This window comes from Ostrea edulis, chromosome 6 (genome assembly GCF_947568905.1).
Source record: "Ostrea edulis chromosome 6, xbOstEdul1.1, whole genome shotgun sequence".
In the NCBI taxonomy this organism is placed as follows: domain Eukaryota; kingdom Metazoa; phylum Mollusca; class Bivalvia; order Ostreida; family Ostreidae; genus Ostrea; species Ostrea edulis.
In genome coordinates this window covers 44,100,011-44,172,099 of record NC_079169.1, presented here as the reverse complement: position 1 = coordinate 44,172,099, position 72,089 = coordinate 44,100,011, and the positions used below count along the sequence as shown (strand labels likewise).

Below are 72,089 nucleotides of genomic sequence, written 5' to 3'. Positions count from 1 at the left end.
CTGAGGTCAAGGGAGTCACTTGACCTTGATTTGTAAATCTCATCATACATTCATCATTTCTGAAGTAATGCCATTATGTTCTAAGGTCAGAGGTCACTTGATTTTGATACTAGTCTGTAGATCTTATCATTTCTGAACGCCCCATGTCTCTATCATTTCAGTTCTAAAATTATGAATTTGTATGTTCAAGGCCAGAGGTCACTGGAGTCAACTGACCTTGATACTAATTTGTAGATCTCATCATCCTTTCAGTAGAAGCCATATCGCTATCAGACCTGGTTCTTCAGTAACCAATTTTATGTTCAAAGGTCAAGGCCACTGAAGTCACTTGACCTTTATACTAGTTGTAGATTTTATCATTTCTGAAGGTCCCATGTTTCTATCAATTCCAGTTCTAAAATTATAAGAGTTTGTATGTTTCAGGTCAGAGGTCAAGGATCACTACCCCCCCCCCCCCCCAAGAACTATGAAATCTAGAAGAAAAAAATCCAGTTCTGAATATCTAAGCTAAATTCTAATATTCAGCAACAGTATATAACAAGATGTGTTCTTAAAACTTCACTGCCTTATAAAGTGCATACACTAATGAAAGATTTTACATAATATAATATGTGTATTGTCTTTAAAAGATATGACTAATCTGGACCCATCCTAGAGTCAAAACCCTGAGTTGTGAAATTCACCATTTTTTGTACACCCTTTTCTGCTATTCCTAAGTATGCATTTAGATTTTATACAGTATCAACAAACTTGAATAAGTCCTTCAAATAATTAATTTCATTTTGATACCACCCTGAAACCAAACCCTTACCCCTAGGATCTTGCAATTTACAATTTTGGTAAAGGACTACCTACTCCTTCTAATATCCACTTAGTTTCAATTTAGTATTAATAGCACTAAAGGAGATGTTCATAAATGTTTTACACATAAACACTATCTACTAAATTTGTCCCCGCCCTGGGGTCAATAACCCTACCCAGGGGATCATAAAATCAACAATTTTGGTAGAGGCCGTCCTGCTATACATCACTATGCATTTAGTTTTTCTTACACATGTGCGGTTCTAGAGAAGATTTTTGAAAGTTGGTCAATTTTTGGCAGTCTTTGCCCCACCCCTAGGGCCCCAGGAGTCCTGAAATTTACAATTATGCCCCCCCTTGTCCCAATGAAGCTTCATATCAAATTTGAAAAAAAATTGGAATAGTAGTTACCAAGAAGTTAAAAATGTTCAATTGTTAACACACGATGGACGACAACCACTTGCAATGCTAAAAAAAAAAAAAAAAAGTCCGAAAAACTTATAATTCACACTATTTTACAAACTCAGCGAAAAATAGCAAAATTAAAACTTGATCTGTAACTTGTTATGGCAAAGCAATGAACCAAAAATCAAATGAACATATGCAAGCCCAACAAAATTCCCAGTCTGAAATCTGATAATTCATGCAATTTTTCTAAGTTCAAGGACTATAACTTAGTGAAAATTAACGGACCGCGACAAAATTCGAATTTGATCTGTTACTTGTTATGGCAAAGCAATGTACTAAATATCAAATGAATATCTGTAAGCACAAAAAAAAAATGTCCGGAAAACTGATAATTCATGACTTGTTATTTTTAAGGGTCATAACTTAGTGAACAAGATGTGTTTGTGAAACACAAATGCCCCCGATATTGGTCAATTCCAAAGATGGCCAAGGTCACAAGGACAAATATCTTGGTACCATTAGAAAGATCTTGTCAAAAGAAATGCTCATGTGCAATATATAAGCTTTGATATTTACCATTTCGAAGTTATGACCAATGTCAAATTTTTTTTAAAAAGTTGTTCAAATGTCAAGGTCAAAAGGTTTAGTATCCATGGAAAGGTCTTGTCGCAAGGAATACTCATGTGAAATACCAAAGCTCTAGCACTTACTGTTCAAAAGTCATTACCAAGGTTAAAGTTTCAGACAGGATGACAGAAAGGACAAAAACAATATGCCCCCTGATCTTTGATCTCGGGGGCATAAAAATTACCGAATCAAATTCAAACTTGATCTGTAACTTGCTATGGCAAAGTAATGTACCAAATATCAAATAAATATCTGCAAGCACAACCAAAAAGGGTCCGGAAAACTGCTAATTCATGCAATTTTTCTAAGTCCAAGGGTCATAACTAAGTGAAGAATCAACGGACGGGGACCAAATTCAAACTTGATCTGTAGCCTGTTATGGCAAAGCAACGTATTAAATATGAAATAATTATCTGCAAGAACAGAGAAAAAGTGCAGAAAACTGGACTGACAGACGGAGCGCAAACCTAAAGTCCCCTTCGACTTCGTCGGTAGGGGACTAACAAGCATTTTGAGAGTATTGCATGGCAACAATATTCGAAGTTCATTACGTAGGATATGGTAAAGTGGAAAATTGAGGAACGGGGAAAGGAATGGTTGGAAATCAACTACTAATCAGGTACAAAGACTAGACCAGGGAAAAAGACAAATTCATAATTAGGTTTAGGTCTTTCACCAAGTCAATGAACTGTGAAATGTAGGTGATCGTGAACAGTTTAGCTACATTGTTGAATTGCAATGCTAGAAGTTGTAATGAGTGTAGTACTCTTATCTACAAAAATAAGAAACTTGGATATAAACTTAAGCTGGTGTGGAGGTAACTCCACTAGTCCTTATCAACTTTGTAGAAGCAAACTAAATATTTACTAATTACCAAATGAATATCTGCAAGTACAACATCAGAAAAAAAAGTCCGAAAAACTGATAATTCACACTATTTTTCAAAGTCCAGCGGCCGTAACTCAGGGGGAAAAATCACATAATTCAAATTGATATGTAACTTGTTATGGCAAAGCTATAAACCAAATATCAAATCAATATCTGCAAGTCTAACAAAAACCCCAGGCAGAAATCTGATAATTCACGCTCTTTTTCCGGGCTAAGTTCAAATGAAAAATCTAAGGACCAAACGATAAATATTAAATTCAAACTTGATCTGTATCTTGTTATGGCAAAGCAATGTACCAAATATCAAATCAATATCTGCAAGCAAAACAAAGTGCGGAAAACTTATAATTCATGCGATTTTTCAAAGTCCAATGCCATAACTTACTGAAAAACCAAACTCGGTCTGTAACTTGTTATGGTAAAGCAATGTAACCTACCCCCGGGGGCCATGCTTTTTACAAACTTGAAGCATAATTATAAACTGAGCCAAAAAAGTTTACATTTACATGAAAGCTCTCATACACAGCTGACTGTCCATATTTTTATGCTCCCCGATAAATTTCGGGGAAGCACACACTGCATGTATAGTCGCTCTCAGGTCTGTCCGTCCTTCCGAGCTCGTATCTCTTAAAGCAAAAACCGATATAATTGTTCAAAAATATTCCTTAAGACAAAGCCTTGTGGACCAAGGTCACTCAGACCTTATATATCAGAAGTGGTGTGTTTTTTTTTACATAAAAGTTTACATCTTCTAAACCTTTCATCAGAAATTGATCACAAATATTCCGTGGGACTGGGGACTTTTGGGCCAAGGTTATATTGAGAAGGTCAAGGTCAATGAGAACATACCTTGTTTGAGTAAAACGTTCCTTATTTCAACAATTTTTAACAAATATTGATTATCCATCCCTAAAATAAGTAATAGGCAAATAATTTTTAGACAAAGGTCACTCGAGGTAATTTTGTAAAGAACAAGGTCACTCAATATTGATAGATGGAAGCACCGACAAGACCACGACACTGTTGATTATATAAACCTAAAATTTTCAACGCAACCCGCGTCTTTATCAAAAGACGTATAGGCCTATTACATAAACAAAATATCACACACCACGAAAAACGACAAAGCTTAATAATCTACTTTGTTTAAAAGAATGATACATTGCTGTACTGAATTGAGATGAAATATTTCGTTGGCCGAGTGGTTAGATCATCGCGCTGAAAATAGGCCGTGTAAGTCAATCTCGCGTGACTCGAGATTTCGCCTAAACGGGCACTTCCGGGAACAAGTATACATGGCGATCTCCTTGCGATATTGGGCTTCATATACTGAGGGTCGTGCAAAGCTACAACGGCGGTCAGAGAACTCTGTGAATAGTAACCATGTTCTCAGATTTCTCTATGATGAGGAAAATCGGGTGATTACGGGAACAGTTCAGGCCAGCATGAGGAACTTAGCATACAAAGTAATGGTAAGTAAACAGGAAAACACAGTACGATGTTCTAGCTGTACATGGTTTTTTTCCCATGCGTGCATCATGCATCAACTCTGACAACTGGTGACTAAGGATAATGCCGAAATATATTAAATACGTTGTATGACGATGTATGTTTAATATTACATTTATTAAGATCAAATATTTGCAATCTAAGTAAAATAAGATCTTCTCCAAGCGTTAGTAGGGAGATCTACTTTTAATTATATTGGGGGTGGGGAACTCGCCGAAATCCGAAGGGTTAGTAAAAATATCCGACCTCAACTACTGTCTTTGAGATTAGAAAGTAGGGGGGGGGGTGTTTATAAAGCACAATAGATAGGCTAATTCCTAAATCTTACAACTTTAACATTTCCTTCTTTTTATATATTACGTTAGATTGAATTGGATGATGATATCGTTAAATCTTCTCCCTGTGAATGCGTCTTGAGGGATTACTCATGTCATCATGTTGCTGCAGTTCTTCTCTTTGGGTAAGATGAAGGACACTTCCTAATCAAACTTTGTTTTCTCTGAATGATTTTGAATGCATTAAATTGTGTCCATTTGTGTATTTACAGATACAAGAATGTTAGTAAGACTGATGTGAGATGTAGTTGGTTGAAACGCCCAAAGTCTCAACCTAAGAATATTGAGACAATTGAGGAAATGTATCCATCTTCTGATCCAACTTATAGGTAATTAGTAATGTACTGGGATGTTACAGTTTAAAATGACACATCTGATTAGTTGTGTTACTATGGTATTGTATAATATTTACTGCAAAATGAATATAGGCATTTTACTTGCTCTGCTGAACTGACACCCCCAACCCTCAATTATTTCTATCTTTCAAATTGAGGGGGGAAATCTTTTGACTTTAAAACTGTACAATACATCAAGTTCACTGTTACTTTTATATGTTGTGATGGCAAATGTTTGATGCTTGACAGTGCTCTTTCACGACCATTTGATGATAGTGATCATGAGGTGTTGTATCAAATGCTTGGAAATCTTGGGCGTTTACTGGTATATAATTTCTTGAGGAAAAGAGGGATTGAGAGATTGAAGTAGAATAAAAGTATTTGAACTGAACAGGAATTAAACCCAATCACTCTTTGCTCTCTGCAGTTAATGAATTAGTTTCCTGTTGAAAATGTTCTGGAATTATTTTAAGTATTTATTATATATATTTTTTCAGTTTTAAAACTTGTTTTTTTAAACATGTTTGTTTGTTGGTTTTCTATTTTATGAAGGACATATACACATACAACTGAGCATTAAAAATCATGTCTCAATACAAGGATTTTATTACTAAATTAACCTATTAAACCTAAAATACACATGATTAAATGAATATAATTATTATTCGTATAATTATTAAGTGCCTATATGAAATTGTAAACTTTGTGTTTACTTGATAATGGTGACTTTTAATTTTCCTTGTTTTCACATTTTTATAAAATTGTTTTCAAGCACTCCACTGGATTCTTTCTCCTGAGGCTCCCATACAGCAACCACCTGTCCCACTGTTGGAAGACCTTTTATTGTCAGAAGACTTTCTTCATGTTAATGATCAGGATAACTGGCTCCGTCAGCAACTTAAGGTTACTAGCCTCATCATTGAAACCACAGTTGAGAAAACTAAGGGGCAGAGGACTAATGCATTGTGGGCAGCAGTTAGGAAGTTGAGAATTACAGCTTCTAATTTTGGACAAGTTTTAAGAGCTGTTAGACTGAAAAGGTATTAGTATCACATTGTTGTCATGAATGTATTAGATGTGTTTTACATCCACAATATTCAATTAAATCAACTATTTGTTTTTAACATCTCGGTGTAAAAGCAGTCATATTGATGTTTTTTCTTAGGATTAGTAAGTCTTTGATGAAAAGATTGCTGTCTGCCTACAACTTGGAGAAGTGTGCTGCAATAGCATGGGGGATAACCAACGATTAGATGGCCATTGAAAAATACACTGTCTTAGGGGCATCTGTACATGAAACAGGTATATTTAAACCCCAGGATAATTAATATTACAGCTTTCCTAAAGTATTCATGTTTTATATCAGTTTCATTTGTTTTTGTGCAGGATTGTGACTACATGAATCTGGAGTTATAGGGGCTTCTCCAGATGGCATTGTCAATCATCAGCCATGTTGCCCACCAGATATTCTGCATTTCCAGTCAGAGGCAGCTAAGTACTTGAAACCTGACCTGATTGAAGTTAAGTGCCCATACTCAGCTAGAGATATGAAGATAGCAGATGCAGTTGAAGTTGTCAAAGAATTTTTCCTTGGTATGATTAACTGTTGCACTAATGATAAGAAATGAAAGAGCTAAAAATCACCAAGTATTAAAAATATGATTTTTCTTTTCTTTACCATCAGCATGCAAACAATTAAAATGTTTTAACTTTACCTTTTCTAATTTTAGACAAAGTAGCTGATCAATTGCATTTAAAAGAAAACACTGATTATTATCACCAAGTCCAAGGACAACTTCATATTGCAAACAAAATGTGCTGTGATTTGGTAGTATGGACACAGGAAGATCTCGCAATTATACGTATTGCAAGGGATGATAACTGGGCGATAAATATTGAAAAACTCATCGATTTCTATTTTCATAAGTTTATGCCAGAAGTGAACAAGACATAGACATTATTTTGTTTCTGTAGAGTGCAATTGAAATTTTTTAATGCTGTGCCTTCTGTCATTGATCTTAGAAATTTATTTTATCCCAGTTCTTGCAATGTAAAAATGTTTAACTTTTCTATAATGAGATCCTCATATATGTTTCATATCCATTCAAATTTTTTTCATTTGAAAGCAAGATTAAAGTCATTACTTCATCACCACTCATTATTTTCAGAAAGGAAATTTTCATCCAGCAATAGTTTCTTTAAAAAAAAAACATTTTGAAGTTTCAATTGCATACCATACAGCTTAGACTACATTCATATGAATAAATGTATTGTCAATAGTCTTCATACGATTGTACAGTTTTCTATCAAGCATTAACAAACACAAAAGGTCCATAGGCCACATTCTCACAACTACATTTGTACTGTGAATATAAAAGATTTTTTACAATCTTTATTCCCATGAAAACATAGGAATCTGTATCATCTGAAAGCTCTACCTTAAACAGTTTGTGAAACATTGTTTTGGTTAGATTTTCTCCAAAGAAGGTCAAAGGTCACTAGGTCCCCTTCACTTGGAAGATGATTTGTGTCAAGTTTGTTTGAAATTGGCCCAGTGGTTCTTGAGAAGATCTTTATAAGATTTTACAAATTTTTTACTAATTATGAACTATCTCCACTTAATTTGCACAAACTTGAATCCTCTATACCCCAGAAATGTAAAACGTTAACAAACAGAGAGATGCTAGACTAAACGTGATCAGAATAGTGCTTGTGAGCTGAAAAGTATAAACCCAGTTTACAAAACATACAAATGTTAAAAAGATATATTAAAACCACAAAATCAAAACACTTTTGACTATGTTTACAATATTTATGTTGACATTACATATTTTTTGTAAATAAACACATGAAAAAACAAACATTTTGAATGAATATACAAGCTCATGTGTATAGGTAGTGGACTTCATAAGAATTTTATTTATATTCAACAATTTTGAAGGCAAGAGATGTATAATATTGGAAGGACCTCTGGCATTCGGAAGTTCGTTCTTTGTCACAGCTGACTATTATTATGATGAAACAACAATATTAAGTGATTATGTCATTTATTGAAACAAATGACAAACAGAAAAAATACGTCATAGTTGAAATATTTTACAAAATTAATTGGCTGGGACCACTTAATATAAAAAATGGGACTAAATTTGCAACTGTGCAAATAAAAATATACATTACACAGATTGATCCAAGCCAATATACAACTAAAACACTAATGATGTCAAAAAGGTGGTGCACAAAAAAAAGCTTGCCACCAAGCAATGAGACATGCAACAAGGTGCATGTAAGTTGCTGCGCCACCCAATGAATGCCAGATGAAAAATAAAAGTATCCCGATCAAATGATAAATATGGCTAATTGAATATAAGATACAGATGTTGTAATTATTTATAGTAAGATAAACTAGAAAATAATATATACTAGGATCCATAATAAGATATAGCTTACACAAGATAAATTGAGCCCAGGGAGGCTGACCTGCTCAAATAAGAATTAAGTCTAATATCTTTGAAATTAACAGGTCTATACAAATATTGAGCAGCAGACAACTTCTGACCTGCTCAGGGTAATCTTGTTATTTAAAGAATATAAAACATATTTCAACAGCAGGCAACTTCTGACCTGTTCAAAAAGGATTTGACTCATAAAGAAGGAGTGAAAGTTGTATGTACTAAATTACAAGACTTTGTATTGCTTGTAGGAGTTATGAGATTGATCACTATTTGTTATCTTCACCTTTCATCAGCCTACGTAAAAATAAAATCGTAAACGATGCTGCTATGAATGGAATAATTTTCAAAAGTTTGCAGACCAAATTACTTTATCTTTTTCAAAATGATAACCTCACATAGCAAACTTTACGTCATGAAAATTAAAAGCCCTTCACCCAAGGATGCTTTGTGCCTAGTTTGGTTGATATTGACCCAATGGTTCTACAGAAGAAGACAATATTGTTTAAGCAATCTCTTTAAGTAATGGTGCTTGAAGATTAACAAAGCATGCACAAAGTTGCATAATTTTTGTAGACAAAGGTCTGTAGTTTGCTGGAATGTGGCTTAAAATCTGATAATTTTTGAACCGCTCATTAACCCTTTCAACATGAATTCTGTTTCGTGCAATTTTGTAACATAAATCAGCTTCTTTGCTTGTAAAATGAGTCTTGTTAACAAGAAATGGAGGGATGTTGAGCTGAACCCCAGAAGGCATCTTGTCATGTATGTTAAATCCCTTGTCAGCCAGAATTAAATCTCCTGGAATAAGATTATCTAAAAACCGAGAATGTTCAACAATGTTGGCATCTGACACTGACCCAGGATATAGGGGTGACACAAAAACACAAGAACCATTTGGAGCAACAGCAGTTAAAGTTTTCATAGTATGCCGACTCTTGTAATTGCTATATGAGGCACTTTGTCTACTAAAGTCAGATGGCACATCTTGTGTTATTTCAGTGCAATCAATAGATGCTCTTACAGAGCCGAAATCTTCAAAAGATTTAGGTTGTGACCCCTTACATTTCAGTTGACTGGGCATGCCTAGTCTTACCATAACACCTTTATAAAAGATTCCATGCAAGGCACTTATAATAGTGTTAAGTATGTTTGAAATGGTAGCCCGACTTGTACAAAACCTGTCGGCCAAGTCGAGATCCCTTAAGTTGAGTCGAAGCTTCATCAGAGTTAAGAGAACTTGATTTTCTAGGCTCACATTTACAACACTCCATCCTGCATAGTAGTTCAGGGGCTGAAATCTTTGTAGTGTCTTCACTATGATGTCAAAGATGTCACATGGAAATGATGTGTACAAAAGCATCTGAAAAAGTCATTATTTTGATTTGCATGATTGTAAAATATTCTTTTTTCATTGAAGGGAATCGGGTTTTTAGTGAAATGGATTTTTTTTAAAATTTCAAAACAATCTCATATGTTTGCTTAAAGGAAGTGAACATAAAAATGTGACAAGGGTTGTTATTTGTCATTTTGATGTATATAATGAATTCTGAAATCATTAAGATGTAGTTTTCTTCAGTAGGGACTAGGGAGATATTTCATAAAGATTAATGGATCTTTTAAATCTCTGGGAGCAACCATATTGAAACGAGTAAAATTTATTTATTTTGAATATTGAAATATAAAGTGCTTCTGAGTAAGTTACGAAGTTGGAGGAGCTGGAGATAACTTATGGGAGTGTTTTCTTCTTTTTCTTGATGCATTGTAATTATATTTTTATATTGTGAATGGTTTTTTTCATGTTCACTTCCTTAAATTACTATATATATTGAGTCTTTCAAGACATGATTTACAAATAAGGAGCATGTGTTACCTTTAATATGAGACTATATTGTCAACTCTAACTAACCATCTCTCCCTCTTTCTTACCTTTTCTTGGTCATTGTTTATGGCATCAATAGACATTGAAGGTCTGCATCGAAGTAGGCTCTCTATCTCTAGCTCTAACTTCCCAATATCTTCTTCAAGTTCTTTTATCTTTGCTGTGTATAAATAAATCAAAAGAAGATATAAACAGTTTCTGGTAATTTCATTTTGAAAACTAAGTGTACACAATGTTTTTATGTCAATTATTTAGCATACTTGATTCTTACGATCAGGTGCACTCTGGTCAATCGACAATGACCGGTGACACACTTAATTGTGAGCTGAAATTGCGTACGCATCCCGATGGGCAAGTCTATTGAGTCGGAAAATATTTATATGGCTTATTCTGAGACATGTTTTTAATCCAGGTACACTGGTGAAATAAACATGATTAGTAAATGTGTTGGTTATTTCTATGCCAAATAATGTGTTTTTACAATAGGTCAACATTTTTATTACTGTAATGTACTGACTGTATTCGGGTCACTTGATTCTAAACGTGTTCCCGAGTATACCCAGCTTAGTTGGATTTGGTAGGATTTTAACAGAATGAAGTATGGTAATTGAAATACTTCAAGTAATACTTACAATGGTAATCGTTTATCTTTGAAGCGCAAAGGAAAGATGGACATGGATGGAAGTAATTGTGGTCTTGTTCTCCAGTTGATACAAGATTTACAGATGTAGCAGATGAACATGGGACTTGTTCACTGGTTGTTGACATTGTGGCCTCAGTTTGTTCCATTGTTTTCCTACAGAATTTAAATTTCTATGCATTATTTCTATCGAATTTATCATACCACAACAAGCATATTTCAAATGAAAACTGAAATACCTTTTTCGATTTGTGGGCACTTCTGGAAACTGGTATTTGGAGTATACAAATATTGATGGGCCATTTTCCTTGCATCCATTTTGAAAATGGCAGCTGCAGGTCCTATCACCTGCATTCCATTCTCTGTCAGCACGTCTAATATTTGAATAATAAATGGAATTGTCCTTATTTTGACATTTTAAAACGAATCGGTTACTTATTTAATTAGTTTTTGTCTTCTTTTTGGTATGATTACTATGAAGGAAATTCGAGCTATATTTAACAAACGATTTGAAAAATACATAAAGACAAAATTTGAAAGGGAAAAAAAGAAGTATCATAAAACTTGAATGCAATCTTTTTCGTTTAGTAAAGGTACTTGGTTTAATATAGTCAATACAACCTCGCATTGGGTCAAATGCTGTCTGACGTGTTTCATACCGATTGTTAAGCCGTTCTTGGCACACTGATTTGACTGCGGATAACTCCGTTTACCTGATCAGGATATGGGGCTCACGGCGGGTGTGACCGGTCAACAGGGGATGCTTACTCCTCCTAGGCACCTGATCCCACCTCTGGTGTGTCCAGGGGTCCGTGTTTGCCTAACTATCTATTTTGTATTGCTTGTAGGAGTTATGAGATTGATCACTGTTCGTTATCTTCACCTTGCATAGTCAACGATATTGAGAAATGTACATACAAAATTCTTAGTTTGAATTTCCTCGGCACACTTTGTGTAAACCGTATACACATATATGTATCCTACCAATCGTGTTCACATACCTGCAAAGAGCTATCCAGTTTTTTCTTAATTTTTCGTCCGTTGGAAAACGATATAAATGGCAATTCGTGGTACTTTTATCACTACGATGGTTACACCCATACGCGAAGCAGTATACCATGTTCCCGGAAGCGCTCTTTCGGGAAAGGAGGCGCGCGAGACTTACAAGGCCTATTACACGGCCTCTCACTTCTATCGGCGCGGGTTCGAATCCCGCTCGCGCCGGTAAGTGAGAAAGTTTCCCAGTTTACTTTCGGAAGGTCGGTGGTCTCTTCCGAGGTACATTGTTGTATGTAAAACTTATATGGTACCAATTTTGTTGCACCAGATGCGCATTTCGACAAATAATGTCTCTTCAGTGATGCTCAACCGAAATGTTTGAAATCTGAAATAACTATGAAGTATTAGAGCTAAATATAGCCAAAAACAGCGTGCCAAAAAAAGTGAAGCCAAATTCGTCCAAGGATAAGAGCTATGCATGAGGGAGATAATCCTTAATTTTGAAATGAATTTCTAAATTTTATAACAGCAATTAAATATACATTCGTATTTTCAAGCTAGTAACGAAGTACTTAGCTACTGGGCTGTAGAGACCCTCGGGGACTAACAGTCCACCAGCAGAGGCCTCGACCCAGGGGTCATAATGTAAAACTTATATGGTACCAATTTTGTTGCACCAGATGCGCATTTCGACAAATAATGTCTCTTCAGTGATGCTCAACCGAATCTGAGTTCTCTCTTCCACCAATAAAAACTGGGCGCCACCAGATAACTGAAAAAGTGTTGAGTGTGGTGGAAAACATCAATCAATCAATCGTTGCAAGCGTGTCTACAGACGATGGTGTAGAGTTTGTACAGTACCATCATACAGTCAGGATGAAAATAAAATTATAATTTCAAAATTATAGAAATCAGATAGAGTTAGAGAGAAAACTTCCAAAAACAACGTGATTGTGAAATAAAATGGAGGGAAGATAATTACTTGGAGTCATTAAATTTATAAAAATGAACTGGTCGCGGTAGCTCAGTGGTAGAGCGTTCGCTTTGCAACCGGAGGGGTCACGAGTTCGAGACCCCGCTCGTGCCATGGCCGCGTCAAACTTCAAACAAATAGGTAGTGACTAACAATCCTACCAAATTTGAATGAAATCCAGTGAGCGGTTTCGAAGGAGTTGCGTGCACAAAATCTTCCTATAGTGTAGCACCAACAAAGTCCCATAACTCCTCTAAAAATTATCGAATCAAAATGGCGGCATAATATGATCAACTACACATGGTGACTAACAATCCTACAAAATATGAACAAAATCCATTTAGCGGTTTCTGAGGAGTTGCGTCCACAAGTGAAGTGGGACGGACGGACGGACGCATGGACACCGGTATTTCTATGTCCCCTTCCGCGTTGCGGTGGGGGACAATAACAAATTGAAACCTGGCATAATCTATAGCACTATGTAGTTATAACAGTTAAATAATAAGTAACTGTATGAATAACATGACAAATGATGATATAATAACCTAAGAATAACCCATAAAAGCTTAAATTAGCTTATTTCCAATGAGGTCCTTATATTTATATAATAGAGCTATATGATCAACAGACAAAAAGAATAAACATTACATGACTAACAATTAGAATTTTGGCAGGTTTTGATTAATAGTTGCATAATGCGTTGAAAAATGACAAGCTTTAGAGATATTTTATAATAGAATACTAAAGTGCTAAAAAAAAAAAAAAGTATTAAACCAAATTGGACATGTTATCTGGTTATACCCCTTGCCTTGCTGGCTAATAAGGACTTTACAGCTTTTTTAAAGACTTTGCCTAGTTGCCAACTCTTTTGTATTTAAAGGTAAATCATTCCAATCCTTGATAGCATTGTAAAAAGAAGAAGATTATTTGCCTTTTATTAGCTCTTCTGAGCCGAAGGCTCAAAGAGCTAATCATATGGCCATATGTCTGGCGTGCGGTGTGCGTCAACTTTTTGGAAAAAGGGCTATATCTCAAGAACCCCTTGGCCAATTTTTGTCAAATTTGTCACAGGGTATCCTTGGCCCAAGGGCTTTCATTTATACTAAAACTAGGGTTGTGACCCTTTAACAAGGGGAGATAATTAGGAAAATGCAAACAAAAGTAGTGGTTGCTAAAAAAATCTTCTCAAGAACCACTGGGCAAATTATCACCAAACTTATGCATAAGGATGAGGATAGGTTGTAGATAAAAAAAAAATTGTTCACGGCATCATCCTGGGGCAAAGGGTGTGGTCTCAAGGTCACTTCAAAGTTGACCTTAATTTTTGTTTTGTTAAAACTTTGATATTTTGCTTAGTATAAGGACTAGGATCATCAAATTTTGTCATTTGATGCATCTTAGGACCTAATATCATGTTGTCGTAAAAGTAGATCATCGTGACCTACTTTTTGAATATCGCAGGTAATTATTATTAAATGGATTTTGATGCATATCTTGGACACTTTTGAGCCTATGATCATCAAAAGTTGTCAGTTGATGGATCATGGAACCTTGAACTGCGTCATGTGAAAAGTATATCACCATGACCTACTTTCTGAATTTTATGGTTAATCATTTATGAATACATTTTAGGTTGTTATTTCAGACACCGAGAGGTTTAGAATCATCAAACCTCGTAAGTTGATGCGTCTAGAGGCCTCAAAACATATTTATTTTAAAAAGTAGGTCACAGTGACCTTTTTGAATTTTGCAGACATTCAAATTTCACATTTTCAATTTTAGATGCATGTTTTGGACACTATGAAAGCTAGGATCATCAAACTTTGTCAGTTGATGTATCTTGAGTCTTCATAGTTTGTTGACCAAAAAGTAGGTCACCGTGACCTACTTTTGGAATTTGACGGCTATATTTTAATATTTCAGATACTATTTGACTTACAATTATCAAACTTTGTCAGTTGCTGCATGTTGAGTCCTCAGAGTGTGTTGACTAACAAGTAGGTCACGGTGACCTATTTTTTGGATTTTGACGGCTATATTTGAATATTTCAGATACTATTTGACTTACAATCATCAAACTTTGTCAGTTGAGGGTCTTGAGTCTTCAGAGTGTGTCGACCAAAAAGTAGGTCACTGTGACCTAGTTTTGGAATTTGACGTTTATATCTGAATATTTCGGATACTATTTGACTTCAATTATCAAACTTTGTCAGTTGATGCATCTTGAGTCTTTGGAGTGTGTCGACCAAAAAGTAGGTCACTGTGACCTTCTTTTGGAATTTGACGGCTACTATTTGACTTGTCAGTTGATGCATCTTGAGTCTTCAGTGTGTCTACCAAAAGTAGGTCACTGTGAGCTACTTTTGGACAGTTACATTTAAATTTTCAGGTACTATTTGACTTAACGTAGTTCCACACTCCTGTGACGTCATAGGAATTTGCAAAGTCAATGATTCAATGACAGGAACATAAATTTTGTTGGAATCTTTTTCAATAGTCATTGTAAAAAATCTTGTTAGCCATAAAATATTTGAAAAGTCTTAGTTATATTTGAATAGTCAATGATATGTTTCAAAATATTGAATCTAACTTTAAGGACAATAACTCTGTTTTCATTAAAGTATTTATCAAGTCCATAATGCGATAGATTTCCTTTATATTTGACAAACATTTTACCAAGGTGATAAGGAATCATTATCTCTGTCTTTTCATGAAATTACATAAAATTTTAATCCCGAGTGATTTTAAATAGCTCAGCTGTATGGTGCCAGACTTCAGGTTTTTTTTATGGCGGTATACATAATCTGGAAGCTATAGATTTGAAATTATTAAGGAAAGGTATGGATTTTTCCCCATAAATAACTATAACAGGTGTAACTTTACTAATATAAACAGAAAAAATGATATGTAAACCATGCTATAAAGAAAATGCGTCCACATTTGTTTGTTTTTTAACATTTTGGAGAATAACGCTAATTCAATGATTTTGCACATATTATTCTAAAACTTGATGAACATATTGAAAATGACAAGTGTTTTAGTTATTGACACGTTTCCCGATAAATAAATGCAATTCAACAAATATTTTTTGTTTTTATATTAAAATAACAACAAATAACTGTTTCCAATGAATTTCATAAAAATCTACATCGGGGTACATGACTTTAGTGGTGTATGTAATGAAAATTAATATGGAAATCTTTAACTGTTTTGCCTTTTTTCATTACTCTGAATGTTAATTTATTGATTCCAAACAAAAAAATGCTACCTAAACTTTAAAAATCCAGGACTAAGGACCCACCTTAACATCATCAAACTTTGTTCATTGATGAATCTTGGTTAGTGAGAATTTTTGCCTGTTCTACAATGTATCAGAAGAGCGATTCTAGGCCCATGGGCCTCTTGTCTTAGGTATGATAAAAAATTTGTTTGTAGCACTTCTAGTATTATTATTGTTTAGAACAAATTGATCACAGAGATAATGTGTGGCTTTACCATGAAATATATTAAATACATGGTTCAATCTTAGTCGAGTAGTTCTGTCATCCACTCTTAACATGCCCAAAAAATCTAGAATCTACTTAATATGCATTGTAAATATACATTAAATATCATCTTAAAATGTATTAAATCACGTTTTCAGCGATTGTAAGAAGAAATATCACTGATAACGATATTTTTGTTAGTAGGCAACAGATATTTCGATAATCTTTAATGTATATTTACAAAATATAAAAATAAAATAAATGTGTTGATCCCAGATCAGAAAAAATAAGGGGGACGGTGCATAATCCATGCCCGAAGGCCTGTGGTTTAACATGGATCTATTCTCAGTAAAGAACTGTACATCAATGTATAAATTAAATCCATTCTCATATTTAATGTAAATTGTGGCCAGTTGATCTGAAATTTTATCAGTCTTCTGAATATATCAAGTACCAAATAGGGTCATATATGCGCCGTTCGGTTTAATATGGCATTTGGAGAAATTATGTTGAGTTGGGGGGGGGGGGGGGCTCTGGCTTCAAATGGGCCCAGGCGAGGTATATCGAGGAGTCCGTGTTTGCTCAACTCTCTAATTTGTATTGCTTATAGGAGTTATGAGATTGATCACTGTTCGTTATGTTAACCTTTCGTATGGAAATTAAAGCATCCGCAATATCTCAACTTGAAAGCAACAAAAAGTGAAAGAAACGTGTTTATTGTTATAGATCAAATTTATTAGGCCCCTTGACCGCATGTATACTAATTATTGATAAATTCAAAATTGTATGCCGATTATTAATGGATAAGTGAAATATGTTAAAATATTCATAGTTTTAGTAATGAATCGCAAATCTATTTCATTTTGTACATCACAAAATATTCATGTTTTAAAATAGGAATTACAAAAAACGGGAGATCTAGAAAAAGGAATAAAGATTTATGTCACACAATTAACAAAACCTGGTTTTCACCGCCTCACGAAATCTGTCTTCTCCAATCATGCCATACCTAACTTTAAAGTATGTATGCATAAATCACTACAAAGTAGTCGGAAAGTCTATCCGTTATCGCAGGATCACCCATAAAGAAATTTTAAAGTATGATGTGAGTGTAGTTAGAAATACTTTTTTTATTACAATTATAGTATCATTATTATAAAGGATAGGTAATGTCTTCCCCATGTCGTACTGTCCTTCATTCAGTCTCCAAAATGCAAACACTATGGTTTCTGACTATTAATACTGTTACTTTTCCTTTTCATCCCTAATGGGACATAAAGTGCAACAGTCTTCCCCCGATCTGCCCGTTGTCACATGTTGAACCTGCCCCAGTCATAAATCATCCTGCAGCTAACGTTCTCCTCTAGCGGTGATACGGGTTAGAATAGGTCCTCGGTCAATCCAGATGGTAGGGGGTCTACCAGCTCTCTCTTTCCTGGAGGTGACCTATAAAGAAAGATGAAGAGAACGAAAAGTGATCGATCTCATAACTCCTATAAGCAATACAAAATAGAGAGTTGGGCAAACACGGATCCCTGGATATACCAGAGGTGGGATCAGGAGGAGTAAGCATCCCCTGTCAACCGGTCACAACCGCCGTGAGTCCTACATGTATATCTTGACTAGGTAAACGGAGTTATCCGTAGTTAAAATCAGTGTACCAAGAACGGCCCAACAATCTGTTTTTCCTGGTGTGATGCTATATTAAGGAAGCCGATAGATGCCAGGGTATAGAATTGATATTCCTTTAAATGGCGTTCGCCACTTATTAACCTACAGTCGCCGCTTATTATCTGGCGGACGCCATATAAATGAACTGGCGGCCGCCACTTAATATATACATGGCGGCTGCCAATTTCAAAAACAATTTAATTCATACTGCTGAGTGATTGAAAGATTTAGAATAGTACGCATACACGTAGCATCGTTTTTCAAAGTATAGGGACAGTCCGAGGAGAAATTGTCTTGGTGACAAACAGAAAAGGAACCTTAACAATTCTCTTTTGCCCAAACCCATACTCCTAAATTGGAGGGAGGGGGCTCCGTTCGTCCTTCAATTCATCAGTCCATTAATTAAAACATTTTTACCATTCATTACTACCACTAATAGAGTGGGATGGGCACCAATCCGCCAATTAATCTTAATTTACATGTGAAAATAACTTAGTTTGCATGGGAAAATGAACGATGTCAAAAAAGTGGAGGGTCAGCCCCCTGATAAGTTGGTATATTGAGTACATAAAGATTTTCTCGCCCGCGAATCTGTCAACATTTGATATGGACATTCATATCACTTTGTTGATTGTTTTGCTGTTTTCCACCACACTCAACAATGTTTCAGTAACAATGTACCTGGTGGCGCCCAGTTTTGATTGGTGGAAGAGAGAACCCAGATACAATATACATGGGAAGAGATCACCGACCTTCCGCAAGTAAACTGGGAAACTTTCTATAACACTTTGTAGATTAACATCACCATCAATAAGCTCTAATGCTCATAATTGTATCTCACACACATATTACTAAGTATTGGAGAGGGATAGTACAAGGACTGCATCCCTTTCATTTTGAGAGAGAGAGAGGAGTTTAGTAACTGGCGGCCGCCACATGGATTAAGTGGCGGCAACCAGTTAAATCAAATGGCGGCCGCCAGTTAATTCATATGGCTAAATGAATATCAATATTCATTTTTTTGTATCTTCACCTTTTTTCCCCCATTATTACTGTATATACTGACAGACTTGAAAAAACACAATAGTGGATAAATTTATGTTACTTATTAATATTTGTGATATATATATATATATATATATATATATATATATATATATATATATATATATATATACAGTGTATACTTTTATAGTGAAAGGCTAATATCCATTGATTTTAAGGTAGTACTCTACATCGTCATAATGGCTGACTTCCTTTAAAAACATGGATGAAAAAATCGTTATCAGCAATATTTGACTTTTCCTTTTCCAGTGATATACCTAGCCGAGTAGCTCAGTAGGTTAGAATACCGACAGCTGAACTGTAGGTTGCAGGTTCGAGTCCAGCAGGGGTTTTAAAATTTTTTCAGATTACCTTCTACTAAAACTGTATTTTTTGACAAAATAAAGTAAATTTGAAAATTTTCAACTTCAAAATATTGTTGTACATATCCTCCACTTTTCATCTACATCAAATTTCTCTGGTGTAGCATACCTCCTTAAACGCCATTGTTATTCCCCGAAAGGCTACATGTAAAATGGAAGTCAGAGGGGTGCGTCAAAAATGTGGTTTTCGTCACTAATACTGGGTATGCCTACCATTAGCGTAGGTGCCGTTTCATTGACTGACAGACATTCTGTCGTTTCATTGACTGACAGACATTCTGTCGTTTCATTGACTGACAGACATTCCGAATAGTTCTTTGGGGAATGTTCTACCATTCTTCCAAGTTTTTGCAGAATCAGAGGCTAGAGGTTGCGCACACGTTTACCTAAACTCGTCCCGCAATGTTCAATTAGGTTTAAGTCTAGGGACATGGCGGGTCAAAATATTGATGCCGTTCACAAGAAAGGAACTTTGAGTCGGTATGGCCTGAGGAAAAAATGACTCCATTGCCTTGCCTATGCTGGTGCATAAAGGGTATTAACACGGGCTGTAGAATCGTGTCTACATAGTGTCTTACAGTTAAGGTTCCATTCACAATAACCAACTGTTACGAATTTGGCATTCCCCACTATGGTGATGAACACATACCAGTGATTTTACATGGATTACATGTCAATAAAGTAATAAGTGGATGAATGATTGTGTGAATAATATGCATTGATGTTTAAGTTTATTTATCAAATTATTCTTCTTGATAAAAGACAAGATATTAATAAGAAAATGTATATCATACGCCTCATTCAGAATTTCCTCAACGCGACAAGGCGTACACAATGTAGACAACGCCGTTAGTGGTTCTATAAATACATTTATATACATTTGGATATGCTTACCTCTGGTAATACGGGTAAATAATAGTACCAGTTACTGATAATTTGTATAAAATATTACAATTAACATCACTTTTCATACCAAGCGGTTGAAGTTACAAAGTACATTCGGAACACCTCGGATGAGTATAACAAATATACAGCACCCGAAGTTTTCCGGCTATTTGACGTTATGGCGCCAAAGTGTCATACATTGAACGTCATAGAGGGTACGACTGGTATAAATACGAGCTCCACGGGCTCTGTCAACAGACGTCTGCAGTCTCAAGCACTGAACGGTTCAGCTATGACTTCACTAGACCTAACAGAGCACGGAGTGGAGGAATTTAGATGGGTAATTATCATTAACCTAATCTAATACGGAATTTATTCCATTTGGTTGCAATACCGCTTGTTACATTTCACGAGTTTTACTCAGACACAAGTAGTGGTCTGAACTGACTGTTACTATTTACTTAGTCACAAAAAGTGACTTGAGGGTGATATTATTTATTTACCCCTTGACAATCATTAACAATTGCATGGTGCATTATATCGCATTTATACTGAGAATTTGGCATAACTTTTTGTCCCTATACAAATAGTTATATGCTATAACCTCTGATATTTTATATTTATACTCACAAGTGAAGAATTCACTTCTTGTCTTTTGAATCAGACCTGAAGGTATTAGGTCAATTCATATTTACTAAAAAGGTTTGTTATACCCCCCGCAACAAGTTGTGGGGGGGTATACTGGAATCGGGTTGTCCGTCTGTCTGTCTGTCTGTCCGTCCGTCCGTCCGTCCGTCTGTAGACGCAATGGTTTCCGGACTCTAAAGCATTATCCTTTCCACCTACCGTCACCATATCATATATATGGACTACCCATGGGATGAAGATGTTCCCTATCGATTTTGGGGTCAAAAGGTCAAAGGTCAAGCGCACTGGACATCGAAGTAGCAATATGGTTTCCGGGCTCTAAAGCGTTATCCTTTCCACCTACAGTCACCATATCATACATATGGACTACCCATGGGATGAAGATGTTCCCTATCGATTTTGGGGTCAAAGGTCAAGCGCACTGGACATTGAAGTAGCAATATGGTTTCCGGGCTCTAAAGCGTTATACTTTCCACCTACAGTCACCATATCATACATATGGACTACCCATGGGATGAAGATGTTCCCTATTGATTTTGGGGTCAAAAGGTCAAAGGTCACGCGCACTGGACATCGAAGTAGCAATATGGTTTCTAGGCTCTAAAGCGTTATCATTTCCACCTACAGTCACCATGTCATACATTTGGACTACCCATGGGATGAAGATGTTCCCTATTGATTTTGGGGTCAAAAGGTCAAAGGTCAAGCGCACTGGACATCAAAGTAGCAATATCGTTCGGTTTGTCATGCCATTTATTTTTTACACTCGGAAAAGAGGTAGTTTATACCTATTACCAACACCCTTTGGGAGATTGGGGTAAACGGGGGGTATTCTTAGTGAGCACTGCTCACAGTACCTCTTGTTTAAGGGCGGTTTAAAAGTTAACATTTAGGAAAAGAAAAGGGTGGATGGTTTGTTTTTATTTTAGGTGCAGACTGCCGAGCCAAAGATTTTCATGTGCATTTGTTTGAGTAAAATTTAATAAATTATTAAAAACACTTTACATCCTCTTGTCTTTCGTTCAACATGCAGATTAAGGAGCCCCACTATGTTACGCCGCTAAACACAGAAAGCTGTAAGTCGTAACACAACTATGAGTAAGAATTTTTGTTAATCGCACCCCAGTCGGAAACGACGTTGCCGTTCGTGCGCTTGTTGGTGTGTCGTTGTTACAATCGGTCGACCATGTCTTGGGGAATCATTTAACTATATCACCTGCTTGCAGCATCTGAGCATAGTTAAGGCTTCACGAGAAAAATCACAGTGCTGTGTATGATTGATTTCTTCACACTAGATGACATCACTGTGAAGTAGTACGTCACGACGTATAGGTCTATAGTTGTATTGCGGGGGAAATGTCATACTATTTTATCTTAATTCACTATCTTTATCAAGTGTAAAGCTGTGTGTAAATTTATGGAAATCCAAAGGGGTGAAAATTCTATCCCTGTAATTATGTATTTGTTACGTAACTACGCAATGCAACAAATATCCCGAAAGGCTACAGTGCATTTCTAATATATTAAACGCCCCCTGTCGTCTTAATGAGGCGCCGATGATTACCAATGTTGAACGAATGATGATTTGACGTATTACATGCGGCACTTTTCGAGTTGTGTCAACCATGACTATAGACCACTAGAATTCAATATTACCTATATCTCAAATTCATATTTATCAAAGACAAATTAAACATTGACAACTTAAAAGTTTCGAATACGCACATCTATTTAATCTTTCATCAGATAATGTATTGCATAACAACATTAACAAAGCTGTTCCAACCCACTGGATTACATTGCACTATTTAACATATCTGCATTTTAACAAGAGGCCCACAGGCCTGATCGGTCACCAGAATACTAGTGAAAAATTATCACTACTCCCAAGGGCTATGAGGGAATCTAGAAAAAAAACTCCTGTTCTGAATATCTAAGCTAAATTCTAATGTTCAACAACAGTATCAAACAAGATGTGTTCTTGAAACTTCACTGCCCTCAAAAGTGCATACACTGATGAAAGGCTTTAAATGATAGGTGTATTAATATTAAAACATCAAAAGATATGACTATTTGGACCCATCCTAAAGTCATAACCCTGGGTTGTGAAATTCACCATTTTTTGTACATCGTTTTCTACTATTCCTAAGAATGCATTTAGATTTTATACAATATCAGCAAAATTACACATAAATATTATATACTAAGTTTGGCCCCACCCTGGGGTCAGAACCCCTACTCTGGCGATCATCAAATTTACAAGTTTGGTAAAAGACTACCTGCTCTATCCATTTAGTTTCAGTTTATTATCAATAGCACTAAAGAAGATGTTATTTAAGTATTTTACACATAAACACTAATACCAAGTTTGGCCCCGCCCTGGGGTCAGAACCCCTACTCTGGGGATCATCAAATTTACAATTTTGGCAAAAGACTACCCGTTCTATCCATTTAGTTTCAGTTTAGTATCATTAGCACTAAAGAAGATGTTATTTAAGTGTTTTACACATAAACACTATATACCAAGTTTGGCCCCGCCCTGGGGTCAGAACCCTTACCCCGGGGATTATCAAATTTACAATTTTGGTAGAGGCCTTCCTGCTCTACATCACTATACATTTAGTTTTTCTTACATGTGTGCGGTTCTAGAGAAGAAGATTGTTGAAAATTGGTCAATTTTGGGCGGTTTTGCCCCACCTCAAGGTCCCAGGAATCCTGAAATTTACAATTTATGTTCCCCTTGTTCCAATTATGTTTCATACCAAATTTGAAAAGAATTGGAATGATAGTTATCAAGAAGAAATTAAAAATGTCTATTGTTCACACATTTGATAACTGACCATTTTAGCCCCACCCTGATACGAAATCCCCTACTCCTGGGATCATCAAATTTACAATTTTGGTAGAGGACTACCTGTTCTTTCTAAATATCTATTTAGTTTCAATTAAGTATCAATAGCACTAAAGAAGATGTTATTTAAGTGTTTTACACATAAACACTATATACCAAGTTTGACCCCGCCCTGGGGTCAGAACCCCTATCCCGGGGATCATCAAATTTACAATTTTGGTAGAGGCATTCCTGCTCTACATCACTATGCATTTAGTTTTTCTTACACGTGTGTGGTTCTAGATTTTTTGAAAATTGGTCAATTTTGGGCAGTTTTTGCCCCGCCCCTAGGGCCCCAGGGGTGCTGGAGTCCTGAAATTTAGAATTTATGTCCCCCTTGTCCCGATGATGCTTCATACCAAATTTGAAAACAATTGGAATGGTAGTTATTAAGAAGTTAAAAATGTTCAATTATTAACGGACGACAACCAATTGCAATAGGTCACCTGAGTTTACTCAAGTGAGCTAAAAAGTTTAGCATTTCTATATTTACATTAAATGTTGCGTAGCTACAAAGGTACCGTTACAGGGATAGAATGTTGCTTTTCCATGTAAATCTGCTTGTCAAATGATAATTTTTATCTTTCTCCAATCTTTATATGTAGTATTCGCTACGGTAATTTTGAAATTGTGATCTTGTATTTCTAAAAGGTGCATCTATGCATCAAATCTGATGTGCCTCTTTGGCTTCTTAATGCTTGTTTTGAAATAAGTAATACACTTTGGAAAATACTGATATTTAAATGTTCTCTTTGGGCTTAATCAGTCAGGTAAGAGAACATATATTTATTCCTGAGAAAAGGTGAAATACAGTGTATACCTAAATACACTTTGCTGTGGTGGTTGTGTAGGAAGTGTGTTTGTTGTTTGGGGAACTAGTCTTAAGGGAGGATATGGTGCCACAGATGGTCTAGGCAAGGAAACAGGTACTGGGGAGACTTGAGATGATCTGTAATTGTTGAAGTAATGTATAGAACAAGTAAAGCTTTTTTAAAAAGCTTGCCGTCTTTAGCAGCAACTCTATAGAGCGAAGTTGAATTATGTCCCTTGTCTTCATTATTGAATTGAGCCAAAATAAATAATCTCACGGACATCATGCCTACAAACCTGTGTCCTGACTCCCATTGTAAAAGTTTGTATTTATGAAGGGTATATGTATTGGAATTCAAAATCACTGTTCCCTGTATTAGCACTGATTAAAGCCTCTCTATCAAATGAAACAGAGATTTTCAGTGTATATATCAAAATATTTATTTTTTAACAAAGTTATGAAACAAAACAAACTAAAAAGATTTAAATTGCTCCAATTTGCATAAAAATTATTCTTGCATATTGTACAGTACAACTGCTTCAGAAATTAACCAGGATAAAGACCTGAGAATATTGTAATAGTTTTGCCAAAAATTATATCATAAAATACATAGAGTTTGATGGAAAAGATTATTCTTTTGCATGCTTTAAAAATACAGTGATCCTCATTTTGAAGTCAAGCCTGATTTATTCTTATGTAATTAAGGTATCATTAAAACTGTTTTGTAGGGATTAGCCCTACCGAATAGACAATTCTCAAAACACAAGCAATCAAAACAAAAAACGGCGAGTTTTTGTTTGTATGCAAAAATGAAATCATTGCTGTAAATGAAGTAACCATAGAAATGCTTTGTATTAGTTGGTTTTAAAAAAGTAATGTGTCAATTTCATGAATTGCATTTTTCTTTTGTTCGTTTTGTCGATTTTTTTAAGATTGAAAATCTTGAAAAATTGTTAAGTCGTACGAAAATTAGAACACCAGAAAATTATCTCCCTTGCCTTGAAGAGCATTTCAACCAATGAAATAATTGAAAATTTTCACTTCATGCACTTTCTACCAATGAAAAAAGAGAGGAAGTGCAAAGTCCGAAGACTGTAAAACACTTCAACTCTGTATACCGTCTTCCAAGGAAGACGGTAATCATTATTTTCCATACACATGTATATTTGTTAATATTAGTACATGTAATTAAATATAATCATAAGACAGTAAGTTCCCATATCAAGCACCATGCTATGTGGTTATTAAACCCCTAACCTCCATGCACACTAGTATATATCTTGCCCAATTTGGATGAAATCATTTAGGCATCCAACATTATAAAGGTCTCTGAAGAAATATGCTTTGCCTGCAAAAAATTCTTGTAAGAGAAGACTTACCCTGAGTCCTCAGGGAGAAGATTCTTCATTTCCTCCTCTGTTGGTTTCTTAAAATGGGGGTTTGGAATCCTACCAGGCTTTTTGGAAGTTGGTTTAAATCGAGGTTGTAATAAATTTTTAGCATTAGAGGAAATCTTCTCTGTCTTTTTGAAATCTTTTACAGAATTGTGAATTTGCTTGCTACCCTCATTTACTGAGATAATATGGTCTAAGGCACATAGAATATTATATAGCCTATGTTTTTGAATTGATGAATTGTTCCTAATCTGTTCAGCTATTATGTTTTTAAAAAATTCAATCTTTTGTATGTTTTGTTCAGAATAATCCTGCATAGATATTGAGGTATCTGTATCATTTTCTCTTATTTGTTGTTCTGGTGTAAAATCAACATCTGCATTTGATGGATTATTTGTATGTGTATTCCAATTGACAACTGCATGTATTTTGTGTAAATGTTTGCAAACACGACAAATTTCTGTAATCTTGGCAAGAACATGAAAAAAGATGTTTACAAAGTTAACACAAGGGAATTTCTTGCACTTGTTGAAACAATACAACTCATTGCAAGTGCCAACTAGTTTCTTAACGTCGTATGTAGAATCATATGTTACTGTAAATATAAATGTCATTAATTTGTAAAATACAATAGTCATCAATATCTAAACTTCTTTGATGATGATCTGCATTATTTATATTTTCTCCTGAGGGCGAATTAAATTTCAGACGATGTAAACGTGTCATGAACAGATTTTTCTCAATTTGTAAGAGGGCATCAATCAAAACATCAACTCGTCCATTGCATTTCCCTTCACAAAATACTGTTTTCAGTTGATTGTAGAAGCTTTCTACAAACATAATAATATGCACATTTCCAAATTCACCCTTTCTGTAACACTTCGCCCAAATTTCTTTTCTACTGAAGTAGTAATTTTGAAAATTCTGTAGAAATTCTGGATTAATTTCTTCAAGTTTTTTTTTTTAATTCCTGGACATAACGAGGAATTTTTCATTGAATGTGTATGTGACTTAACATACTTTACAGAAACAGATCCATCTTACTTTATTTTAACAGACATTCCATAGGTGCCTGGGTCAAGGATAATATTGCACTATAACCTATATGTAAACAATGGAGGAAATTCGAACCACGAATGAATATTTCTCTCTGATCTTTGGTGTCTCTTTTTACATTTTTTCATGTTCCAGGAAGCTTAAATACACGTGTCATTATTACAGAACACTAATTAACCACATTTTAAAAATTGTCTTATCCCACTGATTCATAATATATAACATATTAACAACATCTCCTTGATGCAGTTTCACCAAGGTGGAAAAAGTTAATGAGATCTATATTTATCTGATAGGCATAGACTTTATGGATAGTAGAATTTAAATAATGGTATGATATATATAAGAAAATAGAGATAAATCCAAGAACTGAAAAATAAAGGTTGAATTCCAAGCATAGAAATATAAAAACCACTAACAGTAGCAACCACCACCCATTTTTTAAAAATTACCCAAAACAATACAAATCAGGTGTAATTACCAATTTTGAGTATGCTGAATCCAAATCTGAATTCCTTTTACTCCACTTTCTTTCAGAAAATGAGGTATAGTGTCTTAAACACCCCTACCGTCAGGTTGTCAAAAACGGAAAATGTTCCATTTCACATTAAAAAGTGACCCAAAGTTATTTCTTGAAATAAGGCATACAACATAGAAAGGAAAACAATTGATACTAAATTGTTCCATGAACATTCTTAGTTGTTTTGGAAAGAATATATCTCACCTCTGGACTTCACAGATACAGGAAAGGAAGAGGTATACGGAGCGGATCAAAGATCTTAAATTTTATCAGATTGGGCCATAGCCTAATGAACTGATGAACAGGAACAAAAGTAAAATTAATAAGAAAACTGATTTATTAAACATCAGCAAGTCTTTTCCGAGAACTTCTGGTAGAGCTGTCCGGGGGGGGGGGGGCTGAGTTGCATCATTAAAACACTGGACTCTCTGGCCAGTCTGGGGGCTGAGTTGCATCAGAACTGACAGAAGCAGAACTCTCTGGCCAGTCAGGGACTGAGTGGTATCAGAATCTGTCTGAGAATGAATGGTTGAAATGTTTATTATTTATTCATTTTTTTCAAAATTCAGAAATTTAAAAACTGCATGATCAGATTTTTTTGTAACACCAATAATGTCCCTTTATTGCAATGACTCTTCAAGTACAAACCATGATAATAATAGCAAGAGGCCCATGGGCCTAGAATCGCTCTTCTGATACATTGTAGAACAGGCAAAAATTCTCACTAACCAAGATTCATCAATTAACAAAGTTTGATGATGTTAAGTCAAATAGTACCTGAAAATTTAAATGTAACTGTCCAAAAGTAGGTCACGGTGACCTACTTTTGGTCGACACACTGAAGACTCAAGATGCATCAACTGACAAGTCAAATAGTATTCAAATATAGCCGTCAAATTTGATGATTGTAAGTCAAATAGTATCTGAAATATTCAAATATAGCCGTCAAAATCCAAAAATAGGTCACGGTGGCCTACGTTTTAGTCAAAACACTCTGAAGACTCAACATGCATCAACTGACAAAGTTTGATAATTGTAAGTCAAATAGTATCTGAAATATTAAAATATAGCCGTCAAATTCCAAACGTAGGTCACAGTTACCTACTTTTTAGTCAACAAACTATGAACACTCAAGATGCATCAACTGACCAAGTTTGATGATCCTAGCTTCCATAGTGTCCAAAATATGCATCTAAAATTGAAAATGTGAAATTTGAATGTCTGCAAAATTCAAAAAGTAGGTCACTGTGACCTACTGTTTTTTTTATAAATATGTTTTGAGGCCTCTAAACGCATCAACTTACAAAGTTTGATGATTCTAAACCTCTCGGTATCTGAAATAACAGCCTAAAATTTATTCATAAATGATTAGCCATAAAATTCAGAAAGTAGGTCATGGTGACATACTTTTTACATGACGCACTTTAAGGTCCCATGATCCATCAACTGACAACTTTTGATGATATAGGCTCAAAAGTGTCCAAGATATGCATCAAAATTAATTTAATAATAATTACCTGCGAAATTCAAAAAGTAGGTCACCATGACCTACTTTTGAAACAACGTGATATTAGGTCCTAAGATGCATCAACTGACAAAATTTGATGATCCTAGTCATTATACTAAGCAAAATATCAAAGTTTTAACAAAACAAAATTTAAGGTCAACTTTGAAGTGACCTTGAGACCACACCCTATGCCCCAGGATGATGCTTTGAACAATTTTTTTTATCTACAACCTATTCTCATCCTTATACATAAGTTTGGTGATAATTTGTCCAGTGGTTCTTCAGAAGAAGATTTTTTAGCAACCACTACTTTTGTTTGCATTTCCCTAATTATCTCCCCTTGTTAAAGGGTCACAACCCTAGTTTTAGTATAAATGAAAGCCCTTGGGCCAAGGATACCCTGTGACAAATTTGACAAAAATTGGCCAAGGGTTCTTGAGATATAGCCCTTTTTCCAAAACGTTGACGCACACCGCACGCCAGACATATGGCCATATGATTAGCCCTTTGAGCCTTCGGCTCAGAAGAGCTAAAAATGAAATGAAATGATAGATAAATAAATAAAATATTTGTCTGTAAGTTTATTTATTTATCTGTAAGTAAGTCACTAAGTGTAACTAGTGGCAGTGCAACTTGCAAGTGAAAATTGTATCATCTGTAGCTTATGCCCCCTTTTAAATTTTCCTTGCCTTGTAATTAATATTTTTGAAAATTTGGCAAATAGCATTTTTAACCCCCCAGTCCATACTTCACTTTTCTTTAAACGCTAAAAATCCAGCTAATTCAGTGAGGAAGAAATGTCACTACCATATTTCGAATTTCCTCTAGACTATAAGTCACAGATTGACACTGGTAGGGGTATGGGGACCTGGTCTGTGAGTGTGATGAAAAAGATTCTGATGAAAATAAAGATTCACTCATCATTCAGAAATGTATAAACATTGTATTATTGTATAGTTCCGGTACGTTGTGTGTACGTTAATAAAGGGAGTTATCTTTCCTTTGATATCTAAATCAATCAAATACTATATGAACACGGGCAATTATCGTCCATGGTTGACCTCAGTATAATTTATTCATGCATAAAATTTATTAATATGTCACTCTTTGTTGCGTATTTCACCGTTAAGTCAATGTTTACATGTATTTGCTCTACTTAACCGCTTCTATCTCAAAGGGATTTTCTGGAATGTGCCTAATCACGTGATATACGCTAAATATAGCTATTTTAGATCCGAATGATCAACTTCGCATCATTCGTAAGCTCTAGGTTTATCCATACTAGCCCGTAAAAAACAGGGTGGAACCTCGTCCCACTTTTCCTGTAGAAATAAAAATAGAACATGACGCGCCACCTAGCGAGCGTGGTTGTTGCTACTAACAGATCCAATAAAATCAATAAAATAGCATCATACTCATATGAATAAACATATAATCAAAATTATTTAGATAGCTATCAAACAACAAAGTTTTTATCTTCAAATCGTTGAGTATTGACTGCGGCACTTAAATATCATACGAATATCATGCAAAAAAAAAAAATTCAAATAGATTCCAATATCTTATTAAAACAAAAAATTTAGAAACTAGATTAAAAATGAACATACCACAAAGAAAATAGCTAGCGTAATCATGATTGAATTTTCACCGTTCAGGATTCAAAGCGAAAGCGGAAGTTGCAATGCGCATGCGCAACTCTGAAACAGGGAGCTCAATCGGAATTCCTCGAATGTCTCGCGCACTCGATATAGATCTCGGATGTAATACGATGGCATCCATGAGTGAATTTGATGCATTGCTAGCTATGACGTACGTAACGTAGTGCAGTCGGCTGTGACGTCATAGCTAGCAATGCATCAAATGGGGCGAGAAAGTCTCGACTTTACGTAACTTCCGGTTTAGGCACTGGAGATAAACAAAGACGCCACGAGGTTTTTAGGAATGCTGTGTTTCGTTACTGGCTGTAATTACCAGAGTTTGAGAGAAACTTGTAGTTTCTACAGATTTCCTAGGAAAAGTTTGAAGCAGTGGGAGAAATTGTGCAGGTGGGTAACGTAATCATATTGCAGGCGTGTTGTATCCTACTTGGCCTGGAAGAGGGAGGGGGGGGGTATAATATTGTACATGTATCAACTTTCACTACCATTTTACGTTTCTTTACTACTTTTAATTCAAACGAAGTGGGGCACTTGGCCGGTAATCGTATTTTATCATAAATATACCCTTGTTAAAAAGGTAGGGGTCCCCACCTCTTATGTGCTTACAAACTTGTCTCCAACACTTAGGGTACAAGACTGCCAGTCTGATCGACTTGGCTCAGGCACCGTCCCTTGGTACCCTCTGTGTTTGTGACAACATTTTATAATATTGTTTTACTTTACTTCCCATATAGCACACTTATTGTAACAGTACATTTCCAATCAGTATTGTGATGAGAATTCAATACCTATGTCAATGTAGAAACCCTTAACATGTGCATGGTACACATGTGTAAATTGTATTATGTAGTTATAATGTTTAATTGTTAATATGTATATGCCCCCTGAGGGCCCTTGATTGGTGAATAAATAAATAAAATAAAAAATACAAGTACAATATGCTTTGAAGATTAAAAGCATACTCAACCAGTCTCTAGGCCTAGTGCTTTGTGTGTGAACAGAGAATGAATTGTAATTTCTTCTTGAATGTCCACTATATAATAATCCTAGAGGAGAATTTTTGAATAAGATATTTAAAACCTTTCCAAACCTAGTACTGCTTAACAATACTGATCTGTTTACATGGATTATGTCAAAATGAAGATCCTGAGTTTGCTGTTTTATTATGCCAATATTTAATTGTAAATTTCAATACAAGAAAACATCATACATGTACAATATAGTTATGTGTTTCTTGACTTGTATTACTGGATATATAATTGAATTGATGTGCACATAAATGAGTAATGCTACACCAGAGAAATTTGATATGTACAACAATATCTTAAAATTGAAATCTTTCAAATTTACTTTATTTAGTCAAAAAATGCAGTTTTAGTCAGCATTAGTAGAAAGCAATCTGAGAAATTTTTGTTAAAACGCCCTAGACTCGAACATGCAATCTACAGTTCAGCAGTCGATGTGCTAACATATTTTCATCTATGTTTTAAAAGGAAGTCAGCCATTATGACGATGTAGAATACCTCCTTCATCAAGTTAGTGTGCTCAATACGTGTAATTGAATTGATGCATGCATCAATTAAAGTGATGAGAGCAAAAAATAATTAATTTGATGTGCACATCAATTCAATTACAATTATTGCAAGCAATAATTGAATTGATGATATCTTCAAATAATTAAAGATGTTTTCAATACGCCAGTTTCGAGATACGAACTCTTCTGTATAGGAGGTGCATTTAGTGGAACTTTGAATGCCTAAGTGGGACAGAGTGGATATACAACCAACGAGAAAGACAATGAAATGTATTAAAAGCGGCTTCTATTTAAATATGTAAATGTGGGAAATACAAAATACTATCGAAAGAAATGTTTTACCGAAGTGGAAACATACAAACAATGTCATATTTGCAAGAAATATCTTGGATATGGTACTTATGACCAGCGAAATAACGTGATAGGATAAGAATTTTATGTATTTAATTACTCCCTAAATACTTATCACTTACTTAGTTTGTGTATCAGTCGAATTCGGGTTATCAAACAGCGTATGAGAAACTTACTGAGTACATTCACTTACGCTGTGATGAATATCTTCCCACTCCCGCGTGTAAACAAATTCTTTCGCGCCTTACTATGTACGAGAGTTCTCAAAGGGAAATAACTCAGACGTATCTCGAAACCGGCGTATTATGTGAGTTAAGTGTTAATTTAGTGCTTCATAATAATTTACATTGTATATTAGACTTGTTGATTTTAAACACTCATACGTTTAATATATATGTAATGAATGGTACATATACTTTTTAAAAAGGGCCCTCCTTCTAATCATATATCATTTCTTTTTCACCTTGCTGTATCCATATATGCAGATGTGTTCTATTTAAAGTTGACATAAAAGTATAACTGTTATACACCTTATTAATGCACAGAAGAAAAGATAGGACAGTGACCCATCGGACAGAATATGTAGCTGTCATTTCAAAGATGGAAGGAAGGAGAACGGTCCAACCTTGTTTCCTTGGAACCAGAGTACTTACTTTGACTTCCAGGATCCGAATACAATTTCACGGTAAGTAAAACAGTTGATACCTGATCTATTTTATAAAGTGATTTGTCTTCCACCATTTACATCAGTTTCTTCTCATTTTAGACATCAATCCAGACAAGCTGACCCTTGTACAGAAGAAGAGACTGAGGCATCTGTTACATGTAATGACAGAGAACCTTTGACTACAAATGAGGCTGTTGATCTGGAGCACACTTACATGCGGTCCTATACATCTCTTGTGTGATTAATTTTTAAAAACCTTACATCTTTTTGGTAGATTTAGATGTATTTATATCATAATTCACCTTAAATGTATGTTTAAAATAATCAGTAATGATGGTTTATATTGAAGGGACTTGAAAAGCAGAGTTGCAGACAGAAATTAGTTACCTCCAGTCCAAAAAACATCCTGTAACAGTTGCTAAAATAATGGAAAATGAAAAGAAGGTATGAGAAATAAATTCCAAAATGAATGATATAGTTCTCCTTACAAATTACGTAGTTCCCAAAGTGTTTTATTCAATTTTAAGATTTAAGGAGGTATGCTACACCAGAGAAATTTGATGTAGATGAAAAGTGGAGGAAATGTACAATATTTTGAAGTTGAAATTTTTCAAATTTACTTTATTTTGTTAAAAAAATACAGTTTTAGTAGAAGGTAATCTGAAATTTTTTAAAAACCCCTGATGAACTCGAACCTGCGACCTACAGTTCAGCAGTCGGTATTCTAACCTACTGACCTACTCAGCTAGGACTTTAAATGGAAAAGGAAAACTCAAATATTGCTGATATCGAATTTTTCATCCATGTTTTTAAAGTAAGTCAGCCATTATGACGATGTAGAGTACCACCTTAAACACTATATGAACATTGTATAGCTATAGTTTACCTATTTTTTTTTTAGATGATGATGTACACCTCTTTAAAACCAGAGATATTTAGCATCATAGACACAACATTACAGCGGTTCCCTCTGGTATATGTGGTTTTTCGAGGTCGAACCAACTTTTCATGACATTGATGAAACTGAAGCTGAACTGTCCCCTCCTTGACCTTGCCGAACGATTCTGTACCAGCAAAGCCACAGTACATAATATCTTCATTACCCATGTTTTTGCTTTGCATGAAGTGTTTTTTGTAGGCATGATGGAAAACAATATGCCATATCTTCTGAAATGCAAGTCATCAATGCCAACAAGCTTTGGAGATTTCAGTTGCTGTCGTCTGGTAATTGATGCCACAGAGGTGACGCAGGATGTCCCTGGTCAGGACATGGCAGCTCAATCACAGACATATAGCTCGTACAAAAATCGACACACAGTAAAGGCAGTAACAGGTGTTGCTCCTAATGGAGCAGTTGTGTACGTTAGCAAACTTTATCCTGGCAGTACCTCAGATGTGGCTATAGTGGAACACAGCAACATGTTAGCTAAGTTATCGCCCGGGGACATGATCTTGGCAGATAAAGGTTTTACCATCTATTCACTTCTTCCTCAGGGTGTTCACTTGAATATTCCCCCATTCCTTAAGGATAAGGGACAATACACACCAGCTGAAGTTCAGGTTTGCAGAAAGATAGCTCGTTCAAGAATCCATGTTGAGAGAGTGAATGAGAGGATAAAAAAGTTTGAAATTCTCTCACATATTCCCCAGCAATTTCGCCACATTAGCACAAAGATTTTTCAAGTTTGTTCTATGCTTGTAAACTTTCAAGATCCAATGATCGCTGGAATTGCAGATAAGTACACTTCCAATCAGTAAATTGATATGGTTGTTTATCTCTTTCAATCTATGGAAAAGAATACTATGTGGTTAACTGGCAGGTAGAATGTGGTGTACATTGTGTTGATATTCATGAATGAAGTACATGCACTGAAATGTAAAGGAATGCACTTCATTTTATCAAATGTGCATAAATGTTCAACCAATCTAGTTGTTTTCTATTTCAATGTCTAATTTCAACAAGTTAAGATAGTAATCTATTTTGCAGTGTGTGTTGTTACTAAAAGAGAGCCATCATGGTTTAATTGCCATAACTTTCGAGCATAGGTCTATTTTGAAACCTTTCACCAGCATTTGGTTATGTTTCAGCAACATGAGTTTATCAATATAAGAGAAGAAGAAAAAACTAAATAAACTGACATTTTACTTCTGAACAATGGGGATTATTTGCGTGAAGTAAAAGTCAATAAGTTTTGCAATGTTCTGGTCCCATGCGCTGTCTTGAAGAACCCTAACTATGGCAATGTCCTTGGTGGTCCACACAACAAAGTCACAGGCGGATTTGTTCTGAATATATAGCTGTCCCTGTACTTGATCATAATAGATGTGATTTTCCTTTAGCTTGTACATCTGTCTGCCACCATGAACCTGGAAGTCTAGCAATATAAAATCCATACGAGTCAATGATTTTTTTTTCAATTTGCTATAGGAAATAACTAATTCAAGAATATGAAATACCTAAACAGAAGTCTTTGATTGATACAATGGCCTCAGGAATAGTCATATTCCTGGCACTGAAAGGACATTTAACTTATAAAATCTCTGGCATCAATTTCATTGTCTCCAGTATTTCTGTCAGTTGAGCTACTTGATGGTTATATTTGTGGGTTGCTGCACGGCGGATAACCCCATCAGGACTTAACCCTAAAACACCACTTTCAAGTAGCCACACCCCTGAAAAGATTTGGACACAATGTTGTGTATTGACTTATAAAATTGTACACTGAGTCTGTGTATTTATAAGCAAAAATATGAAATAATCTTTTGGTATAATGTAGCATTTACTGTAACATAACTATCATAAAAAGAAAATTATACCTGTTTCTTCAACAACTGCATCACCGTGTGAGCAATACTTTGCTTTGGCAACTGACTCATTGTTGATACCCCATAGAATGACATCTTTTGTTAACAAATCATAAGAGCCCAGAACCTGTTTGAATAATGATGGAGGAAACCTGAAACAATATTACCAAAATGATTTAAATACATATTAAGGTGTAAAACATACTTTAGGTTTTATTTTCAACATGATCAATCTGATTCAATATTAAATTTATTAAAGAAGAATGACGTTTTACCTATTTCGTCGGATAGCAGCAAGCACTTTACCAAAGTTGGATGCAGTTAAGCGGTTTTTCCTGACCAAAGCCCAAAGATGGTTGTTCCTCTGCCCGACAGTCAATTGTGCAACCTGAAATTACACGAGTTATTTCAATGTTATTTCAATTTTTCTATTGCCTTTGAACTTACTTCATCATTTTTTTTTACCTAAGGATATGACTAACTGTACATGTATTTACCTGCTCTATTTTCTCCCTTTGGATAGCAAGATTTGTCTTCAACCACTGTATCTTGTCTGTAGCACGAGTGTAAGCTTCTCCCAACAATAAATCTTCTACATAAGGAATATCCAGTGTAGGGGATGGGGGTTCTTTTGACACTATCCACAGCAGAGCTACATGTAAAATTTGTGCTCATGAATGATTTACAATCAATTTATAAATAATTATTCATGAAATTTTAACATCAATAGAGAAATATGAGTTTTAAACTATATATATATATGCTAGAAGATAATGATTTCCATTTTAATACAATGTACAACATGTTCATGTTTTATGCCATTATTGATAAACTTAAGTGATGGAATGTTGCATTACAAGAAATAAATCTTCTAGTAGGAAAATAAACCTCAAAACAAACTTTAGAATATGATACATGTTAATAACAATAAAAATGAAAACATGTACCAACTGCACTCAAAGCCCATTGTTGTTAAAGTTTTGATATGATGTAAAATCACACTTTTTTCTTCAGCATAAAACTGAACTACTTAATATCAATAGTCCCTTTTATAGGGTAGAAAATCCAGCATTGAGTATTTGTAGGCCCAGTATTCAAATTTGAAACAATTGAACATTTTAAAACAAAAACGAAATGACCAAAAAAACAACAACATATTTTCGAGCATAATCTTAAACCTGAAAATCGACCAAAAGCATTAATTAGATAGCATATTAAGTCTCTTAAACCCAATACTTTTTAGAACAATGCAAGAAAAATAAATAATTTTAGAATATAAAAATCTAAAGTTCACTCCATAACCATAATACTAGCATAAAAAGATAAGCAAATGATTTTATCAACAAGTTAAATGATAAATAGTTCAACTACCCATTTAATTGACACACTTTTTCATAAAATATGATACTTTAAGGTAGTGATTGCAAGGTATCACGTGGTTTATTCATGTAGTATCTAAAAAGAGACTATTTTCGTTTCCGATTCCGGAATACGTCAAGCGCTTAAGGTATCACATCGGTAATTATTTTCACTATATATTACTATAGAGGAAAAAAGCGTTAAAAATCAGTTTACAGAATTGATGACGAATAATGCAGTCAGAAACGTTCTATGTTACCTATCTCGTCTGCCGACACCAGAAAAACAATACCCTACGCGGCATTTTCGAAAATAAATTACCCGCAAACAAGACTACCCTCAAATCCATGTGTTTTTCACATGTGTGTAAACAGCCGGAGTGCACCTCAGGAAGTAGCCTCAGCTACCAACAGCAAATAGTTCCTTTGTATACACTTGGTTATTTCTATAAATTACACAAAATTTCCTAACCAGGGGTACAAAAATTAAGAGAAAAGAAGATGAAATGAGAAAAATCGCGCAAGGAAAAAAATTATTTCTTTAAATATATGGAACTACAATTGACTAAGTTCATTTTGATTGGACAATTACCGGCGTGCTACCTTAAGCATCAGTAATAATGACAGACGATGGAACAGACTTGTCAGCTATAACCAGACACAGGGTAAAGTGGAAATATGTTTAGAAATATACAAATGAAATACAATACTAATGAAAAATCCCTTATGTTTTAATTATCTTTTTTTTAAAAAGTCATTAGGCCTTAAGTCTCCATGATACATGTCCCCCCCCCCCTCCCCTGTTAATTTTCAGTCTTGCAGCACGTACATTTAATTCACAAACCACTAAGCCTATTAAAATCATAATATATAATGCTATGAATTTCATAACATATATATTGTGTTAGTGCACATAAATCTAAAATGCTACTATGTACATATAACGTGGATGTTAAGAGAAATCAAAAAGTGTGTATTCTGAAAAGCAGCGCTTGCTGTTAATATCTTTTTCTCAATTAGTTCAGTTATTTCTTATAATATAAAAAGTAAGAAAGTTTTGTTGTTTGATAATCGCTTGGTTTGAAAGGAGAGAAAAAATAAAGACGTTGCAGGTATCGACGTCACAATGCACAGTTTACATCGGATGGGTTATATTTCCCGCGTTTTTAACATACGCTTACAGAGCTTGAATATACAAGTAATTTCAAATAGAAAGTAATAAAAACATCTCCAAAGCAACAGTACTATTATTCTATGTAGAATAAATTCAATAATAAACATCAAAACATTTTCACAGTTTTAATATGAGTTGAAATAAATGCATGTAAGATGCATATCTATTGTAATTATCACCTGCACCATTTATGTAACTATAGTGATCATAGCGCCATAGTAAACCTGAAAACCAATGTTGATACTTTCAGGAAAAATTCCTCCTAACATATGTTAAAACATATTTAAAAATAAAAAAAATTAATTGGTCATTTATTCCTCAGGGGGTGAAAATATGTCTGCTTTGGTGAATCATTGCCTTCTAACCATTGCTCATAAGCAGCCCTGCTTCTACTTCATATGAAAATAAATGGACATATTAATACAAATTATATATCATTGAAGGCTTTAACTTCAATTTGATATAAAACTTGTATCCCTTACCCCTTTTGTATCATTTTTAAACATCACCTCAAATACCTGTACCATTTATTACGGAAAGTAGACAAGAGGGGTTACTATGACAACCGTAGCGTCACAATTTCCGTGAAAACCATAAATGATACTTTCATTATGAGTTACAGATACTGTCAACTACAAAATATGTAAAAATTAATAGATTCATTAATTTTCAATTACCCATGCAATCACTACCTTAAGATAATTTGTTTACTTTCTTCATATTTTTGAGAATACCTGTAATTGGCCACTTTTTGTGAAGGTGGAAAAAGCTCATTCATAGTGGTTGTTTTCTTTGGTGGTGTTTTCTTAGGATGCTGGATCCAAGAAGCCCTCACATCCGTCTTGCTAACATTCTTATAACTAAATAGAATATTATAAAGTTTTACAACTATTCATATAAAAAAAAAATCTAAGGCATACATACTTTCAACATTTCAGAACATTTCATACCCATATAAAAGGAGAGATGCCTTGTGGTGACATTTATCCTGCCCGTTCACACAATCACATATGCTGTCAGAAACTGTGTGGTTATCCCCTAATGTGACCTAAATGAAGGAACAGAATGAATACTTTCTGACAAGTTAAAAAAAATAATTAGTAATATTGAGGAGGAAATTGACACAGAACGTGCACTTACACTGACGTGGTAACTTCTGTGTCTCATACTGGCTTGAACTCTTCCCTGGGCGTAATTAATTTCGGGATCGAACATAAACTTTAGTACATGGTCTGCTTTTACCGCTAACTCGGACTTTTGATGAAGTTTTTTGGTTCCAGACACAACTACGATCAGGTGTTATTTTATCTTTTATACGGCTCATATGAACAGAAAATTCGTCGTTGAAAAAACAGCGAGGATGATAGTAACGAAAGTTCTTACGTTACTATCATCATTCATTCCGTTACTATCATCCTCGCTGTTTTTTCAACGACGAATTTTCTGTTCATATGAGCCGTATAAAAGATAAAATAACACCTGATCGTAATTGTTGCTAGTGTATGATATTTCTTACCTACATATCATTCGCAAATAAACAATACAAATAGATATAATAAGTAAACGTGGTCTTTCCGGAATTTCCTTCCGCCATCTTGGGATGATAGTAACGATCGATCGTTACTATCATCAGTTTAATACCTGTGATTTCATAAATATTAATGAAAATCGAGGGTTTCGCTGATCATGCAGCCACGGTTTGAGGTAGGATTGGTACTACCGGACTCAGTAACCATGGCTAGCAACGATGAATAATCTGACGCTACAAGAAAGGAAGTGAACTCGCCCGTATAAAAGTTACAAATTGTTAGCCTAGAAACGGATATTAGTAAATTACCCTTTTCTGAGCATTCAGCATTATATGAGTCTCGAAAAGAACAATATCACATCCGGGGTTAGATGTAGGCGTTAAAGCCAATACCCAATTTGATGGTCCTAGGCGCCATCTGACGATTCATTGTTGCAACGTCGTGATAACACTTTATATCTATAGGCTGGCGATCGATTGTGAATATTTCTTGCAATTCAATTTTTTAAAGAAAAATATTACCTAAGACAAATAAGAGAATATATTTGTAAGATTACATTTCTTTTGAATTTCGTATGGTATACATAAGAAACACGCAGATTAATGTTGGCTATCCATCTTTCTGTTCACCACTCCGCATTAATTTTATACCGAAGTGAATTTTAAAAATGCATAGTTAAAGACGATAAATTATCATTGAGAAAATGTCTCGTAAAACATTTTAAGGATCACCGATATACGCGATTGTGCATTCTATAAAAAGGTATTAGATTTGCTTTGTGGGTTTTATCAGAATTCACATCAAACGATATGGCGATTGGAATTCTTACTTCTATACTTATCAAATACAAAATACAAGGGGAATTTATGGATTAACAAAACCTGTGTTGATACATGTAACTAGACTACATGCACAAATTAGAGACCTGGCTCCGAGCTAAATACGTATCTAACGTATTCGTTTTTATAAGGAAAACGTTTTGTTATGAATTATTCACAGGGCTATCTTGTATATTTCAGAGAGACAAATTGCTGTCGACGAATGTTTAATTTTTTGACACACGTAGATAGTAGGTAAGTATGTTTTAAGCATGTGAAATTACGTTTCATTTCTTAAGTTGCAAATTGTATGCTTGTTGGACTATGAAAGGTGTATTGTGATAACTAAACCATTCTTGTGGATGAAGATGGTTTTTGGTAAGCATTTTTACTAAACAATTTCCTTTATTCAATGATAGGAACAGTTATTTATCATTTATAGTGTAAATATTGCCATTAGTCCGTTTATCATGTAGTGTAAATATTGTCATTAGTACGTTTAAAATACCTTTTACAGGCACGTGCACCGTTTCAAAATTCGTAAATACCTTTTCTCTCAATGATGAACTGCATTGATTTACCATTATTGATTCCACAGTAGAACAGTATTTCAAACCAGAAGCATTTAACGAAAGAATAATGCAAGAATATAATATTGCCAAATAATTATATGGATATACATGTATTAGAAGTCACTACTTAATATTAGATGGTATACTTCACTGCATTTTCTGTATTCATATTTCTGAATTTATAATGAATTATATCGCTATTTTCAGTCATTATAATGAGAGGCCCGGATGTAATGCAAAGCAATGAAGTTGGGATCTGCGTTAAGTTGATCGTCGCCATTTTTTCCAATTTTGAATCCATCTAATGCTTGAGATTGATCATCGCTTAATATCATATTAGTGAACATGATGAGTTGATTCTTTAAAGAAATATTGAATGTATGATCGGTAAGATGTTTTTAGACATTTTGAGACAAGGAGTTGTCAGAGTACGAGCAAGGATTTCTCTTGACTGAGTTGCGGAGATGTCGAATCTATAGCACATTGAGACCTAGAACTGTGGACAATAGACCATCTGACAATAGATAATCCTAGGTTCTGTTAGACTATAGGACATCCAGGGTTCTGTTTGATGATAGACAATCCTAGGTTCTGTTAGACAATATGCAATCCGAAGTGCTGTTAGACGATATGCAATCCGAAGTGCTGTTAGACGATATGCAATCCAAGGTTCTGTATTGACAATAGGCTATCTGAGGTTCTGTTTGACGATAGACAATTCGACATTATATTTGTCAATAGGTAATCCGAGATTTGTTAGATGATAGGCAATTCGAGGTTTTGTTTGACGATGATAGGCAATTCGAGGTGCTGCTTGACGCCAGGTAGTCCGAGGTTCTGTTTGACAATAGATAATCTAACCCAAGGTTTTGTTTGGTTATCATAGGCAATCCGAGATTCTGTTCAACGATATGCAATTCGATGCTTTGTTTCATGATTAACTGATATGACACGTAAGAGAATGAAAGGTGAAGATAACGAACAGGGATCAATCTCATATAACTCCTATCAGGAATACAAAATTGGGCTAACACGTGCCCCTGTATATACCAGAGGTGGGTTCAGGTGCCGAAGGGGAGTAAACATCTCCTGTCGACCGGTTACATCCCTATATCTTGAACAGGTAAATGGAGTAATCCGTAATTAAAATTAGTGTGCCAATAACGGCCTAACAATCGGTATGAAATGCGTCAGACAGCATTTGACCCAATGATGGGTTATATTGGCAAATTAGGTTATGACCATAGAAATTGCGAATTGCTTACTTTAAAGGAGACTGTTGAAACCCTTGTAACATCAATTTGTTTGTTAGTAGCCTGCATCGATTTTAAAATTGATCATACGCAGAACAGGCTATTTCTTATCAAATCAGTAGAGAGATAAAAACACCATATCCAGGTGATAGTGGAATATTGCTACATAAATATGGGAAGTTGGCAAATCTGAAATCATCCCGTTTGTCATAAAGTTGAGTTGTTAGTTTGCCGTTCATATTTATTTTCAATAAAATATATAAGTACGAATCATATGTGAAGGAATATGTGGTGTTTTATATCGAGTTCACAGGGATATATCGAATCGACATATGAATGAAAATGATTATTGTTAATATATCGTGCTTCTGTTTGGGTCATCTGCAGAGTACACCGTCTGAATAAAGAAGAATGTTTGTGTTCGACAGAGAAAATGTTGCACGTTGCAAACTAAAAAGCATATTTCTAAGTAAATTCACGGCTCACGAATCACTGGTACACCCGTCTGTTTATCTGTTTATGTACGTGAGAATTTACTAAAGAATTTCTGCTTCCAAAATGGAAACAAATATAGACTATTGCACGTAAGTAAGAGATTCTTTAGACTGAACAATGGAACAATTTCCGAAAGAAATTTCTGGTTCTTTTAAAATATCGATTATTTTGCATGTGTTGTTGACAAAAAGTGTACAATGCATAATTTTGATGAGAAACCCTACTCTGTTATGTGCTAATTAAAAATGTATATTGTATTCAAAACAGTAAATTCATCAGTGTCTTTATTTTCATTACAGGGTTTTCCAGTTTATAAGGAAATCATATTCACTTTTTTGGCACGCTGTTTTTGGCTATATTTAGCTCTAAACTTCATAGTTATTTCGGATTTCAAACATTTCGGTTGAGCATCACTGAAGAGACATTATTTGTCGAAATGCGCATCTGGTGCATCAAAATTGGTACCGTATAAGGTTTACATTATGACCCCTGGGTCGAGGCCTCTGCTGGTGGACTGTTAGTCCCCGAGGGTCTCTACAGCCCAGTAGCTAAGTACTTCGTTACTAGCTTGAAAATACGGATGTATATTTAATTGCTGTTATAAAATTTAGAAATTCATTTCAAAATTAAGGATTATCTCCCTCATGCATAGCTCTTATCCTTGGACGAATTTGGCTCCACTTTTTTGGCACGCTGTTTTTTGCTATATTTAGCTCTAAACTTCATAGTTATTTCGGATTTCAAACATTTCGGTTGAGCATCACTGAAGAGACATTATTTGTCGAAATGCGCATCTGGTGCATCAAAATTGGTACCGTATAAGGTTTACATGTAACAAAATTGTCGAATACTATATTTCACCTAATTTCATAGCGATACCACCACTTAAAATGTCGGAATTTAGAATATGCTTAATATGTTGCTAGTATTTATCATTGTTTTCTCAGGAAAAGGATATTGTCGGCAAGATGAAAAAGACGTAACCCAGAGGACATCACAAGGATCTGTCATATGTAATGTTGTTAGGATTGGAACTCATCTATAAAGAGTGTGACATACATGGTCACAAATTTCCTTTATCTATTGAGAAGACTTTTTGCGGGAATACTATTTTACCTACACGTAATTGATTTGTATTTAAGAATCGGAAATCGAACCAGTGACCTCCATGTTGGTTGCAAAGCGAGCGCCCTAACCACCAGGCGCAGGCTATCGCAACCAGTTTATACGATTTGTAGAAAATGAGAAGAATTCTGATGAATTTGAATGATTTTGCATATTATTAAATGATTTAGAGATAAAAATATGTACATCTGATAGACATTTGATTTAGGTATCAAACATGATATGATTGTTTTAGTAATGGTGCCAAAAATCTACAGGTAAGTGAAGATGTTGAATAGTTATTATATTGAATGCAAGTAGTACACCGAAAAGAAAATATTTTTCTCATAGATAATGTCAAGACGTATGTGAAAAAAAAATCAAATTGGCGATTCCGTTTGCATGGATTTTATTCCCATGAAGACAACAATATTGGAACCATTCTCCAAACAAGTTCAACATCATTTAAAATATTTCATCAAAGACTCTATTAAATAGTTTTTGTTTGTATTTTTGTATTTGTTGAAATTTACAAGTGGGCTACAAAGTACATTGTACTAAAGTATCTTCATCTAATTTCAGTTTAGGTCCTTGTACTCACGGGAAAGGAGGTGCATTGCTTCTTTGAATTAAATTTTTTACAAATACATACTTCTTCGTGAATAATTCTATATCATTGAAATATATAATTACATGTATATCATATTATAATCATCACTTTCATTTAGATTTTTTAAGTGGGTTTTTATTTTAGACAATTCCCATTTATCTCCTGATATCAGTCGGTATTTTTCCCTAAGATTCTTTCTAATATTCTCTGAAAGATGACATTAATGTTCAGACTGGTAATTGGTACTTCCATGTACATGTATTGTCTCAAAGACACAAACTGGATACAAGGATGTCAATCGGTATTATTTTCTTTTATCAAAATATATCCGGTACATTATTGTATAATTGCTTTTTGTGATAGAATGCAAATTAATTATGATTTACATTTTCTAGGCCGTTCATTTTCAATATTTTCTCCTTGTTGTCATGGTATTATCATCACGTGTTTTCCTCCATAATTTCTATGCATAATATGTGACTTCCAGCGTTGTATTCGAGGAATATGTGATCAGAAAATCACAATGATGATTCTTTTGTTCAGACCTGTCGATCGTTTGCCATGATATTCTTGTAAATCGCAATCGAAGTGCCTCCTGATACACTATACCATGTTCTATGAATTTATGGATAGGCATAATCTGTAAAGATGTGTCCTGGAAAAGTTTAAATGGTTACATAAAATGTTTCAAAACGATTGTGATGTAATAGGAGCAAGCATTAAATAATATTTGGTTCTTGTCAAACAATCTGTTGGAGCTTAATTACTTTTTCACAAGCTAACTACAGCTTCAAGTCTGATTGTGACAAAATGTATTGGAGTGTTATGCTAGCCATTAATGCAGTTTAGTTATTTGATCCAACACATCAGAAGTCAAAAGTTTTAACATGTCTTTTTATTTCAAAGCAAACGAGTAACGTTAATGCTTTCATTTTTAAGCCAAAGAATATTACTTTTCAGTACAAGGAAACAGTGTTAGAGCGCTGTTAAACCAATGAAATATTTGTAACACAAGCTTACAACCAAGCTATGCTTAAAAGCATAATTCTCTTAATGTGGACAGACAATCCAATGTAGGTATCACCAAATTGTATTCCCAGCATACAATTGTACCTGCTAACTTTTTCCATTTGTTATTTTCGCCTTACCTCTTCATTTAAATGAGATTTTCTCCTTTTCTCTTTCCCATTATTCCAATTTACATGTTCTGATGTATTATATTAGAATTCAACATTCCACTTCAAATATGCCCCTAAAACCGTGAGCGAAATGTTCTTAGTGCACAGCAGAGACATTAGTGTTTCATTCCTGATGAACGAATATATATTCTGTGCTTTACATATTTATGTATATACTAACGCAAGTTGCATAGAAAGAAATTGGGACTTGGTATTTCCAGTGTATGAACAACACTGTGTATATCCCTATCATTGTACAACAGAAATATTGGCGTGTTTTATATCTAGTTCAATGTATATGCATTTTTATAGCTACACTGTAGTTTATCATTCCAAATTGTGAATCTTATCGTAGATGACATAAAACTAGAATATCGCTCCATACAGGTATTCAGATTTGCTAACGCTTCGGTGTTTGTGTGAAATTTATGGTGTCAGAGTTCCTCCTTCTCTCGTTGCTATGAATTTTAAGTTGACATACAAATTTGTCATAGGGAGTTTTAGTGAGATGACATCGTGACATGAATAAAGAATTAGAATTCACAACACGGCTTTTATCAACTTTTGAAAACATGATCAAAAGGGTGTCAAAAATACATAAAGGGGTGTTACCAAATTGTTTTTAATGATATACATGTATATATTGGAGCACAGTGCCTAAGTTCACTTAACGAAAACACATTATGCATTAAAACTGTTTCAAATTTTTAAGGTCGTTATAATGATCTACTTTAAAAATACAACCTGCCTTTTATGTTGAATGCTGTCTGACACGCTGCATATCAATTGTTCATTCGTTCTTTACATACTGATTTGAACTACTCCATTTACCAGATCGAAATTTAGGGTTCACGGCGGGTATGACCACTCAACAAGGGATGCTTACTCCTCCTAGGCTACTGATCCATCTGGTGTATCATGAGGACCTTGTTTGCCCTGTTCTTAATTTTGTATTCTTTATAGGACTTATGAGATTGATCAGTGTTTTCTTTTTTCATGGAAATGAACCACTGATAGACATTTACAAAAGGTGAACAACTTTCCTTATTTATTATATGTAAAACAACTATGAAACAATAGTATACGTGAATTTGACAATAAAATAAATAATTCCATTAAAAACAAAAATAACAAGAACAACTGAAAGCAACAAATGATCCAATAAATACTACTTAACAACAACACATGCAATAATACAGTTTGGTTGTAGAACTCGTCGATATTGACTCGTTATCTATATGCAACAGCAAATTAAATTTAAAAGAAAACATACATTAAACACGCATACATACACCGGAATACAGATTTATCACAAAATAATACAAAATGTATGATCAAAATTAATAACAGGAGACAAAAACGCATTTCAAAACATTACAAGACATTCAGAACATTAAAAAAAAGTTTCAGAGTTGATATATGACAGCATTGGGACTATGAAGGAGAACTAAAGGACCGGAAGCAAAGTCACTTCAATCGTTTTGCATATCAAAATTTGAGGAAATGTGCTGAAGAAATGTTATTCGGATGGAACTCAAGTCCTTTGATTTTGCACAACTAAGACAGTTACACCATCAAGAAATGAATGTTAAATGTGTGGTACATTTCTTATCCAGAATACTCCACCATATCCTTTGTAGTATGAAATACACAGCATTTCTATCCCAGAGAACCGGTCCCATTTGAGAGAGAAGTAAATATTTGGGACAAACACTCCCATGTGAAACCTTGCTTAACTAACTACTGATTTCCTCATCCAACACTTTTGCTTTTTGAGAAAATTTGGTTGATAAAGGTGACAAATCGTTTTAAGTTTTGTCTAACTCGTTCAAGGTTATTACTTGATGATGTTACACTCCTAGATGCTGCCACTTTGGGCTCTCGGCGACTCTGAGTCTGACTTCTTAGTCTTGAAGCAGCAGATTGTGGTCTGCGTGCACTAATTACAACAGGGAATGGTGTAGTAACTTCTGGTCGACGAGCTACTTTAAAACAAGACTCACAGCAGGTGGATCCATAGTTTTCACAATAAAACTTCTTATTAAGTCGCATCATAAGACCGCATCTAGCATCTTTGTCGCCATAGGGACATACTGAAAGAGAAAGGAATCGCTAGTTTAAATATAGAAAGAAACGATTGTTAAAATGATACGGCGGAACAATACACAAGACAAGGGAGGTAAGTTCGCCTTATATACTTACACATGAATCCAGTTTCAAACTTGCTACACTTGGCACAGCAGTTATCACGCGTTGCTTTGTTGTAACAGTCCGCTCCTGTTCGCGCAGTACAAAATTGATTGTCCACACACCCAACTGCAAGAAATACAAGCACTCTGATTAAGCAAAATTATTGATGATACTACAAGTTACATATCAAATTAATCACATGAAGGTATGCATTTCACATAATCACAAGGTTTTATATCTTAAATGAGAACGTAACAATTATGTTAATTCTGCTCACGCTGAGACATTTAATTTGCATATTAGTATTATGTGATTCGAGAAATTAGTGATAAGGGCTGTGAATTGATATCGTGTCCACTGAAGTAATATTGCAGTGTTATAAATCTTTCAAATCCACTACTAGATGCTTCCTCAGAACTATTTTGTCACCCTATCGATTTCGCTATTTATTAACATAATAGGGTTCTAAAACATAAACTAACCCATATTACGTATTGAAAAGTATTTCCAAGCATGTATTTAGATACAGTTCAAATTAGTTTTCGATAAGTACATTAAAATAAGTTTTATTAATCAACATAAAACAAAATACAAATATACAAAACTCAAAATATCTACTCATAAAGGAACCTTACTTTTAACACTTGCGGAGCGATCAATGTTACATGTTTGGCAACATGCACTTTTGAATCTTGTCTCTGTACATAAGGACAACCATTTTGCTAAAAATTCGCAAGGAACGTCTGGTCTATAAAACGCGTTCTTCTTGACACAGAAACCTGGTGCAAATGGATCTGGAATGAGCTCCTCAGTTGGTCCAACATCATGTGGTTGTTTTGGTATTCCTTCCTCTTTATTTTGAGAAGGAGCGCCTTCTTGTTTGGTACCCCCGATCTTCAAACTGAATCGAGTAGATGAAAATGGAATCATGTGGGTTGTGGTGGGGAGTATGGAGTGCTTGTTGACATTCTGTACCGGTTTGTGAACGACTGTTTTTTTGGTAGTGTCCGGAAATAGTCGCCGTCTTTTCGGAGTAGTATGAGAAATTGGGTGTCTTGGTATCGTCTTTGTGGTTTTAACCTCGGGTCTACTCGGAGTTGGGGATGGTTTGATTGCTGTGACTGACTGTGAAGTTCGATTTCCCTTACCACATGTCTGACAGCAGTTTAACTGATGATCCCGTGTATGACACAACCTCTTGTCACATCCGCTCTTACGGTCTCCATATTCACAACCTAAAAACAAAGAGATGATAAAATATTAGTCAGCAATCTTCATATTTCAAAACAATATTACATGTACCCATATATTGTTTAATCAATTGTACCTTTTATCTTAGTATGCAGCTGTGCACAACTGATGCAACAAAGTTGACTGTTTTTCTGGTCGTAGCACAGGTATGGTCGTGTCTTCACCAAAACGCAAGATGCTATCTTATCTCCATATTCACAACCTATAAAAGTAATCAGTATCCATTTGATTGATGTTAACTGTGAAGGATTTTGAAAAACATTGCTTGATAACCGATGAATTGAAAAAGAGACTTACGCTTTTTTCCTGTAAATTTCTTTCCACAAGACCCACAACAATATTCTCTGTATTCTCTGTTGTAACACCTCGCAGGTCTACCTTCAATCAGCTCACTACATGTGGCATTGTTTGGAAACGGCTTCAGAGAATCTCCATGCACACACTTTTCTAAAACAGTAAGCAAAATGATCTTAAATCTATTTGATGAATAATCAATTTTCAAACATTTGATTAAGTAAGATTAAATTATGCTTTTGTATCTTGAAACAAAGGTCAAAGCTTTCAAAGAAATAGTTGATAAGGTACACAAAGCAATCCAGGACATACACGTATTGAATTTAATTGACTGTGAGTTTGACCTTAATGTTGAATTTGATCGACTGCGAGTTTGACCTTCGTCTTGAGTTTGATCGACTGTGATTTTGACCTTTATCTTCAGTTTGATCGACATCTGACCTTCATTTTGAGCTTGATCGAATGTGAATATGACCTACTTTTGGATTCTGATCGACAGCGAGTCTGATCTTGATCTTGGCTCTGGTCGGTTGTGGATCAAATCAGAACTTCTTGGATGTCTCACACACTCAACATAAATACATGTATTGCATCGTATTACATCCGATATGCATGCTTTTGTGAGAGACATCCGAGGATTTCCGATTGGTTGTGGGTCTGACCTTCATCTTGATTCTGATCTGTTGTGGGTCAGACCTTCATCCTGACCGCTGTGATCGAATCTGACATTAATATTGACTTTGATCGACTGCGAGTCCAGTCTGACCTTCATCTTCAGTTTAATCGACTGTGAATTTGACCTTCATCTTTGGAAGCGGCAGACTCTGTGATTGCTTGCAACCAACTTACCATCTTTTCTAGGAGCTTTTCTGTCAAACACACACTGTCCATTGATACACCACTGGAAATAAAATCACAATTATATACTTAAATAGGTCCATTGGAAGAACAAATAAATATCACATACATATAATCAATAGATTATGATTGTGAGCCACGTAAGTGTTAATTTACCTTTTTATGTCCACAAGATGTTCCTCTTGCAGCATTGTAAAGATGGAAACTTTGTCTTTTCTTTGTGTTTTTGCAGGCCATATTTGTACAGATGTCTTGATATCTTCCAAGACCACCACCCTATGGTAAGATGAGATATGAATTCTGCCCGTCATATCTTATGATAGTAATTAAAAATTATAGGTATATTTATATATATGACATCGCAATATACATACCCATCCATAATATGAACCCTGGCCCAGTTTCTCTTTGCATTGCTCGTTTGGTCCTACCATTTGTCCAGGCATTTTTTTGATAACTGTATGAAAATTCGGATCGATGTCTATGGGCTTATCAAGCATACAGTTTTCTCGTTTGTTGTCCCTGTAAAGTTTAAATCATAAGCATCACTCACTAATGGTACTTTAGTTTACATATTCTTTCAAAGTTTGATTGCTCTCATATCAGATTGTTTTTCTTAAGAAAAATCTTGATATATTTTATGTGATTGGATTTGCAAACGAATCAACTAATGAATGGTAGCCAATAATAAAGGAATTGTTATTTAGCATTCTGTATAATGACACATCCTTTCTTATATCATAATGTCATCTTCGGATTTCGTGATCCATCAGTCATGAGAAATTCATCTCCTCCCATTATTTCGTGGTTCATAATATATGCGTTAAATTAAACTATGTGTCGAAAAGCAATTGATAATTGTCTCAATTGACAGTATGACAAATCACAGTAAACTAATGTATATAGATTTGTGTCATGAATAATAACCTAACACACATAGTGTTAAATGGATAAAATGAGTACATTGTGTTCAGATATTACACTTCACCTTTTACAGATGATCTGTGTGTGCATGTGTGTGTTTGTGAGAGAGAGAAAAAAATAAAGAGAGATTAGTGGATATATGTCTACATCTCTGATTGATATTAAGACGCGCGAAGTTGGTTTTGAAGGTGAGTTGTCAATAATCAAAGGATTTAACAAGACATATATATAACATTTAAAGGCATGTAAAAAAAAAAAAGAGGTATACATATGGCACCTACAGTTCTTGAATGTAGTCCCTGAAGTAGTCCACTGAGCATTCAGAGAACCTCCACGGATTTAGTTTGTTTTCTTGGTTTGTATCTCCTCCCATGGCTGTCATTATATATTGATCTGATGGCAGACAATGATTCAATTCTCCGTCATGATTAGCCCCTAAACTGTTGGAGAATAACCTCATTGTATAAGTGCAATAATATGTGTAACTCAATTTGATATTCTTAATTGACGTGAAAAAGTAATTGATAGATTGGTTATCAATTTAACGATGACAGATAAGATTATCAAACCCATAGTGTGTTGAGCTTATCAATCCATCAAAAAGCTTATCTGTTTCTTTTTACTCATAAAAACATTATCATTGACAAGTGAATTAGGCATTAAAGAAATCAAAATGGTAGAGTACCGCAAAATGAATCTAAATGACTTTGATAAAAACGTTTAGAAATACCATCATACAAGAAGAAATGTACAATACCTGTGGGCCAATTCGTGAGTAGCAGTTATGATTCCACCAAAACCCCCGTGATCTTCGTTAATAGATGCGCTTTTCTTTGTACACACGGTGCGAACATGGGCATATCCTATTTGAAAATAATTATATATATATATATAATGTATCATATTTTAATAGATTTGTGCATAAATAAGGATTTTGTCAGTTTATGTAGACACGTGTCATATTTTCATAGATTTGTGTATAAATAAGGATTTTGTCAGTCTGTGTAGAGATGCATCTTATTTTAATAGATTTGTGTATAAATAAAGATTTTGTCAGTCTATGCACAGATGTAGTTATCTTTAGAGTTGGACTGGAGAATATGCATTTTGAGAACAAATAATACTTTATTTTATACAAGCAAAACTAAGAGAAGTAAATTCCCCCACCTGTTACGGATGGATCGTCAGATCTTGTTTCATATAAATCCTCCCTGAAATAGAAAAGAACATAAAGTAAAAACAATAACATTAAGGCGATTTAATGTCCAGGTATGAAGTGTTCTAATTCGATACAAAGCAGACAGGTATATCTGAACGTGATGGACAATGCTGACAAGCTTTAAAATTCTCTAAACTACTAGAGATCGTAATTTTCAGATTGGAATGTATCTTTAAATTTGTGTGAATTGAGCTGATTAATATGAAATATATACCCCGTAAATAACATCAGATGGTCATGTGAGGGAAGATGTTTAATCATTGTTTCTCTCCAGTCCACCAATTTGTTGAGAGCGTCCCAAACCCCCACATATTTGTGCTCAGGGTTCACATAACTGTTAGTCCAAGGAGAAAAGTTCGGATGCTACAATCGACAATGTCTCATTAGTAATTACAGTTTTATTATTCACGCTCTTATGTAGAATATGAACTCTTAATGGATAATATTCAAATCCAATTCAATGCATTTGATGTGTTTCTACTGCTTTTGTTCATTTGAGTGCAAAATGTTACTTACATCAGCAATAACATATTCTGTAACGGCAACCTTGATAGCGAAGTCTTGTTCTCTGATGTTGGCATAACGAAGGTCAATCTAATGATATCAAAATAACTTTAACTAGAAAGAGTGTACTATAGTCATGTAACAAAATAGATCTAAAGCATGAAATAAACACATCACATTTCCCCCTTCACGTACCCCATTAACAATGTGAGCAAAATACATTCGGATCTTAGATTTAGCATCCCTGTCTCTGGCCCGTACATCCTTTTCAGTGCTGGCATTGTAAAACCTACAACATATAATTACAACAAAATATATCACACTAAAATAAACATTGTATAGCATAATTATACAATAAAACTAGCGGACCTACCTCATATAGATGCTATAGTCAACGACAACGACAAGGGTGATGTAATAGTCACGAGCAGCTCCTGAAAACTTTCTGATCACCACTCTTGGGTTATTACGTTTATGTTGTGGATCAGGACCTTGATTGAAAAAGGCGACCCTTTCCGTTGCGCGCCGTGCCGATGGATTTTTCACAACAGGACCTAGAAATATGTCAAATAGATACATACTTTCCATTCTCTGATTCAACATTTAATTCATCCCTAAAATTTTATAATAAGCATCTCCAAATATGCACTTATAAATATAACTGCTATGTATTTGTTTAATTTGTGAATTATATCAAAACCATTGCTTAAATCATACTTCTTCCAAGGCAATCCCCTTTAATGTCTTTCTTTGCTTCTTTCCTGAAAGCAGCATACAGACGTCTTCGCTTCGGTGGCGCAACATGTGGGTGAATCTCATTTTCGTGAAACCCTCCAGCTGACTGCACTATTGGTTGCCCTGGGTATTCTAATATCTGCCGTTCTAGTTCAGAATCAATAAGGTAGTTTGTCCGTGGATTAAATTCCTCTTCCTTGGTTTCCCTGATGTGTGGATTGGAGTGAACATGCTGATTTGGGTGGACTTGAGCGTGACTGTTGGTTTGGGCAAATGGGTTATGATACTCAAAATCCTGATTAGGTCTTTCTATATATCTGTTTACTACGCTATTGTGTGATAGTTGGGCATCGCCATATCGTCTTCGAGCATATCTTTTCTTTCTTTTAAATCCGGGATTTTTAGCCATAGGATGAATATCATATTCTACGCCATCAACATTCAAACTACCAAGCTGAAAAAAAAACATATTGCAAAACTATCATTCAGACTCTTAAACGTAAACTTTTTAAAAAATGGTCACAGTTTCTTTGATGAACGTGAGTGGTAATTAGCATGATTTGCTTAGTTACCAAAACGCATTGGCCTTCTGATTCCTCGCCACAGGTGACGGTAAATGCTGCCTGTGTTGCGTTGTCCTGGTAGAGTGCCACATTCTAAAATTTAAAGAGATATCACGTGAATTACAATATGGAAATAAGAGAAAAAACATTGCCCCAGCAAGCAGGTCGTCCAGAACGCAGTAAAGTGTCATAAGTTATTTAATCTAAAAATACGACTTAATTGCTTTTTAAAAACGTCTATTTAACAGAAACGTTTTCCTACTGTCGATTGTTATGACTGTATCTCCGAATGATTTTCAACATCGACAAGTCTATGATTTAGTCATTCTAGATCAACAAATCTATGATTTAGTCATTCCAGATCGACAAATCTTGATTTAGTAGTTCAAGATCATCAAATGTATGATTTAATCATTTCAATGACTCTGTGGTGTGTGTTATGTGTCTGTCATTTTTATCCATTTGCATTTCAATTGCAATATACCGTCTTTTAAGTACTGAATTGGATTAAATAAGGTAATGGAATTCTTTCCTAAATTTTCAAAGACAGTATAGATAAAAACTGAAATGTAAACCATTGAGTGACGAGAATGTTGCGGTTAAAAACCTCGTGGTACAGAACTGTTTTGGGGGTTATAGAAATACAATTAAACCAAACCTATCTCTTTAAGCCATATGGAAGTTATTTCTGGCAGAACTAAATGTCTTAACTTTAAATCAGTTAATTTTTGTAACCCTAGCATGTTTGTATTTTGATATTATTTCTGGTTTCTTTGAATTTCTAATCATGTTATATTCCTATAACTGTATTATCAAACGCTCAAAGAATAGAGCGATCAATTTATCCAACAATATAATATATTTTGTGGTTAATTTAGAAGTTTCCATATTATCACTGTCAAAATGTTCAAAGTTAGGCAAGCTGAAAAAAGTCATTGTTCTCGGTCCATCAAATTTATGATTCACCTAAGAATTGACATTTGATTCTAAATGCATGGGTCCTAATGACATTTCTATCAATCATCTGGAAGGCAAATCTCGTTTCACAGGGTTTGGTTCTTAGCTGTATATTTTCAATATAAAACATGTCAAGTTTTAAAATTAAAGTGCGGTCATGAAACACGTAATTTGTATGAACGTAAAGAAATCAAGTAAGAAACATTCTCAATCAATTTGGTAAATGAATAACTTCGTTAATATAATTACCTGATAAATACAAATGAGCCCTAATTTATATCACAATTTTCACATTGGTTACCTATATTATATGAATTTTACAACCTTTCTAAATGAGAAACATTTTCTTGCTAATTGTATAATAATAACAGGCATAGGACTGCAAATAGGATATTTTTCTGCATGATGTGCGTTGAAACGTGAACAGACTTAAGAAGTCTGTAATTTTCCTTTCCAGCGTGATGATAAAATGATGCATTTAATGTGACTTAGACCTCTGCCAGTATTATTGTATTATGTTGTAATTAAACTTTTGAAAGCTTCGGATTCATATTTCGTCATTAACGAGAAGAACGATACCGCTATTTACAAAAATGAAGGGCAGTATCTTGAATGTTCTTAAAAACGTTCTTCACATTTCAGCAATCCATTGAAATGAAAATTATGTACTAAAACATCTGCAGAAAGTCTCTCTAGAAAGTTTACCTGGATTTTAGGTATATTTTCTTTCTGTAAATAAAATTCCCCTTTGGCATCCTGGCGAATGGAGGCTACTTGTTGTTCTTCGTATGCTTTGTCGTTTCTTCTCAGTTTCAGGTGAACTGGGGAATCACCGTGTACGAGGCGGACGTTAAACCCCAATGCAGACGGCATTTCTCCGGATTTCTGGATTTCTGTTTCGGATTCCACTTCTTCTATTATTACAATGTCTGAAGGGTCTGTGGTTTCTGTAAAAAAAACAAACAACCAAATACATAGTAACAGTCGTATATGCTTGCTCTTCCCATTGATATAATTAGCACTGAATAGATAATTTCTTCAACTTACCATCTGCAATTAGTTTTCCAAATATACAACATAAAATAAATATCACACTTTTACGATATGAACATAGCGACGACATAACGGACCCGCTTTGCCAATGAAGGTGTATAATTTTCCTCGTCAAAGATTTGATAAATTAAATGAAACTCCAGAAATGCTTTCACCACTGCGTTAACTTTTGAAGATACAATTACTTATTTACAAGTTTGATATTTTCATAGATGGCATAATTCCTCTTAAGTTGTTAATTTCACACTGGAGTTTCATGAAGTAATCAAACAGCTTATGTATGGGAATTCATTTGTGAATTGCTAAATATAATACTTATCACGTGACAACACATTAGCATAACTCATGAATACTTTCGGAATTTTCGTGATGTAGTCACTAATTTTACCTGTTCGAGATTTTGTGTTGAAATGTGTGTAGTTTTTTTTTAATAATTTGTATAATCACATAAAATTTAACGTGTCTCAACATGATATATTGTGAATATATCCTTTTTCTGTAGAAGAAAAATTATCCAATCAATTCATGAAACACCTTCCGGGTATTTTTTTTTATATACTTTGTTTGAATTACAAGATTCAGCGTTTTAAGATATTAAAAGTTTTCTTTTTGAATGCTACATGTATGCTATGAAAGTTGAGATCACTGTATTAACATCAACCCGCCTGTTGTGAATTGCTAAAGCTCATCATTTTGTTTCAAATGTATGTACACATAATTGAATTTTTAATTTTTCAAGAATAACAGTGCTTCACTATTCACATTAGAAAACTGTCGAATGCATGAAACTTCAAAACAGAAATTTGGCGTTAACGTTTCGATTGTGAATAACTGCATTGGTGTCGTTCTGTATATAAGCAGTTCGGTCTGAATTCAATGCTATTATCATGGCGGATGTCATTCTCTGGATAATTTGAACATAAAACAACGACAACAATGATAAAAACATAAAAGTTAAAAACAAATTTAAATCTGTGCATTATTTAGTTGTTTTTTTTTACTATGAATTTTATCAACATCAAGTTTATCATTCCTAAGCGTTAACTGAATGGCCTTACTTCAGTTCACTGCGACACAACCTTAAAGTACAACATTTAAACTGGAACTGTGATTGAAGTAAGGGAAACTTTTAAATAGTTTTTCCTGACACACTGATTGTTTTCTTGGTTTCAGCATTTATCAGATTTCTTTTCCTCCTTTGGACTGAATCATTTCCGGTTCCTATGCGCATCTCTCATTACCATATTGATTCTGTTGTATCATGATATATTTATCAGTCCACCTTCTGTTTACGACTGTAGTTTGTATGAATTGACTAAATACAATAGATAATTATCTGTTTAATTACCTCTGACAATAATTTATGGTAATCTAAATATACACTGTAAAACTTCAGATGTTTGAGATTTCCTTGGATGTTCAGACCTTCGTACGTTGCAGTATTTGTCACGTTTCCTGATAATTTGCGGTTTCGTGGCTACACATGCACTGCAAAGAAAACAGTTTGCCACCTTAATGAGAACCATAATGAGACTGATTTCAAGATTAATAATTAGACATGTTTCGAAAAATGTAAAAACTTAATCTATTGTTCATGACGTGCTTCATACGGTAGTCCTGTTATTTTGCAGGTAACTATAATTTTTCACGTTTTCAAATTGAAGATTTTTCGGGACAACCTACTCATAGATAAATGATAGGTGTGTGTGTGTGTGTGTGTGTGTGTGTGTGTGTGTGTGTTATTTCGACTCATTCACAATACACTTATCATTTGGTCAAGCGTTGTCTGGTGTACTTCATACCAATCGTAAGGCCGATCTTTACATACTCTACAATAATACCGATTTGATTACGGATTACGCCAATTACATTTGTACCTGATCAAGATAGATGGCTTATCACGAAGTGACCGGTCAACACGAGATGCTTACTCTTCCTGGGTCCTTCGGATGAGACCGTAAAAACTGAGGCCCCGTGTCACAGCAGGTGTGGCATGATAAAGATCCCTCCCTGCTCAATGGCCATAAGCGCCGAGCATAGGCCTAAATTTCGCAGCCATTCACCGGCAATGGTGACGTCTCCATGTCAGTGAAATATTCTCAAGAGGAACGTTAAACAATATTCAATCAACCAATATCTTCCTAGGTACCCACCCCCGGTGTTTTCAGAGTTCGTGTTTACCCGACTTCCAATCTTATAAGATTTATGAGATTGATCACTATTTGTTGGCTTCACCTTATTCATAAAAAAGCTACAGAAAAAGAGTCCACTAAGACTGTGCTTGTGTCATTCAAAATTAAATTTTTACTAAGTTTACATGTAAGTTATAATTAATTTCTAATTTTTTGTATTCAAATGTCCATTTTTGAAAATATGAATGGGATAAGTTGGTTTACAAGAATTGTTGTAGATACATTTCGGAAGTGGTTAGGCAGCGATTAATGTGAAAAATACGTTTACTTTGTGGTATCAATCTATTTAAAACAAATAGGAAATGGTCGTGTCAAATATAAAATCATCAATTGACAAATTCTGAATGAAGCTTAATTAATTATGAAAATATGAGCTATAAATGATTTTGTCATACAAATAATGTAATTTCACACAGTGTGAGCATGTCAACTCAAAGCAGACTAGTTTAATAAATCGTTGCAAGTCTCATATATACCTGTCTGTTAATTTTCCAGACTATTGATCAACATAAAGATGTTAGAATATCGAATTTTAAATTGTTAAAGTTTATTCATAGATTTGATGAAAATAGAATCGGCAACCACTCTGTTTCATATACTTTCTCGGTGATTGAATTGTAAAGCATTCGGTATGCATATAGACATTAATATACATATGCACTAGAGATCTAACGATTCTGCTAATTCGGGCGCATATATATATATAGGTAAAAAATGAAAAAGATACACGAAGACGTTTAGTAAAGCTTTAGCGCTTTCATTTCAAATCTTCAGAAATGAAAGCGCTAAAGCTTTACTAAACGTCTTCGTGCATCTTTTTCATTTTTTACCTATACTATTACCGATCATTGCGAAAAGTAACTATTATTTATCTATCTATATATTTATCTATCTATCTATATATATATATATATATCTCGACAACGTTAAATATGACATATATGACATATGGCATAAATACGTCATATAATTAATCTATTAACAATAATAACTTTCATTCATATGTCAATATCCCAGTGAGCTCGAAATAAAAGACACCATAGATCCGTCCACTTCTGTTAGAATCCCGCCCGTGACAGACCTAAGTCGTTTAAACAGTTCCATCTCCAAATGCTCGGCATCAGGTGGGAATGTCACAGGTCCTCGGGGATGGTCTTAAAAACGGATGTCCCGTGTCACAGCAGGTGTGACACGCTAAAGAACCCTCACTGTTCAATGGACGTTAAATAAGATACAATCAATCTTGACAAATCGTATCAATTGGAAATTCCTAATTTTTCATTTTTACTGGAAAAAGCAAATGCTATTTTCACCTTGAAGGCATGTGGAGGTGAATATAATGTTATGTTTTTTTTGTAGTTTGTTGGATCTCATTCATTCAATCTTGGAATTATTCAATCATATAATGAAACATCTTGATTAATGTCTCATTGAGGCATTTGTTGCAGTACAACATCATTTATGTATTCACCAATATCATTTTCCTAGTAAAAAACAACAGCACAACATTGTTTTCACCATACACACATTTCAGATATTGTACTGATTTCCGGCTGAACCTGAAGGGCGTGAAGGTATTGTACCGAAAATTATGTTGACCCTGAGAGGCGTCAACGTAATTGTAAAATCTATAATAAGCTTTTCATTCTGACGTCGTCTGGAGCCAGAGGTCGAACTAATTATTACAGACTTACAGGCGATCTCCTACATCATTTGCCTTCAGCTAACTTGTGGGATTATAAAAGAGCCATCTGTTTCATGATGTAGTAACTTTCTTTATGTCATAAAATTCATATTGATTTTAAACAAATAGAAAGTCAGTAACATCATACGTCAATGTCACCATTTTAAAGTACAAAAGAGAATTTTCAAATGGTTTGATTATTTGCCTTTGACATTACTTAAAAATGCGAACTCGATGGATTGGTGAAGATGTATTGAATTATAATACTGAATGTCTAGCACAAAAACTGGGTGCAAGTTTTAATATTCAAACATGCCCTTACTTAAAATGTTACCGTACTTAGAGAGTAAGATTCCCACCTCAATGTGACAGTGATGTGCACTGGGTGTAGGGTTTCCACCTCAATGTGACAGTGATAGGCTCTGGGTGTAGGTTCCTGTCTCAATGTGACAGTGATGGGCTCTGGGTGTAGGATTCCTGTGTCAATGTGACAGTGATGGGCTCTGGGTGTAGGTTCCTGGCTTAATGTGACAGTGATGGGCTCTGGGTGTAGTTTCCTGTCTCAATGTGACAGTGATGGGCTCTGGGTGTAGGTTCCTGTCTCAATGTGACAGTGATATGCTCTGGGTGTAGGGTTTCCACCTCAATGTGACAGTGATAGGCTCTGGGTGTAGGTTCCTGTCTCAATGTGACAGTGATGGGATCTGAGTGTGGGACTCGTGTCTTAATGTGACTGATTTGATATGAACATATTTTATTGTATAGGTGCATATTATGTTCTTTCAACTTACGGGGTTCTCACAATGACAGGCTGTGAGTATACGTACCTATCCCAATGTTACAGTTATGAGCCCCGAGTGTAAGGTCCCTCTCTCAATGTGTCAGTGATGGGCTCTGGGTGTAGGATTCCCACCTCAATGTGACAGTGATGAGTTCTGGGTGTAGGTTCCTGTCTCAATGTGATAGTCATAGGTTTTGGGTGTAGGGATTCCACCTCAATGTGACAACGATAGGCTCTGGGTGTAGGATCCTGTCTCAATGTGACAGTGATAGCATCTGGATGTAGGTTCCTGTCCCAATGACAGTGATATGCTCTGGGTGTAGTGTTCATGCCCCAATGTGACAGTGATAGCCTCTGGGTGGCGGTTCCTGTCTAATGTGACAGTAATAGGTTCTGGGTGTAGGGTTCATGCCCCAATGTGACAGTAATACCCTCTGGGTGTAGGTTCCTGTCCCAATGTGACAGTGATAAGTTCCGGGTGCAAGGTTCCCGCCTCAATATGACTGATAGGCTATCGGTGTAGGACTACTGTCCCAATGTGACAGTGATGGGCTCTCGGTATAGGTTCCTGTCTCAATGTGACAGTGATAGGCTCTGGGTGTAGGTTCGTGTCCCAATGTGACAGTGATAGGCTCTCGGTATAGGTTCCTGTTCCAATGTATCAGCGATAGCCTCTGGGTGTAGGACTCCTGTCCCAATGTGACAATGATGGGCTTTGGGTGTATGTTCCTGTCCCAATGTGACAGTGATGGGCTCTGGGGGTAGGTCCCAATGTGTCAATGATGCTCTCTGAGTGTTGGGTTCCCGCCTCAATGTGACAGTGATTGGATCTGGGTGTACATGTAGGTCCCAATGTGTCAATGATAGGCTCTGGGTGTAGGGTTCCCGCCTCAATCTGACAATGATGGTCTCTGGGTATAGGGTTCCTGTCCCAATGTGACAGTGATAGACTCTGTAAGTATGGTTCATGTCCCAATGTGGGGCTTAATTGGTCAAACATATAGTTAAAATAATCAGATTAAAAGCTCTTAAAAGCAGGACTAAATTTGCCGAGTATATTAGTAAAATGCATGCAATCTCTAACCTTCCTCATTACAATGTAATCCGGTATTAGTAGCAGTGAAATTGTGTTATTAGATATAACGAACACAAACTCTTGTAACATGTAAAATTCATGGACTCAGGGCTAGACACCAATAATTCAATGCAGGGATCTATCGATCATTGATTGCAGAAAAGTTTACTGCGGTAAAATACATCATGGTAATTGAGAAAGTTTTGAATAAAGAAAAAATGAAGATAACAAACAGTGTCCAATATCATAAATCTTATAAAGTATACAAAATTGAGAGTTGGGCAAACACGGATCCCTGGAAACATCAGAGGTGGGATAAGGTACCTGGGAGTAGTAAGCATGCGTTATTGATCGCCCACATTCGCCATGAGCTCTCCATCTTGATCAGGTAAACGGATCAATCCGTAGTCAAAATCACTATGTAAAGAACGTTCTAACAAATGGTATGGAAATGTCAGAGCATTCGGCTGAATGTTTCAACAAGATCATTATAGCCTGGCGTATTCCAGGGTCGACCATTTTCATTATATTCATTACAACCTGCATATGGTGTTTATGTCTCTCAGCTGATTTAATGTGCGAAAGCTTCTGACAAATAAGATGATGTTACAAGATTTTTAACAGTCTCGTAAGTCAACATTTCACAAATTCTAAATTCGGTGGGAGAACCAAGTGTAAATTAAATATATTTGAAATGGTATCATGACACTTCATTGGAAAGGACTAGAAGTTTTCACCCCGATCAAAACTGACTCTGAGGTTGTTCTGATGGGTCTATCCAGGATTGTAACATCTATGCATTCAATGAAAATCTAAAAAAAAAAAAAAAAAAAAAAAGAAGAAAAAAAAAAAAGTTGTATTCGAGCGACCGAGATCACAGAAACGATGTTATGTAATTTTTGAATAGAAAAAATGCTTGTTTATACACATTGTTTAATTGCCATCATCATACTTTTAGCAGTAGGTCTATTTATGTATCATGATGTTTAATTTTATCAAGGTATCAAAACGGAATCATTAAACTTCCATCTACACAAAACTAAGCAGTATTAGATATATGCTAGTGTTTCTATATAATGATAACGATTAAACAGGAAGGCAGTAGTTTTACCACTAACGGTAGTATCATGTTATAATCTGGTTCTAGCATTCTATGGCCAAATTAGGTAATGGATTGCGTGACTGACCAACAGTGTAGATCACTTGACTAGTGATAACCAATGGTAGCTCAGCTTCACTTAGAGTACGTCATTCGTTGTTCAGTGCCGGAAGTGCAAGTGTTTTCATTTGTCCTATGCTCCCACCATCCCCCAACACCTCCTTATTTCTATTCATAATCCATTGGGGCTCTCACACAACATGTGCCTCCCCCATTCAGATAATTCTTAGGTTAGTTCTAAGGGTCACCTCAACGGTGTCAACCTTAGGTAACATTCTAGTACTATAACATTAATTAGCTTTAAATGGTGTCATCCCAGTTAGTATTAGCCTTTGTTTAAGGAGGATGTCAACCCAGGTACTAATAGTTAGTATTTACTTGACGGTGTCAACCCGGGTACTAGTAGTTAGTATTTACTTGACGGTGTCAACCTGGGTACTAGTAGTTAGTATTTACCCGATGGTGTCAACCTGGGTACCAATAGTTAGTATTTACCCAATGGTGTCAACCCGGGTACCATTAGTTAGTATTCTACCACTGGTGTCAACCTGGGTTCTGATGGGTTTCCCGATGAGGTCAAACCGGGTACTAGATAGGTCAACTCGACGGTGTCAACCCCGGTTCACTAGAGATTTCTTGAGGGTTTCAACCCAGGAATTCAGCTTTGGGGTTTCAAGATTACACTTATCGTTTTGAGATGAGTAGCTTCTGAGAAGGCCAAATATGTAGTTATGTTATATATGTTAATCATTTTATTGTACAGTAGGTGGTGTAGTTTATTGAATTGTCTGTGGATACTTGTATGAAACTTATTTGTATTTTAGTAGTGTATAAACTACAGTTTTTAAATAAAAGACCCACTCGCTGCACCAGCGACAAGAAACCCTAGAGTTTTGTGCAGGGAAGTACTATTGTAACTGCCAAGATTCATGGGCCTTTGTTCATCTAAGACTTCCCAATGTAATGTACTGTACAATAAAAAAGTTTGCATTCAAAACGTCGTATGATATTTCCAAATATTTCATGGTAATTTGTAAATATAGAACCTTATGATAGATTCATTTTAAGAATCAAACTTTTGATAGCATTTGTTTCATTTCTAACTTGATGTATGTACATGAATCAAATTACCGACATCTACTCTGTTTTAACATATAAACTATTATACCAAACACAGATCATACCGTGTAGAGAGGGTTGTTCTGTTTACCAATTACTGACAATTATCCCTTGGATCTTTCATTATTTATTCATTTACGACGTAAATATGATTAATTACAATTTAATTATTTCCTATTTGTTAACACTCTTCCTCCATAATAAACAATGCATTCTTTCGTCAATAACAATAAATAGTTCTCTGCAGCAATTGGTTAATGATTAAGTATTAAGAGCGTCACTCGGATAAAGCTAGCTTCTCTTTATAAAACTGCATCAATACAACTTTACCCAAAATCTCATAAATCATCAGTTCTATGTCAGATTCTAAAAGCGACATTCTGTGTAGGGGAATGTAAATCAGAAGTCATATTCCGTTACTTTATTTCGAAAACAAAGACGATAATGTTATACGGAGACAGAATGTCGATGCAGTTTTCAATCAATATGTATTTTCAATGATGTTTTGATATATCTTACAATACACATGTATTTCATTTAATAGTGAGACATGATTGGGTAGTTCATCAATGTCCCTGTGTAGATTAGGCTGCATATAAATATCATACTATCCTTTGTATTCTTTTTTCGTCTATTATTCTGAATAATGGTAGGTTTCTTATGTTGCCGGTTCGTGTATTCATCCTTTGTATACATTGTCTCCAATTTTATTCAATGTATATGCAAATGATTTTGAAATGAGTTTTTTCTCTCTTCATATGTCGAAGAACTGCAGAGTTCATCAAATTATTGATTATTGTAAAGTATAGAATTGTGCGTTAATTTAGATAAGTCAATAAACATGTTAGAACCAATGGTAAGATACAAGGAAGTGAACGATTGGATATTGGAGAAGTTTTATAAAATTGTTGAACAATTTACATATTAAAGAATTAATTTTGAATTTGATAAATTCTCGAAAACTGGGAAACATCTCTCAGAAAAATTGAGAATAGAAATAAGTCTAAATTTCGAATCTAATTAACTTTAAAAGTAATTTTCATACACAAATAAAATTTCCAGTATATGTTTTCATTTAATTGTTTATATAAACCAGCATGTTTTAAACATCTGTGCTAGATAAATTATATGTCTATTTTCAGTTTATGGTCTGAGGCCTAGACAGAGAAGTATATTTTCACTTAGAAAAAATATGTAAAGAATGTCACTAGATATCGAAAATTCATCATACCTGTTTGATTCTAATGTTGGGGGGGGGGGGGGGACAATTACCTATGTCTTGGAAATCTGGGGCATGTTTAAGGTTGGTAATGTTTAAAAGCTTCATCTTGGATTTTGTAAGCAAATGCCTGATGTTAAATGTGTACAAGTACATGTAATATAGTCGTATATACGAAATTGGACAAGAGTTCCACTTATCTATAAGACAAGTCGAAAAAAAACACCTTTGCAGTCCTTATTACAATGTAGCTGTATTTTGAGATACATTGTCCTGAAGAAGACTGTTTTCAGTTTCTGTATAACTTTCCAAACCTGAATGGGTGACAATCTGTCCAAGGAGCCAATTGACGAAACCTGAACCACTGAAACCAAGATTTCATTGTAATACCTTGAATATTCTGGGCTCTGATTTGTACATTAAACATGAACGCTTGCAGAACTAACATCCGGAGAAGTAACATAATTCTCTTGTTCGTGGAAGATTTACGATGAACAATAGGAATGAGCTCCAACAAAGTAATATACATGTACACTTCTGCTGGCCAGCAAAGAGACCACTGCAGACTAATGCCTACGAAACACCACACCACAACCATGAAAACCCGAAATATCATAATAGAAATAAATTGCATCATCTTCCCGCTTTACAATATTAGGAAATTGTGTCCTACCATTAAACTCGCAAAGGAATTGTGCCCACATGAGCAGATCTAACTTTATTTCCTTTGTTATCGTTACAAAATGAAAGAAAAATTGTTTAACTCCTGCAAGTGAACCATAAATCCTTGTTCAAAAGACCCTACCTGCTGGCAATGCTTTAACTGCAAATGATCCTGCCAATGACTGCATTTCTTTTAGAGTAACCTTTTTTGACTCAACTGCTACATTGTACATGTAATTTTGTCAATAGATCCAACTTTCTGGAACAAAAATAGTCATTGCATTGAAATAGTATCAATATCCAAAGCTAAAAAACTCAAAGAAGTAGAAGGGCCTTTTTCTAACGTTAATGAAATGCCTAATTCTAAACATCATTCCAAGCTGCCTCATTAAATACTTGCACTCAAATGAATTGGCACTAATGGTACCAACAAACATGAAGACATCTAAATAGTGAACAAAACTTTCCAATTTGGATCTACAAGACAATTCCCAATGACGGAATGTAGAAAATTTCTCAAATAAAGAGCATGACAACGAACACCCATACATGTAGGTAAACATGTCAATACCATATAAACCAGAATGTTTCAAGTCTAACATATAGAAATCCTGTGGCTAAATTGGCAAATGCGAAATACACGGGAAATGTCCATTTTTTGCTAATAATGCACCCTCACCCTTATTTGCAATTACATAAATTGCATCATCAAAGGGGGAATAATTTACTGAATATATATTGGGGTCTATCAAGTCATTAACACTGTCGCCTGGAGAATACGACAAATTAGTGATCCTTCGCCAACCACATTCCTGCTGTGAGACCAAAACATTGGGTTGTAATGCAAATTAGACATGGGGGATACGGAAATGGATCCAAAATTCTCTCTAGCTTAACTTTTCTATCATTTTTTCTTGTACCTGAGAACTAATTTGAAATACTCATGTCATGCTCTGAAACTCTACCCTCCTCCTAGAACCATTAAAATTCCAGGGAAAATCCGACTTAAAACCCAGAGATAAACAATTAGCATCTTACGCATTTGGGTATGTTGATAACAATTTATCTAAATATTGTGAATTGATGGGTGAATGGCCTAATTTCCATAATTTCTGACAATTAGATTGTGACCGTCCTTTTGAATATAAGGAATGCTGGTTTCCGGAATGAAGATACGAATGATTGTCGAAATTCGTTTGAGATGTAAGTTGAAGTTACACAGCAGTTGTATTAGCCTTGATTGAATATTGTTTAACGTCCCTCTCGAGAATATTTCACTCAAATGGAGACGTCACCGTTGCCGGTGAAGGGTTGCAAAATTTAGGCCTATGCTCGACACTTGTGGCCTCTTACGACAGCTAAGGGATACTGAGAACCTATTCTAACCCAGATCCCCATGGGATTATTAGCCTTGCAACATTAAACTAATTGATGAAAAGAATTGCATTTCAGACAACAATGCAAATAATTGCAATTAGGTTTGTTGTTGATACCGTGATAATTATAACTGTAGTATTTATTGAGGGGCTGCAATGACTGCTGATATAACACAAGATTGGTGGAAGCCGTGGATGGTTACATGTAAATCATCCACAACTCTACATTAACAGACGCCTAACTAAAAGAAATGCAAGATTTTAAAGCCAAAATTGAATATCATAACCCAACCAATTGTTCTTCGTATTGTTTTTATTTTCTTGGCTCCCCTCTTTATCAATGTCATATCTAAACAATGGGATTGCTGGAGATGGAGGCTTGACCATAAAATCTGATGCAAATTTTGCAAAGGCGTCTAGCAATTCATTGAGATATATTTGATTATGGTTTTATTTCTGCCAGTTTACGGCGATGAACTAACTGAAATATACTTGGTTGTGAGTAAAGGAATTTCCCTGAATTTTCGAAAATCATGAAAACGATATTTTGCGTGCCTAGGGTGTTGTGATCCTTGACACGGGGCACCCTTTAATGTCCCATTCGACGGACAAAACAGTTTAAAATACGTAAAAAAGTAAAATACATGCCATTTAGTGTATATAAAGTTATATGATAAAAGTATTCAAATTTTCCTGCAAAAGCCGCTTTTCTTGCAAATATTGTAAATCAATATGACTATCAATATTTGTAAAAACTTTTTAGCACATTATTAAAAACTCTATTTCATATGGGCGTAAAAGCGTAAAATCACTACATTCTATAAGAATAGGATGTATAGTTAATGGACAGTCACAAGATATACATTCAGGCATATTTAAGATTTTATGCTCCTTCTGCTTAAGCTTGACCTGAAATACTGCATCGCCAAACACAATCAGAATTGTCATGAAACTAGAGGGTACCAAAATTTAAAAATGTATTGCTAGCGCTGAAACTGTACTGATACATGGATTAAGCGAATTTTCTAGAGGGTCAAAATGAATTGTACCTTGATTATTTTGAGCTGGAACATTTTCAACAAGTTGCTCGGAATTAAAGGAACCGCAGTAGATGTCCTCGGCTTCTGAACCACCATCGGTGGTTGCTAAAGTTCTGAAGTTGTTGGTTGTGAATTCGGTCTCAACACTAGGTTGAGTGGCTGTGGCTACCCGCTGCTTTTTCGGCTTGGGGCTGAATTTGTCATTCTTCTCCGGTCATAAGGACTCTTTGCCTTCGAAGCATACTGCCAATAAATTACTCGATGACAATCGATTGAATTTTATAAACGATTTTAGAGTCTGCTCCTTTCGAATGACGAAATGAAGAAGAATATTCTATATGACATGCACATATAAAAGAAAATAGGAATTTCGTAAGCCGAATCCAATGTATTTCTAACATAACAAGCATGGAATAAGCTGCAAGAAATAACCAGGTGTATCCATATTGGATGAGGCCCATTATATTCTTTTTTCAAATGTATTAGTGATAAATGTATAAAATGTTATACTGTGAAGAAAAGTGGTTTTATTTTACTCTTCATTATTAACATTTTAAAGAAAAAAGTCATAGAAACTGGGCTTCGAACACAAAAACAATGTTGATGGAACTCAGTTTTACAGAAATTTGGAACAAAAAAGAAAATTTCATAAAACAATGTTGCGAATTGTCAAACAAAGACATTCTGATCAAGCGAAACAAGAAATATTCACAAAGGCTGAAATCCGAAAAAAGTATTTGATTGACGGACATTATCTATAGTGTTTATTTAAGAAAACGTACCAATTACACTATATTTTCCTGTGAAATGCAAAATTCATTGTGTACACTGTATAATTACATGTTGTATACTGATAAGGTGTAGAGCTTATGATAAAATTGACGATTCATTGCGACAGTAATGGAGATGTGCACAAATAAAGAACTGCAGGAAGTATCGCGTATTAAAGGGGGTGGATTGGATGGTTACATATATCAAATTTAACAAATCTATTTTATTTTCAATTCTTTATTATTTTTTTTTAAATCGAAATAAAGGATGAGAGTTTGGCTGTAACCATTTTTTATGCATCGTACATCTTGATATTCTGTTGTTAAATGTATGTGAATAATTCATCAAATCTTGATGAGCAAACTGTGCAGTCAAAATATTAAGGGCATTAACCAATGACTCTAACTAGCATGTGACGAGGCCATTTTTCAGCTTTAATTAGACAATTTGTTACAACTGACACTTAACTAAGCGCAAAACGTGTTCTAGATAAGGTGTATATATTTAACAATTAAGTAATTACTCCCGCAGCGATTGTACTTCGTGAAAAATAGAATGCAAAACTTGTAAATTACAAAAATTTAAATATACAATTCTTCTGTCAGATTTATAACCACAGCAGCAGTATTGTATCTAATAAGATAACATATGGCTGAGGTTATTTAGGTACATTTGTTACCGTGTGTATTTTTTTTTTCTTCAGCTGCGACACAGAATTTCAATTTTTTAAACGTCTCACAGAAGAATGTGTTTTCATTCGTTTCTTTTGCTGGAGTTTTTGTTGATGAACATTGCAGTCTCATTTTTCACTTTCTCTGGTGTTTATCAGTTAGAGGATTCAAACAGCTTGTCGGACTAATGAAGTGGTCAGGAATCGGAATCCAGGATGTAATTCAAACATACAAATAGCGATAAAAATTATGCCCATAAGTCTTGAGATATCGATTGATTTTGACTACGGATTTTTCCGTTTACCTTGCTATAGAGCTCACGATAGGTGTGATCGGTCAACAGGGATGCTTACTCCTCTTAGGCACCTGCGCCCACCTCTGGTATATCCATGGGTCCATATTTGCCCTTCTCTTAATTTAGTATTCTTTATGGGATTTATACGATTGATCACTGTTCTTTATTTTTAATTTGTGTCCATATCAGTGAAAAATTCTCTAGAGGGACGTTAAGCAAGATACAATCAATCAATCACAGACAGGACCCATTCCTTATTTAACTACACGCATCTAGAATTAAGAATGTTTACGTTAATGTACCTCGTGTTTTAAATACATTGCAAGACATGAAAAATCCCATGGTTGTTAAAGTTCTTCAACTGATATGTAATTCTAAAGCAACTGTTTTACAATCCAGACTTTAATCGACTAATGCAATGAGGCTTGAGACATGTATATTTTACATTATAAAAGCAATGCCCAACGAAAAAAAGACGTAAACATCAAGCGATACACGGTCGTAATGCAAAATAACGACCCCAAAAAATCCCCATTCCCTTCCCCCGAAATAAAATTAGCAAAAATATTTTTTTTTTTTTTAAACTATATGTGCTATGAAGAAGTCAATTTCAGATGTTTCTGACGAATTCAAGATGATAATGATTAATTTCGGTCAAACAAATCTCTGTTTGATTTTGTCGTGTTATTCATTTGTTTAGTAATTTTTATAACCTATGTTTGTGTGTGTGAACAAAATGACATATGAACTACATCTTGAATTGTATTTTGATTTTCTCAGTTTGATGACAGCCAAGAAATATTAAGTTTTGGGAGCAATAATTGTTGGTTATGGAACTAGCTATGTCTTAACAGAGGTTTGTAGTTACAGAGTGTTTTTTAAGAATGAAATTCAACTTGATACTTCTGGTTTCATATCCTACGTTTTTGTTCTCTGTCAACAAATAACTATTCTTGGAAGTACTTTGAACTCAGTGGAGTGTTATGACATTTAATGCTGGTTTGCAACAATAATAAAATTATCATTTTTCGTCCACATGCTAATGAAGTTTGCTAACAAATATCTAAACCCACAGTGTAGTTTTGTTTCTGATTGAAAAAAAAGAAACGCTATTTAAAAACTTCGACGTTGACACTGGAATTTCGATGAAATGAAATCCTTTTTTTGTCATCAATATTCGTTGATAATTTCCATGCATATATACATGATATGCATTTTCTCGCTATAAAACTTCATTATCAGATCAAACA

At 34.9% G+C, this 72,089-nt stretch overlaps 3 protein-coding genes, 1 long non-coding RNA gene and 2 pseudogenes across 4 annotated transcripts; 3 read left to right on the top strand and 3 right to left on the bottom strand.

The window, feature by feature from the left end:
- Nucleotides 1-3,953: 3,953 nt before the first annotated feature.
- LOC125647194 (uncharacterized) lies at nucleotides 3,954-7,548 on the top strand (annotated as a pseudogene).
- A 13,407-nt stretch (nucleotides 7,549-20,955) lies between these two features.
- LOC125647192 (uncharacterized) lies at nucleotides 20,956-26,783 on the bottom strand (annotated as a pseudogene).
- A 7,707-nt stretch (nucleotides 26,784-34,490) lies between these two features.
- LOC125647191 (uncharacterized) lies at nucleotides 34,491-35,108 on the top strand. The gene has a single exon (XM_048873876.1). It carries the CDS (start codon nucleotides 34,491-34,493, stop codon nucleotides 35,106-35,108), a length of 618 nt encoding a protein of 205 aa, XP_048729833.1.
- Nucleotides 35,109-35,286: 178 nt separating this feature from the next.
- LOC125648452 (uncharacterized) lies at nucleotides 35,287-40,423 on the bottom strand. Its single transcript, XM_056141908.1, has 9 exons — nucleotides 40,408-40,423; nucleotides 39,828-39,973; nucleotides 39,638-39,735; nucleotides 39,399-39,547; nucleotides 36,653-36,807; nucleotides 36,431-36,543; nucleotides 36,168-36,307; nucleotides 35,808-36,023; nucleotides 35,287-35,725 (listed from the first exon to the last, which is right to left on the bottom strand). The coding sequence occupies exons 1-8, from the start codon at nucleotides 40,421-40,423 to the stop codon at nucleotides 35,881-35,883; spliced, it is 960 nt and encodes a 319-aa protein (XP_055997883.1). The 3' UTR covers nucleotides 35,287-35,725; nucleotides 35,808-35,880.
- An 890-nt stretch (nucleotides 40,424-41,313) lies between these two features.
- On the top strand, nucleotides 41,314-45,109 carry LOC125648451 (uncharacterized). The gene is made up of 2 exons (XR_007360305.2): nucleotides 41,314-41,412; nucleotides 44,302-45,109. It is a non-coding gene; the product is annotated as an uncharacterized LOC125648451 (long non-coding RNA).
- A 2,172-nt stretch (nucleotides 45,110-47,281) lies between these two features.
- LOC125648406 (uncharacterized) lies at nucleotides 47,282-57,107 on the bottom strand. The gene is made up of 19 exons (XM_048875508.2): nucleotides 56,789-57,107; nucleotides 56,447-56,688; nucleotides 54,794-54,877; nucleotides 54,204-54,675; nucleotides 53,860-54,040; nucleotides 53,682-53,775; nucleotides 53,499-53,576; nucleotides 53,197-53,345; nucleotides 52,931-52,974; nucleotides 52,521-52,626; nucleotides 52,045-52,203; nucleotides 51,214-51,361; nucleotides 50,996-51,115; nucleotides 50,831-50,882; nucleotides 49,985-50,134; nucleotides 49,764-49,889; nucleotides 49,072-49,671; nucleotides 48,449-48,562; nucleotides 47,282-48,339 (listed from the first exon to the last, which is right to left on the bottom strand). The coding sequence occupies exons 1-19, from the start codon at nucleotides 56,862-56,864 to the stop codon at nucleotides 47,999-48,001; spliced, it is 3,336 nt and encodes a 1,111-aa protein (XP_048731465.1). The 5' UTR covers nucleotides 56,865-57,107; the 3' UTR covers nucleotides 47,282-47,998.
- Between the last annotated feature and the right edge of the window lie 14,982 nt (nucleotides 57,108-72,089).

Coding starts and splice junctions, on each gene's coding strand:
- LOC125647191 (XM_048873876.1), top strand. CDS start 34,491: ATGATGGAAAACAATATGCCATATCTTCTGAAATGCAAGTCATCAATG.
- LOC125648452 (XM_056141908.1), bottom strand. Junction 39,736..39,827: donor ACAGAAGTTACCACGTCAGT/GTAAGTGCACGT, acceptor TCCTTCATTTAG/GTCACATTAGGGGATAACCA. Junction 36,808..39,398: donor TTCTCAAAAATATGAAGAAA/GTAAACAAATTA, acceptor TTTTACATGTAG/CTCTGCTGTGGATAGTGTCA.
- LOC125648406 (XM_048875508.2), bottom strand. CDS start 56,864: ATGTCGTCGCTATGTTCATATCGTAAAAGTGTGATATTTATTTTATGT. Junction 54,041..54,203: donor AGGGGATTGCCTTGGAAGAA/GTATGATTTAAG, acceptor ACATATTTCTAG/GTCCTGTTGTGAAAAATCCA. Junction 51,362..52,044: donor AGGGACTACATTCAAGAACT/GTAGGTGCCATA, acceptor TAAACTTTACAG/GGACAACAAACGAGAAAACT.